Genomic DNA, 71905 nt, shown 5'->3' on the forward strand with positions numbered 1-71905 from the left:
CACACAGGCACTTGTCCCTGTTTCAAATTCATTACCAGGCTTAAATTATAACATTAGCTCAGAGTATCTTAGAGCATTTGCCAAAGCGGGTGATCCTCACTCACCCCAGCACAGGGGGAAACTGAGGCAGGTCTCCTGGCAGGGATCCACAGGCACACATCTCCACAGCTTACGCCTTGCAGGTATGTGGAGCAGCCCCAGGCCAAGAGAACATCCCCATGTCTTTATCCTGCTCCAGGTCAGGCACAAGTCTGATGCATAAACACAGTTTAACTCCAGGATGCAGGTTGAAGAGGAAAAGGGCAATTGAAAGCGGCGACTGTCTGTCTGCTGTCACTACTTGGTAAAACTCCTAACCTCTACACCTGTGTCCGCCCCTCCCTCTCCAACGACCTATGCCCATCTGCTGCTGCCATGTTCATGGGAATTACTCAGAAACGTTCACTACTATTTGCCAGCCAGTCTGGAGAAGATACCAGCTTCTAACACAGAGAAAGCAGCTCACTCAAATTGATGTTTTCAAGCAATCAGTATTAGACCCACTTATAGAATCACAGAATCATTTTGATTGGAAAAGACCTGTAAGATAACATCGAGTCCAACCCCTCCCCTCACACTGCCAAGCCCACCACTAAGCCGTGGCCCTCAGCACCTCAGCTACACGGCTTTGCAATAGCTCCAGGGATGGGGACTCCACCACCTCCCTGGGCAGCCTGGGACAGGGTCTGACAACCCTCTCAGGGAAAGTTCTTGTCCATCTGCAATCTAAAGCTCCCCTGGTGCAACTTGAGCCCATTTTCTATTGTTCTGTCACTTATTACTTGGAAGAACAAACCAAATACCCACCTCACTACAACGTTCTGGGAAGGGAGTTGTAGAGAGTGCTCATGTCTCCCCTCAGCCTCCTCTTCTCCAGAATAAACACCCCCAGCTCCCTCAGCTGCTCCTCATCACACTTGTTCTCCAGCCCCTTCCCCAACTCTGGTGCCCAGCTCTGGACACGCTCCAGTCCCTCAGTGTCCCTCTGGGAGTGAAGGGCCCAACACTGAACACAGCACTCGAGCTGCAGCCTCACCAGGGCCCAACACAGGGGGACAATCACTGCCCTGGGCCTGCTGGTCACACTAGTGCTGATAGAAGCCAGGATGCCATTGGCCCTCTGGGCACATTGATTATCATTTGATTTCACTGCACAACATTCTGTATAACCACATTTTAGAGAGCTCTAACAAACATACACAATTCAGCACTAAGGAGCTCCAGCTCTGCTCCCCCTGCAGCCCTGTGGGTGTGACAGGATGGACCCTGAGCCCCAGAGTCCCTCCAGAGCACAGGCTCAGGGCAGGGAGAGCTCAGGGCTGAGGCCTGTCTGCTGCCAGGGCCGCTCAGTGCCTGCTCTCCCAGCCCAGCACATCATGCATCCCCAGCTCCTGTCAGGGCTAGAGCCTGTTTTCTAACCTGTCTTTAAATGAGTGTTTTAAACCCAAGCGAATGCTCCCCTACTATCTCCTCTGAAGGACAGGTTTCTAGCACAGGGACAGAAATCCCTGAGGGCAGTGCCAGAGCTCTCTCCAAGGGCTGGAGGCCATCTGAGCAGGCATGGAAAGAGATATGACCTTGTTTCTCCATTGGTCGTTGAGACAAGAGCCTGAAAGACAAGTAGGTGTGAGGCCTCTCCAAAGTGCTCCAGCACCAGCAGGGTTCAGCACTCCCCCTTGCTCCAGCTGCCATTTTCCCCTGGGGCTGCAGCAGGGCACTCTGACAGCACAGGGGTCTGAATCTCTCATCCCCCTGCTTAGGGCAGGCTCTGGTTTCAGTTCTGGCAGTCAGATGATAGTTAAAGACAAAGCCACCCTGCCCATGCTCCTACTCTCCATCCTCCCAGCTGCTTGCTCCTTCAGCCAAGCAACCCAACCATAGAATCATATAATTGTTTTGACTGGAAGAGACCTTTAAGATCAAGTCCAGCCTTTGTCCCAGCCCTGTCAACCACTAGAACATTTCCCTAAATGCAACACCCACCCGTCTCTTAAACACCTCCAGGGATGGTGACTCCAGCACCTCCCTGAGCAGCCTTTCCAATGTCTGACAACTCTTCAGTAAAGAAATTCCTCCTCATATCCAGCCTGAACCTTCCCTGGTGCAACTTAAGGCTGTTTCCTCTTGTTCTATTGCTTGTTACTAGGGGGAACAGACTGACCCCTGCCTCGCTACAACTTCCTTTCAGGAACCAACAAGGTCTCCCCTGATCCTTCTTTTCTCCAGGCTAAACAGCCCCAGATCCCTCAGCTGTTCCTCAAAGGAGACATGCTCCAAATCCTTTACTAGCTTAGTACACCAAGCTTGGTAAACCACAATGAGCAAGAACTGGAAAAAGACTTTTTCCAGTCCCACTCTCTTCTCCTGCATGGAATGCTCCCAATTCTGCAGAAATAGGTACTACCACTTGAAGCCAAAAGAAGGCACCAAGCCCATCGCTTTAGTCAGCTGCAGTGAAAGGACACCTGACAGCTTCAACACCTCTTTATCATCACGAGGTCCATAGTGGTCTGAACGAAGCTGTATGGGCCCTACCTTCCTGAGGGGCTGTAACGAATCTCTAACACCCACAGCCATAAGCAGGAGGGGAAAAGACAAAAAATGAAAGACTTATCTCAAGAAAGTAGATGCATGAACTGCATGAACACAGAGAAGCAAGCAGAGATAATGGTGTCTTTATTTGTAACACCTTTCACTTGGACTGCAGTTATTTCAGTTTTTTAAAACCAGGCAGCCATTGAGGAAAAAACACCCCAAACACGATAGTCCCTGTGTGCACAAACAATGCAGCCTGGAATAACACATGATGAGTTTATTTCATATTAACATGAACAGTAAAAAGTGGACATTTGACGGGGTTTTCCTTCAGGTCCTTTTCTTTATTCCTCTATTGTGTCCTTTTTGCCAGTCTCTTGTCCCTCAAACTGTGGATACTTTGCCTCCACGTCAGCCCATGTGAGATAACCGTTGGCCAGGTCACGAATGATGGCGGGAAGCTCAGAGATCTGCAGGCAAAGGCACAGAGACAACGTAAAATACAAGGCACAGCAATCAGGTGGCTCTGTTGGATACTTGGGCAACACAGGGTAATTTTTACATCAGCAACAAACTAGGAGAAAGGTATCTTCCTGCATGATCATTCTTGGGTAAAGAAAGCCTAGAGGGACATCTCAAATGAGTTTGGGCTACCACAGCACAGACTGTGCAGTTATTCAGGGTGACCCGTGAGGGAAATGTGGCTGTCACTGTGGTAGTGCACAGCAAGGTTAATCCTGGCAGTCTTACGTTTGAGAAAGGAAATAAAACAATACACAACACCCCAAAGCTGCTGTAAGCCTGGATTTAGTCAGGCCTCATTTACTGTAAGGTCAGCACAAAGGAAGCTGCCACCTAGCTGCCTTTTCTCTGCTCCTCATAGCACCCTGTCATGGTGCAAAGGATAAGCTGGAGAAAGCAGAAACTGTGCAGAAAATGAGGGATAATGAAGCCTCATCTGTGCTGTATGGCAGGGAGAGGTCACCCAGTGATGCAGAGACAGAAAGGTGCCCTGTACAGCTGGCACCGCCCACTGCAACAGCCCCCAGCCAGCTGACAGCCCCCAGCAGTACAAGTGCTGCTGTGCCAGAGCTGCAGCAGCTCAGCCCTGCTGAGGAGCTCTCACTCCTCCTGCTGCAGGAGCCAGAGCTGGTGTGGGGCAGGGAGAGAAGGGCACAACAGACACACCCAGACTGCAGGCCCACAGCTCTTAACAGGTTTTGCTCACAGGCAAGGAGACCATCGTGGGAAGGTTTGCTATTTCAGGCTCTGGATTAGGGCTGTGCCTGCAGAGCATGGTTTTGGGCTTCTCTGGTCCTGCACAGGCAAGAAGGGAGCTGTGCGGAGTGACACCTGGGCTATGCTCTGCCAGGGAGCCTATAGCAGGCAGAGATCTACTGCCTTTTGGTGCCTGTGGATTCTGAGGACCCCTGCCTTTGAAAGCCAGGCACAACCCAGCAAATCCATTTACCCAGAAGCCTTCCCTCAGAAAGATGCACAAGGGAAAGGCTTTTGAGTGAGATCAACACCTCTGCATCCAACAGAAACAAACGCCGCTCCTCACGTTAGCAGTAGGGCTGGCACCTTCTCCACCAGTCCCTCTGCCCCGGGGATGTTTCAGAGCAGCTCCAGGACAAGCAGTGTCAGGTCCTGCCCTGGCCCGGCCCCGGGGGCAGAGCCAGCCCCTCGCTCACCTCAGCGCGGACCTGGCGCATGGAGTCACGGTCACGCAGGGTGGCACTGTGCGGCGTCCGGTTCACCGTGTCGAAGTCAATGGTGATGCCGAAGGCCACACCAATCTCGTCCGTGCGGGCATAGCGCCGGCCGATGGACCCCGACGAGTCGTCCACCTTGTGAGAGATGCTGTTCCTGGTGAGAGCTTCAGCTGCAAGATAAAGGAGATCAGCGGGCTGCAGAGGCCTCCGGAACGCTCGGGGCACCACCTGGGGGGAGGCACCACCCTTCTGGATCTCAAGCAGCAGCACAGACTCTTGTTTTTGACAGAAATTCTTATGTTCTAGTCTCCACCAAGACCACAAGCTCAAACCCATCCCACAGGTATCACAGAATCACAGGATGGTTGGGGTTGGAAGAGCCTTCCAGAGCTCATCCAGCTCAAACCCCTGCTAAAGCAGGTTCCCCTCTATCAGGGGGCACAGGAATGTGCCCAGGGTAGTTTGGAAACCTCCGGAGGAGAATCCACACCCTCTCTGGGCAGACTGGGCCACGGCTCCCTCACCTCAACACCAGAGAAATTTCGCCTCATGTTACAGTGGAAGATCCTGTGTTCCAACTTGTGCCCTTTACCCCTTGTGCTGCCACTGGAAACTGCATAAAAAAGACTGGCCCATCCTCTCAACTTATTTACGTATTTACCTGGGCTGATGAGGTCCCCCCTCAGCCTTCTCCAGGCCGAACAGCCCCAGGTCCTACAGCCTTTCCTCGTAACATCCACTACTCTCACAGCTCTCCACACTGCAGCACTAAACTCTTACCCAAAGAGCAAAGTCAACATCTTCCTCCACCTGTCACTAAAGTCCCACAACCCTGCTCCACCTCAATCACACACCAACACAGGTGTAAGGGGCACAGGGAGGTGAGGGGCCAGGCAGAGCTGCTGCTGACAGCCAACAGCACTGTCTGACACACAGCCCGTGTCCTAGGCCTCCATGTATTTACTCACTAGTAGATGGTACCAGCCGGCATTCTGACAGAGTGCCTGGAGGCTCAGCAGCTCTGGGGCCAATGCAATGAATAAGCTGGCCAACAAGTGCTAAGAGAACTTCATACAAACAAACAAAAAGATACCTCCTAAAAAAACTCCAAAACCCACTGCTCCTGACAGCTTCTCCAAAGCAGTGGAAAAGATTGATTGATGAAAAAAAGAAGTCTTTTTACACCTTTTCACACTGTCAGCCAACATGGACAAGAGCAGAGGGAATTTTTGAGGCTAGACTGAAGCTTGACAGACACTCAAATATGACCGATACCAACCAACATTATATCAATTTTGGTTTAATGGCTCTCCTTTTGCACATACAAGAGCCACACGATCCCAAAGCTATTTTCTCCCTATATCCCCGAGGAAGAAATGTTCCAGTGCATGTCCCCACTTTCCCCACAGTGCTCAACACACTTACATAACTCCTTGACAAAAGGCATGAATTCCTGATTCTGGCTTAGAGGAAGAACGGAGCACTTGAATGGTGCTACAACAGCTGGGAAGCTGAAGAACTAAAGAAAAACAGAGAAAAAAAAATAAGTACAAGTGTAATGGTTCTGACTGAGGCTGGAAGCAGGGTGACTGCTCCAGGGGAGTCCCTGCCCTTCTGTAAGACATGACCATTCAGGTCCCTAGCACCAACACCTCTCACCACTGAAACAGGATTATTTTCTCCAGGTGTCCTCCACAACCCTTTCCCTCCCCAGAGCTAAACATTACTTGCCACCAAGAGAGGGCTGCCAGGGCCCTCTCTGAAGCAAGTGAACTTCATCTGAATTACAGAAAAATGAAGGGTAGAGGTTTTTCTTCTAGATGATTGTCTAATGCACAGTCTAAACCAAACTCCTTGTTTGAATCCCACAGAGACTCCACATACATGGAGCAGATGCAGCTCAAGGGTTTTCAAGAACTCTACACAGGCACCTTCAGAAAAGAAAAATGTGCTAAAAGGGGGAAAAATAAAAATCTTTACTGGTAATCAGCAAGGCTGGAAGGGCACAAAAGCAATGCAATTAAAACACCACAATTCAGAGCAGCCCAGGCTACACAGGTGGTAAATGGGTACTAGAAGGAAGGTAAGTTCAGTATTTTAGACTTCATGAGCAGTTTTAAAGTCAACTGTGTCCTCACTCTGGGCTCCTGAATCATGTGTCGTGTCCCCTCCCCCCTTTATAACTGTATCATGTCCAGTGGCAAAAAGAAACAACCAACAGGAACCAGCAACAAATTCAGAGTCAGCTTCCCACAAGCTATTGGCAACAATGCAGAGCATCACAGTTGGGGCACTGCCTGCAACAGGCTGGTGCTCTGTATGTAGCACACATTTCCCTCTGGCCCCTCCTACAGCAAAGTTCCAGGCCAAAATTTTAGGGGTGTCCAGAATCAGAGAAGGCTGAATTTCATAAGAGACTGAGAAAACAGTTAGCCTCTTGTCAGTCTTGCTGCACAGAGCTATGATTCCAGGAAAAGCAGCAGAGAGGAAATAAACCACTGAAGAGATGCCTTTCTCTGGGCCATGGGATGCTGCCAAGTGCGAATCTAAGAGGAGGAATTTCTCCCGCCTTTGCCAGCAGTACAGTGGGAGCCTCATGCACACACAGCCCCCAGAATGCTCTCAGTATGCACATAAATGACACGTCCACTGGCGAAAACAGCAATTCAACAGCCCACCTGGGTCTCCCCATTGGTGCTGTGCATTGTGAAGGCTTATTTTAGCCCATTCCCTGGGTGTCAGGGAAAGGCAAACCTTGCAGTTGGTTGAAGCTGAGGCCCGGCTAGAGGAAAGCTCACCGTTCGCTGCTCATCTCCCTCCCGGATGTGGAACGTGTGTTCAAACACTGTGTACATGATCCTCCCAATACCAAAGGAGGGTTCAATTACATTTGGGATGATTTCTTCCACTGCAACACAAGAGAACTCACGTCATCATTAAAGAAAAGGGTTTATACACACACAAAAAAAAAAAAAGATGTATTTGCTGAAGCTGCCTTTCTGCTCGGAAGTTCTGATCACATGTAGCTGAGCACATGGGAATACAAGGTTAAATATTTCTGTTCTAAATACAAATACCTGAAGCAGAGATTTGGACTTAGATACATTTAGGCTGTAAATAACAAGACACAGCCCCTTCCTGGCCCTGAGAGCAAATAGCACAGCACATCTCATCCCCACAGATAAACCTTCTTCCAATTCACAACAGTAAAGCCTCATCCACAGTGCTCCCTGGGAACAGTCCCTGCCCCACACCAAGCCACAAACTATGTCCAGGCATTGTCTGTGAGAGTGCTGGCAATGAAACAGCCTGATGACAGCCGGGTAACACTCAATCCCTGTCCCCCTGGGGTTTAATGTACAGACAGAGGCTAAGTACTAGCAACCTAAGCAGAAAAGTATTGGAGCTTCAGATCCAGCTCAAATTCCAGCAGAGACTCCCTCTGTATTCTTGAGTTGTTCAGCTGCCTGTTTCAGTGCTGCTTCCCTCCATCTTCTCCCACGAGAGGGGGGAAGGAGGATCAACTAATTGATGTTCACAGGGATTCTCGGACGATGTGATGTGCTCTGTGGTAATACACCATTCATTCTCTCCAGTCCTTGCCACACATCTGTCAGAGGCTTCTTCCACCTTCTCCCCTCTGTATGTGAAAGGAGCTCAGTGGACAGCTGCCCTGCTCACACAGTGCAGATTTTTAGAAAAAGCTCAGAGAGCTACTGGAGAAGAAACAAGTGACAGGCATCAGCTGCTTTTGAAAATCAAGGGTAGCATCCAGCTCTCCAGCACTGAACCCTACCTTACCCTCCGCTCTGTGCCTAGAGAGCCAATCCTCCCCAATTAAGCACCTAACCCAGAGGTGGGACTTTGCTTTTCAAAAGGATTATCTTATCTTTTTTGTGCGTTGATGAAGCAGTTTTCAAAACGAGAGAGGTAGAAAGCTATGAGCTTTGCCTCCTGCTTACACACAGCAGCCAAACTGCCAAATGTACAAATTTAAAGGAAAGCCAGCAACTAGGCATCTCAAAAGCTCAGCAGTTGCAAGGACAAATATATTCTGCACACCTGACAAGTTGCTCTACTGCTTCCTGTTCTCAACCTCTACTAGTTACAGTACAAACTGGGGAAAAATCTACCTCAGTCTGCAGCTCTGTCAAAGACTTCCCAAAGGGCCTTGGGAAGGGCTTTACAGAGCTGTCTGGAAAGACAAGACTTCTTTGAGGAACTAAATCCATACACGTTTTGGAAAGTTACGTTCCAGCCCTATTTCCAACCTCAGGATAAAAGCTCTGTGGAGATGCACTGGCTGACCAAAGCTGATGTGATTAGTGACTACCAGAAGCAGTGACCAAACTTGTCAGCTTAAAGAGTCTGGTCAGGAGAGCAGCCTAGTGAGCTGGGAGATGCTGGAAGACATTCAGGCAGTGGAGGGACAACTGGAGCTCTGAGCTCAGAGAGCTGCCCAAAGCCATACCAACAGACTGCCCCAACCCATCTGCTGTGCTGCAATGGACTTGAAGATGAAGGCTCCCAAAGCTGGTGCACCTTCCCAGCTCCTCCATCACTACAGCAGATGATTCTTAGCACCACATGGGACCTTACAAATTCTAGAATATGTAACAAAAGCGGCATGACTATAATCCATCAGCCCAAGTCTGTTAAATGGGTTCCTAAACAGACTAGGTGAGAAGCAAGCAGACAGGCCTGCATCAACACTCACTGCTGTGTTGATAGCTTTCCAAATCCCTCAAACTGTCAAATTCCAACTAATAAAAGTTCACATGCCAAGTGTATCCTGATCTGCTTCTTATTTTGAATGACCAAAGATACAAATTTACCATGTAATGTCTTCTGAAATCTCTTCACAGTAACCATGTCATTTGTTAATTTAAAAGTTTTCCCTTCAGTTTCAACAGTGAATTCCCTGCAAAGGAAAAAAGAAGTCACTTAAAAGCTGCAGCAGTAAATAAGTCAGTTCTACTTCATTTCATCAGTCAGTTGACTTTAAGAGTGGGATGACAGAATCCAGAGATGACAGAATTCAGAGCAAATCCCAGAGATCAAAGAAACATGGTGCATACCCATTAAAAGAAAGTAGCATTAATAATGAAATGACTTCATTAAAAGCAATCAGCTTCATAATGACAGTGAACTTGGTTGTGGTTAACAGAATGAAGCAAACCCAATCAGGAATTGGAAGAGTCTTGGGACAAGGAGACCAAAAGACTAAACGGAGGCACATGGAACAGGCTGAAGACTGTACATCGTGTCCAATGTGTGGACTCCTGACTGCTGACTGGCCCCAGAAGGTACCCAGCATTTTGACAGACACCAAAGGGGAGGACATAGCACAGTTATTTTATAAGATACTTCTAAAGCTTTTGATAACATGGTCCTTTAACTAATTTATTTTGCTCCTTAGAATGACAGAATTGGTTTGGTTGGTAAAGACCTTTAGAATCATAGAATGGTGGGGGTTGGAAGGGAAGCCCAACCTCCTGCTAAAGCAGGTTCCCCTCAATCAGGGGGCACAGGAACGTGTCCAGGTGGGTTTGGAAACCTCCAGAGAGGGAGACTCCACATCCTCCCTGGGCAGCCTCTCAGTTTTTCCTTAAATGGAACTTTTTGTGTTCCAGCTTTTGTCCATTAACCCTTGTCCTGTCACTGGATACCTCAGAAAAAAGACCGGCCCCATCCTCCTGACGTCCACCCTTTATGTATTTGTAAGTGCTGATGAGTTCCCTCCTCAGCCTTCTCTTCTTCAGGCTGAACAGCCCCAGGTCCCACAGCTTTTCCTCATAAGGAAGATGCTCCAGTCCCCTATCATTTTTTGTTGGCCCTGTGCTGGACTCTCTCCAGTAGTTCCCTGTACCTCTTGAGCTGGGGAGCCCAGAACTAGACACAAGACTCCAGATGAGGCCTCACCAAGCAGAGTAGAGGGGGAGCAGAACCTCCCTTGACCTGCTGAACACACTTTTTAATACACTCCAGAATGTCATTTGTCTTCTTGGCCACAAGGGCAAGAAGATCGAGTCCAACCCCTCCCCTCACCCTGCCAAGCCCACCACTAAGCCACGGCCCTCAGCACCTCAGCTACACAGCTTCACAATAACTCCAAGGATGGGGACTCAACCAGCTCCCTGGGCAGCCTGGGACAGTGTCTGACAATCCTCTCAGGGAAAATGTTCTTCCTCATTTCTAATCTAAACCTCCCCTGGGGCAACTTGAGGCCATTTCCTCTTGTCTTATCACTCATTACTTGGGAGAAGAGACTGACTCCCACCTCACTACAACCTCCTGTCCCCTGTAGTTACAACCTCCTTTCAGGTAGTCTCCTTGATAACTTGTGACTACCACACTGTCCTTACCAAGGAGTTGGGCTGTATTGACCTAAATCACTTACAGGAAACAAATGTCTTAATTATTGTGCATCATAACAGGAAATTGCTGCCATAAACCTGAGTTTTTCACGTCACAGGCTTACACAGATATGGTCACATGACAGGCAGGTCTAACACACCGACACTGCCAACATCTGCTCAGCAATGGTACCCTCCTTGCTGAACCTTTCAGATTGGCAGAATATAAAACCCATGAGAAGTTTTAAGACTAGTTGTGTGCTCCTTGTCTGCATATGTCAATATGAAATGGGCTGAAGTTTATAAAACCTTTGCTCTGAACACAGCTACAGCTGGATGTTGAATTTAAATAACAGCCATGATTTGAAGTCTTACATCAGTTCAAATCTGGGGTATTGCTTTTAACTCATCTATTGAATCACTTCAGAAGTATTCTGGACAAACTAATTTCACTCTCTTCTGGTTTTAACATGTGTACATGTAGCCTGCAACAGTTTCTCTCCTCATCTTGAGTGCTACTGTTTTTTCTGTGCTTTCACATTCATAGAAATGAATGTATTTATTGACTCTACACCTCAAATAATTTCAAAACCATCAGCCAGTCCTGGTCATCTCTCAAATCAGAGCAGGGAAGTTGGTAAACACTTCTCATTTCAGCAAAGTGTCTCTCATATGGATGATCCTACTAAATCCTGAAGCTCAATCCCATGCAAATAAGTATTTGAATCCTGTGGTTACACATTTATGTGCACATATCAAGAGATACATTGATGGGTAACCAGCAATGACCTGGCAGAAAGAATGGCATTAAAACATTTCAGACTTAGATGAGTTCCTGTGTGCCCTAGTCTAGGTGGTCCTGCTCTGGCAGGGAGGGTGAACTACATGATCTTTCAAGTTCCCTTCCAACCCTCAAGAGTCCGTGATTCTGTGACAAACGATCCAGCAGTACTTTGGGAATCCTCATCAGAGGTGACAGAGAAAGGTACCACACACACACACACAGAGCTCACCCTTTCTCATTGAGCAGCTGCTCCATTTCAGTGATGTAACACTCATCACAGACAGAAAGGTATTCCATCACCACCTTTGCATCCTTCTTATAAGCCTTGCCAATGGCTCCCTTATTTGCCTCAAACTGAACAACATTGACTGTTCTGTACAAGGCAGTTAAGGAGTTTGAAACGACATAAAGCAGGACCTGGTTCTTTTGCTATGTCAAAGCTGATTGCCACACAACACAGAAACCTCTTCCACTCCAGATTCAGGAACTTCCCTCCACGAGAAGAAAGGAACAATAACAAACACTGAAGTGCAGCAAGTGCTGCTAGCAGGCAGTTGACAGGAGGACCATGGAACGATGTGGAGTAACCTGGGTAAACCCACATTCACATTTACATATGCTTCACAGTCAAAGCAGAGCCTAGTGCAGAGCTAGAAAAACAACCAAGCTCCATAGTAAATCCCATGAGTCAAGTACCCACATGCTCAACTCTTTGCAGGTTACTTCCCAAAGTAACCCTGGCCTGTAGCTCCAGGTTTCCATTTTAGATTTACCGATGAAACTTAAAGTAGAGCTGCAGACCTCTCTAGGACATCTCACTGTCAAATCACTTTCACTTCAAGAGGATCTGGTTTATTTTGAAAGGATATAGGTTCTTTGAGAGGCTTCTCAGCTATAAGAGGAACTTTGGTGGCACGGGCATGGCAGGAGAGGTCATAGCAGGAACGATCAGCACAGCCAACGATCTCAATCCAACCCTGAAAAAACAAAAGGGGAAGCTTTCAACAACTCACTTTTTTGCTAACTTAACCATCAAACATGTTTATTCACCCTTAAGCCTTCCCTGCTCCCATGACTGTTTTTCTAAATAATTAGCTCTGTTACAATAAGCAGCCCTTGCTCACTAGTTGCTCCTTCATTTGAATGATTCCATTTGTTCCCAGAGGAAATGATCAGTTATCCAACCAGTGCCTGTGCTCAGGGACATGTTTTCCACATGGCTTGGCACAACACAGCATTGTGCCAACAGCCTGGGGCTGGGGCCAGAGTCCACAGTCCTCTCACTCCCATGCTATATTGTACCTTCAGGACTTTAGCCACTCTGCAAGTATGGAACAGACAGGGGGAAATCAGCCACATCAGAGTGGCCAAAAGTCTGGCTTAGGGGCTAGGAAGGCACAGATCACATGTCAAGGGAGGCACTTCTTTCAGCATTTCAGCATGGATGGCACAACACCATTCACACACACAGAACTGATGAAGCATTCCAAGACTTACAGTAAACACAACCTTGCTTTTCTAAAAGACAAAGCACAAAGCACATCAGCTGCATCCCATTCACTGTCCTCAGCATGGACAGACAGGCAGTCAGATGCTGTCTGGTTTCCCAGTCTGCAGTAGTACAGCAGCATGTCAGGAAAGGTATGTGAGCCTAAGGAATCCCTCTGCTTGAAAAAGTCATGGTGTTCCACAAGATATTGGGGAGTTTTCACACAAATTAAACCATTAAGGTACTACAGCTACTTTTCAGAAAACACAAAATACAGATTTATCTAATAACTTTGTAGAATGGATTTTAAGCTACTCAGAACAGTTAACTCCTTACTACTGAGCACTGCAAGCCGCTCTAAACATTTCTGGGTAGAATTAAGTGACAAACCTATGCGTGAGTCCAGCTCACAAGCTGTGTTTTTTTCATGCCCCTGGGATTGCTGTCATCACCTCTGGGTCAGTCTGGGGGGTACACTGTGAGCACTGCCCTGACCCATGACAAGGCTTGCAAAGGTTATGAATCTTATTTTCATGGTGTAGCCCATGTCCAGTCTGTTTTGGGCTGGCTGGAAAGAGAATCTATGAACACACAGTAGACAGCTATCTACACTAAGAGGAGATTACTCCTTCAATCACTTCTATGGGACTTTTTCATAATAGGACAAATAATTAATCCAAACAGCAGGAATTTTTTATGTCATCTTAAGCTTGGTGGAATTTTACTGTTGGCTATTCCTCTAGCTGTAATGAAACATGACCAGTAATAAGCTTGCTTCAGCTCCTTAGAAGCCACAAAACCCACAAGGACAAACATCACTCCACACACTCACCCCTAGGTTGTAGGAGGCTCTCCCTGACCATAGATAAGGGAGGCTGAACCACCTGAAGCCTTGACCCACTCCCTTTGGGCTGAGCACACTGCCAGTTTGGCTACTGAACTGGTCAGGACCACGGATGGGATCTACCTGGCATCACTGTCATAGGCTAGCCCCACAGACCTCAGCAAAATTCCTTCCATCCTTCAATCCTTTACTGGACCCAAACCACAGAGAGTTCTCTAGATGTTTTCAGGAACCTGCACATACCCTAGATTTCTTGAAAGGCTAACCAGGCAGAATATGTGTTAACTACAGGAAAAAAATAATGAAATAACTTCTTTTAAGTCAAGTTCAAACTAAAAAGTAGATTCTGTGCCCTTGAAGAGAAGAATGACTGCATAATCAATACAGTCTAGTTACTATATCTTCTAATACATTTCTTTTGAAACTACCATTCCAGTAAACATACTTGGCTGAGACTTACTGAAGAGGCTGAAACCTCTCCAAGCAACTCTGAAGAGTCTAAGAGCCTTGTCCCTAACTATCTACTGATAGTTTACACACAATTTTCAAAATCCAGATAACAAGTTCGGAGAAAAACAAAGTACTCAACTAAAAAACTTAGTGACTCAGCAGGAAGATATAAAAGCCTTGGGAAATTTTTCTCCCAACCTTGGCTGTCTGAACTAGCAGGAACGACATCCCATTTCCCACAGCTGGTAAGTGGGAAAGGAAGAGCAAGCATTTTATCACGGAACTTCAGGCTCCAGCAAAGGACTCTAAAGTGTGGACATACAAACAAGCATGAACATAAACTCTGTACAAGCCCACTGCAGGGAGCTGACCTGGTCCTTTCATCCTGGATTCAGAATATTTCCACTGCAGTTCATACCAACGTGCAGCTCAACAGAAACAGACTCCTAGCCCTAGATTGTTTTAAAAGACAATAAAATAGAATCCCTTCCTGCACAACCAACAGATCTGACAGTGAGTGGCACTTGTTGTTTTGCTCTCCAACTTACATAGGATGTTTTGGACTCTGCATCCCAGCAGTCACAGGCATAATGAGCCATCTCATTCTCCATGTGCTGTCGGAAGCGCAGCTTCTCCGGGGATACGCCGACCTTTGTAAGGAAGAGGTAGATTCTGCCAATGAAGTAACCAAGAACGGAGTTATTGATCACACCCTGGAAAGGGAAAAAGCAGGAAGAAAAAAAAAAACAAAACAACACACAGACATTAATTCCTAAGGAAGCAAAGTCATGACTTCTTGTACTTCTGCAGACAAGCGAACATGTTACAGACAGAACTTTGTGCAGTTGCTGGTGACTGCAGTTGCAGTTTACTATACCTCCTCTGAAACTGTTATGGCTTTTCAAATTCACCGCATGCCACTGGCAGCATCTCCATCTGATCAACTGAGTAAGCTATCATGACTCTTGGACTTATCACTAACTGTCAACTGAACATCACCTGCTCAAAACTGCCCTGCTCTATTCAACAGTACAGTCACTGGTACCACAGCAGTGCATGGGAATTGCAGTTGTGTCTCAGGACTCCACAATGGCTCCATCCTACAGTTCACAGTTGCAGTACAAAAGGGCTTGGTGTTCCTTTTTGTTGCTGCTGGTTGGGGAGGAGGTTTGGTTTGTTTTTTTTTCACTTGGGGGTTTTGCAGGGGGTAGGGTAGTGGGGGTTGGTAAAGCTACTCTTTCACAATTTGCATGCATTGAGAATCAGGCAGTGAAACTCCAGCGTGCAAGCCACGTACTGACAGGGGGGGTCAGTAGCTGAGTATTACATTCCCAGTCACTGCTTGAGCTCTTGGTAGATATTAGTATTCTTTTCTGTTTTTCTCCCATCAACTAAGTGTGAGGCTTCACCTCTAACGACTCTCCCAGCACCACCTGCAGCCTTTCATTACTAATAACAAGGGCCAGGCCTGCATCTCAGTCACAATGATTCACTGAAGAGAACTGACTCTTAAATTTGAGAGCAAACCCCAGCTGGCACCAACACAACGGCTTGTAATTCAGCCTGGAGAGGAATATTCAAAAGAGCAAGCTCCAGGTGCTTGCACGAAGAATGTTACCTGTTGGACAGCATCTCCCAGCCGCATGACATGGGCAGACTGTCCGCTGACCTGGGCCTTGGAAGAATACAGGAGGATGTTGAGATTTGCCACATTCTGAAACTTGGGGTGATTTTTATCACTGGGATCCACAAAGTGCTCAATTTCCGCCATGGTGAATTCCCTAAGAGAAACACAACCCACCACATGTATTAAATATTCAATGTGTTAGCCACAGCCCCTGTAATAAATGATCACGGTTTAGCCTCTCACAGCTAGTCACTAGTTTAAAAACATATGAAAACCCAGAAGCAATACAATGCACAGACTGAAACAAGAACCAGTCTCAACAAAGGGTTTAGTTTCATCTTCAAACTCTTAATAAAACTACCTACAAATATATTTAGAGCTCTCCAGGCCATGGTGATTACCACTGATTTGGAGCAGAGAATACTATCCTTGGAAATACTTCCAGAAGTTCTCAAGAGCTTTTGCAGCTTGTTGTGATATTAGAAGTACACATTTCCAACATGGTCAAAGAAGACTAATTCACTGATCAACTCTGCAGCCTTAATTCATCTCAGAGGTACCCAAGATAGCCAGAGGAGCTAACAATTTCTTGAAGATAATGATACTACTACATGCAGCAGTGGTGTACCTTCTGTTCTAAGAACTTGTCTTTAATATATCTTTACTCTTACATTGTTTATTAGATCTCCTGCTTGAAATCACTTTGCATTGAATCAAGTTGTTATCAAGAACCTTTAAAAAACTCTAGATAACTTTAAATCATAGGCACCAGGATGTCATCATTAACCCAGTCTCCAATAAATGTGCCACAACTGTATGATTTGTGTTTAACTGAAAATGCAAAAAGTTCTTATTTCCACATGTGCAAGAGAGAACAGGAGGACTAAGACCATTCCAAAGAGTTCCCTTAGTGCTAAGGATGCCACTGCCTCTTAGTGACATTTCTGGCACCATATTCACAACACACACTGCCTGCCTGTATGACAGAACCATGCTGCCTATGCATGGGACATCACAGAACCACAGAATCCCAGTGCTCTCTGACCCTCACAAGTGAAGTTTTTCCTTATGTTTCTTTGGAACCTCTTATGTTCCAGCTTGTATCCATTGCTGCTTGTCCTATCATTGGACATCAGTGAGAAAGCCCTCGCTCCATCCTCCTGACACTCACCCGTTATGTATTTGTAAACATTAATGAGATCACCCCTCAGTCTCCTCCAAGCTGAAGAGCATCAGCTCCCTCAGCCTTTCATCATAAGTGAGATGCTCCACTCCATCACCTTGGTGGCTGTGCACTGAACTCTGTCCAGCAGCTCCCTGTCCTTCTTGAACTGAGGGGCCCAGAACTGGACACAATATTCCAGATGTGGTCTCACAAGGGCAGAGTAGAGGGGGAGGAGAACCTCTCTCAACCTACTGCCCACAGCCCGTCTAATACACCCCAGGATGCCATTGGCCTTCTTGGCCACGAGGACACAATGCTGGTTCATGCTCATCCTGCCCCCAGGATGATGCTCATCAAGACCCCCAGGTTCCTTTCCCCTACACTACTCTCTAACAGTTCATTCCCCAACCTGTATTGGCACATGAGGCTATTCTTTCGCAGATGAAAGACTTGCCCTTGTTGAATTTCATTAGATTTCTCTCCGCCCAACTCTCCAGCCTGTCCAGGTCTCATTGAATGGCAGCACAGCCTTCTGGTATGTCAGCCACTCCTGCAGTTTAGTGTTGCTGACAGTGCCTCTGTTCCCTCAGCAAGTTCATTAATGAATATATTGAACAGTACTGGTCCCAGCACCCACCCCTGAGGGACTCCACTAGATACAGGCCTCCAACTAGACACTGCCGCATTGATCACAACTCTGCCTTCTTCCCTTCAACCAGTGAACAATCCACCTCACTACCTGATCATCCAGTCCACACTTTCTCAGTTTTGCCATGAGGATGCTGTGGGAGAAAAAATACAGTTTATCCCTCAAGAAAGGCAAGAATCACTTTTATCCTAAGATAGAAAGCCTTGAAATAATTCTTAATAACCCTGGGCTTTCCTGCTGGACTGATCCTGGGACACAAATACAGGTCCTGTATCAGGTTCTCTCACAGCTTCCTCTCTGTAGTGAAGTGCAGAACTGCAGAACTTAGACAAGGAAATTACTGCTGGAAGGTAAATCATGTTCTGATTCCAGATTTCAGTTTTCAAGTAAACTGCCATCAACATAATCAAGCCAAGCCACATGTCTTGTAGTGGCTTTACAGCTACACGTCTTTACAGCTACCTTTAGTATGATTCAGTTAGATGATGGAAGCCAAATTTTGTTAGTAAAACTGATTTAAATCCTAGTGTTTCTAATACAGGAGCAATTTCAGAGATCCCACTTCTTACCAGCCAGGCTTAGACAGAATTCTGTAGCTAAAACCTTAACTGTATGAGTTTGTCTGTAAACTCAGAGTCAGGAGACACATTACCAGAAATCCTCTGGAAGAAAGCACTGAAGTGGAGCAATCATGTACAAATACGGGAACAAAAGGGAGCTGCTACCTGCTCCCAGGTGCCCTCCTGCTGAAAAGGGAAGTTTGCAGTACCTCACTCTGATGAGGCCAGAGCGGGGTGAGATTTCATTTCTGAAGGAATTTCCAATCTGGGCAGCAGCAAAAGGCAATTTGCCTTGGTTAAACTCCAGGAGACGTTTGAAGTTGAGGAATATTCCCTGTGCAGTTTCTGGCCTCAGATAGCTGAAAGGAGATGGGGAGAGGAAAAAAACAGGAAGATAAAATGGTGGGGTAAACACCGAGAAAAGAAAAACGCCATTACTACAAAACTTAAAGGTGGTACTTTCTCTTGAGTTTTTAACTTCAGACATGAAACAACGAAGTGATAAACTGAGGGGGAAAAAAACTCCAAACATCAGCTGCAACCCACACATAGCATTCCATAGTCACTTGGCTACTTCTGGGATGCAAGCATGGAATGGAAAAGGCTGAGTGAAATGCAGTGGCCAGTGACATCAAGGAGGTCCCATGGAATGCACCCTCCTTACTGTTCTAAGCAGGCCTGCACGACTGCACCTCTGCTCTTACACTAACTGTGAACTGGCTTTACTGAAGGGCCCCTACAGGGATTTCAGACTCCCACTGATGATACCATTTACACAGCCTAATTCAGGTACTAAACTAGAGACCACATACAACGTGTGCCTCTTATCCCATCCCTCAGCATACGCAAGAGCCATATTTCTCCATTCTACAATGGAGGGTCCAGTTTTAGTTTCGGAGACCCCAACTGCCTCTAAATTCTCACACACTAACTACAAACACCTAGTAAATAATGCTACCACTGGATCATCCTGCTATGTAACTTCATCCTGAAACATGTGCCCTGAAGTAGGTTCTCTATAGTCAGGAAGCTGCTGACAATTACAGACCCAGCATCAGCTGGCTTTGTGGAAACTGCTTCAACCAGACAGGGCATAGATGTGATCCATAGAGTCTGGCTGCTTCAAATATTTTTGTGACTCCACACAGCTCCTTGTTTCTCCTACCTTTCACCAAGAGTACATGGAATGTAAACCTATCAGATAAGCAGGGGAAAGTTACTCAAGAAGAAATTGCATATTTAAATCCTGCTGCCATCTTATTTTTACTCTGGATGATCTATGAAGAAGGGGGAGTGTGAGTAGAATGAGATTAGAACCTACCCAGGCATGTTTCCTCCAGGCCCAATGGAGGTCTTGAACATCAGATTGAAAGAAACAGGAGGGGACAGGTCATTCCCAGTGACAGGTGATTTCACGTTGTAGTTCACAAAGAGATCTGCAAGTTCTTGCTGGCCATAATTGTCCAACTAGTATCAAAACACAGGAGAATTATTTTAATTACTAGACAACAGGAATGAATGATGTCCTCTTGATCTCTTACTGAGCATGATCCACAACTCTGAATCACCTGCTCAAAATATTCCCTCTCAAACTACATTTTCAAGCAAGCTGAAGTTTGAACTGATGACTGAAGAACACACTGCTCATCTGCAAACTCAGTTTAGGAATACAGGTTCACAACTCAGTTACACCACAGAAAGTCTGAAGTCTAGATAGAAATGCAAGCAGAGAGCATAACAGTGCGTGTAAAGCAGAAGAAAAGTCACTAGCAGCTAGTTTTAGACTAAATATGTGGAGCGGGGTGTTGGGAATAAAAAAATAACAGTACTATGAGAAAGTTAAAATTTCTGCAGGGCTTTGTCTGCATTCATTTCTCTTTCTTCTGCTGCACAAAACACAATATTCAAGCTATGCATTAGAGGCTTTTTTTTAGAAGCGTCCTGCAGTTTAGCTAAATAGAGCAGATCTGCAGCACAGGGATTCTGGGTGAACGACTTGCTATTTGCTCTGAAAGCAATTTCATAACAATTGGACACCTTCACAAGTAGGATAATGTTGGCTCCTTCCAGGGCCCTTCCTTTCCCCTTTCTCTGGAAGATAGGAATCAAGCAGTACCATCACAGACCTAATTGCAACCTAATCGTTCAAAAGCAGCAATTTCTGGCATTGTTTTGTGTGTTTAGGTACCATCCTTTTGCATATATACATTTAAATGCAGTATGTAGATTTAAGTACCACAAAGGATCTATATGATCGGTACACGAATGATTTAACACAAGCTTAAAATCAAATGAGCTGCTTATAGCATTGTCATGATCATTCACCTATCAGACTCAAGGCAGGAGATAAAAACATTTTATTGGTAGAGAAATTTCCCTATAGGACAAAGTTCAGTGTTATAGTGTGAAAAACCAAATTACAGTTGCTCAGTGATGCACTATGCTGAAAATAAAAACATTGCTCTTTCTGGAAGGAAACATTAATTCTATGCATGGCTCTGGAAGCATTCACCCTAGAAGTCATGAGAAAAACAACAACCAAAACAAAGTAAGAAAAACAAATACAAAAATAAAGGCAAATAGTCTGTACAGCTGCTCAGGAATGTCAACACCAACTATTCTCACAGTAAACACAGGAAATCTGAGCTGGGTGATAGAGGAACAAATCTTGAGTGCTTCAAAGCCAAGACAACTTTAAAACATCCCAGTTCTGTGCTACAGTGATTCAGAAAACCTCTGACCAAACTTCTCATCCATCTCTGTTTCTTTGTATTGTAATCCCACAGTGAGAGATTTACAGAGGTAAAGTCACTCAGAAGAAACAGGCTTTTTGCCAGGGTGTGAAGTGGAAGCAGACCAGCTCCAAGGAAAGAGTTTCAGCCCTACCAATCCAGCAGTCAAGAGACTAATATAACAGCAAATCACAGAATCACAGAATGATAGGGGTTGGAAGGGACCTTTAGAGATCATCTAGTCCAAGTCTCCTGCCAAAGTAGTGCCAAGAACCTAGTTCAGGTCACACAGGAATGCACACAGGCAGGTTTTGAAAATCTCCAGAGAAGGAGACTCCACACCCTCCCTGGGCAGCCTGTGCCAGGGCTCCCTCACCTCAACAGTGATAACTCTTTTAGAGTAGAAGAAGACAGATGGGATTAACCAACTGATTTACAGTATGTGTTATCCAGGAAGTTTTCAGTATTTAGGAGCACATACAGCCTGACACACACCTCTGAGGTAAAGACTTCTGAGCATCTTCAGAGACACAGAAGGGACAGGGTCTCTGGACTTGGCACGTTGCATTTTCTCTGTTATGTACACTCCCCTGAGGCATCTCCCCACACAGGCACCTACCTGTGTTAGAACATTTTCCATTTCTGCCTTTTTCTCTGCTGTGCACTTCTTGTCAGACATAAGCTTTTGCAGGTGAGCTGTAAGCAAGGAAAGTATGTAGTGAGGTTACACTGCAACTCCAACAATAACCACAAACTAAAGCCAGACAAATCAGGAGGATTCTCCACCATCTGTGGAAGGGCATCAGTGGTCTTGCCAGTGTCCATCAGGGTAATTCCACTCATGTCATCAGGGCAACGCTGATCCACAGCTAAGAAGCCGCACCAATCTACTGTACTGGTGTGTCACAGGGCAAACAGCAGGTACTTAACACTCATTCCTCTCAACGTAATGGTTTTGTAGTTCCTTTCCCCTTTTTTTCTTTCTATATAACTGGAAATTAAAAGTAAGGTCTGAAAAAGCAATGTCCGATCCCAAGCCAGCGAGGTCAAATTGCATGTATTTGAGTTGGTGCAGTGGGGTTTGACTGCATTCCACTTTCAAGCACAACATCCTTCATCAGATACAAAGGAATACAGCAATGCCAAGACTTCCCACTCCTATCCGGAAAAAATCAATCTGACTTTTCACTGGCAGCAACAGGAACTTGCTGCTCCCCAGTGATGGGCGGCAGAAAAGACTGAGACAGGAGAGTCCAATTTCTTATGGCCAGGCTTGATGAACATAAAGGTCTTTTCCAACCTAAATGATTCTCTGATTCTTTGTGATGCTGTTCAGTATGCAAAGGGAGCAGAGGTTAGATGGGTCTCTTTTGTTGTTTTGTTGAGGTGATTAATAAAACAAAAATTATAACTGAATATTATGAAAACAGTTTTAATGCAAATATAGAATGCTCTACATCCTTAATGTCCAGAGCACAACTCACTTTAAAATTTCCTTTCACAATGGCGCTATACGTGAAGTTTTCCACTAGGTTTCTTATTTCTAAGATACCTTCATGTGATTTGTCTTTTTTAAACAAAATCTAATAAATAACTAGAAGGGACTGAGGACTTTGAAAACGTAAGAAATGCCCAAAGTCTATTTAGCATTCCCAAAAGTCACCTGAGTTCCAAGGAATATGAAAGCCAGGAGCTGCTGTGAAATTGACTTTTGCATAGGGAAAGGATGCTCTGTCCTCTTATGTCGTCATTACATCATTTCTTAGTTCTGAACAAAAACTGAAGAATCATAGAATGCTGAGGGTTGAAGTGATCTCTAAAGATCATCTAGTCCAATCCCCCTTCTCAAGCAGGTCTGCCTAGATCAGGGACACCAGAATGCAGTAGAGAACAGGAACCTTGTTATTTAGGGAGTCCTTGGCTTAGACAACACAGTAACCATCTACAAATTGATGACATAAGATCAAAGAGGGACCCAACTATGTTTTTACTAGAGAATCCATACTTCATTTAAGACAATAACACAACATTTGTGTGGAACTGAGAACTTACGGGATCTTTGAAATGGTACATCTAATTCAGTGCAAACAGAAGGATGAAAGACTGGCTACCCCAACTGTCTTTCCTTAAGGAAGATAATCTTTTTCCCAAGTTTATACCACTGAAAGAAAATCCCAAGCCCACCTAGCCTGGGAACAAAATCAAACCTTTTAAAAGATGATCAGCACGAAAACATTCTCCATTTTTCACGTCTTTCACCATGAAGTCAGCAAACTTGTCTACATGGCCAGAAGTCCTAGAAAAGATGAGAAAAAAAAAGGAACATGAAAGTTGCCACCAGACACCCCCAGATACTGTGTCATACCAGTAGACAGACCATTATCAAAGAGAAACTTCAAACTATGCCACTCAGGCTGCAGGCTCGCACTTGCTTCAGATTACAGATTCACATTAACCAGTACTACCCCATATAAAACCTGATCTGTGAGAAAATATCAATACCACTGACATCTTAAAATGTGTCACTAATATGACACTCCTTTAGGAAATGCATGGTGAGCAAAGCAAGACACAGGCGTAGTTGTGAGGAGTAACCAGGAGTTCAGATGGACAGATTCCCACGTTTCTACACCAGTGATCCACGAAAGCTTCTGCCTGTTACATCATGACCCACACAAAGTAACACAGTTGACTCAGCTCAAGCTCTCAGTCCAAAAGTTACTGACATTTAGCAAACCTGTGGGTAGTCTTAGCAGAGATACATGGAGCTGAAAGGGTCTGAACTATACTCTCACCCCGGAAGATGGTCCCTCTACCTGATCTATGGATAAAAAGACAGCTTAAATCTCAAGGACTACAGAAGCATCATTTGCATTCAAAGCTCAATTAACACATTGTATTTTGACATCTCTACACAGAGAAGGTAAGGATGGTCACTGGCCACTCTCCTAAACCCAGGTGTTCCAGATTTAGGCAAGTCATCTAATCCTTCATTTCTTCTTGATCTTTTAGAAAAAGAGACAACAGCAATTTCTTACCCAATAGACTGCTAGGAGACATTAAGACATTACACTTTCAAACACGAGTCCCGCTGCTTCCCCTGATTTATGGAATATCAGCTTCCCACATTGACCTGTGCACCGATACCGAATTACTTTGCACTGCAACAAGGTATGAAAACGGGTGACCCATCCTCATGGGTAATTTTACAGAAGGCTGTAAAAAGCAACTATGACCAGAAATGACACGTTTAAGAAAAGAAAGACCTGTGCTTACTTCAGAACTGGCTCTGGCGTAAGCATGGTACAGTCAATCTCCAGGATTTGCTCTTCCTGAATAAAGTGCTGTCTCCATGCTTGGATGATGTTGTTCTTCAAAGCACACCCAACAGGCCCAAAGTCATACAGACCACTGACACCTGCAAAAGGAAAAAAGGAAAAACCCACAGTTTGAGGTGTGAGATTGCATGAAACTGCATTGTTTGAAGCAAATGTCTTCCTTTCTCAGTGTTTCCATCAGTTGGTTTAAGTCTGAGGTCATCTGAGAATGAAGCATCAACTTTCCTGTGCTAAACAGAATTTGGAATGCAGCTCACTGTAGAGAGGTTTTTACAAAAAGACCCATAACATAAAGGCTGCAAGTGAACCTATGAAATACTCAGAGAGATCCTTCCCTATCCACTAATCAATACGGTTCAGTCTCAGAACACACTGGGGCCATCAGGTAGGGGTAGAAACTGAAATTGATAAACACCTGCAACAAAACTTGGAAAGTCACACTTCCTTCACCAACAGGTCAGATTTTGTGGAGAGTTTTATAGGAACAATCTATCTGAAGGAAGAACCTGAATGCAGGAAAAGTGATAATGCATGGGCCAAAGCAGGACGTTCTTCTCAGTAATAAAATCTGCCAATCACCACTTTAGGTACAAATTCAAAAAAGAAAGAAAAATAAATAAAAAAACCTCAAGTATTTATTTTAGTATCTCAGGTGAAAGAGCAGCAACCATGCAGGCAATGTGCTGCCCCTGTCTGCCCCAAGCTGTCTCTCTATCTGATAAAGTTTAACAGTCACATTTGTTCACCTGTTCAGTAAAGTTTATTGACAAAGTTCATGAAAGTAAAGGGTTCACAGTAGTTTTGGGCATTATCTTGCCAAGGAAAGCTGAGAGATGAAATGCTATGAGGAAATAAGCTTATCATCCCCCTTAAATGCCAAAACACCCTACACCTCATAGAAGAAACCAACTTCTACAATGTAATGCTCAGAACATGCATCTGAAAGTCCACTCTTAAAATCAGAAAGCAAAAGACAAAATCTAAGCCCCTACCTTACCCAAAGACTGTAGGCAATGGGAACTTTTGAGAAGCTTACAGTCTCAAGCAGAAAAGTCTGAAGAAAACTTTAAAAATAGAATCTTTTATGTTGCATTAACGTAACATTGCAAGAGTACAGGATTTCACACTGCTACAGACACCAGAACATTATACTAAAGGAATTAAAATGTAAACTCCATACCTCCATAAATAGAAAAGGCTTGATCATAGAAAAATCTTCTTTTCAGAGTGTCTTCCATTTTAGCTCTGTCCACGATGTCATCTTTAGGCTGTAAGGCCAGCTCCTGGAATTCAAGCAAACCAAAACCAGTTAATAGCTCCCATTTCTGGCAGGGGCAGAAATCCTCTGTCCACCTCTACAAGTCAAAAGTCTGTGAAGACCATTTTGAAGCAAAGGTATCCTTCCAACATGCTCATTTTCCAAAGAGGAACGGTCAGTCTGAGATTCAAGTGCTCAATTATGAGATGGTGGTCTGAATGCAGCATTTTACACACAGATAACTGCAATCTGAGATAGTTACCTTCAGTTTTCTTTACAATCACTACAAAGACATAAATGCCAATTTCCAAAGCATTTCTTCTGACCTATTTCCCTCTCCAGACTATAAAGAGAGCTCAGAGTGACTAGCCCAGCTTACAAACATCTAATTTTTGGCATATATGAAGCTTTCAATAAAGTGTTGCTCCCACAAAAGAATTTTTACCATGAAGATTATTAACATCAGCATCCCTGTGCTCTGCCAAAGGTGTGTTTTTAGTTACTTGTACAAAGAACACCTATTTACAGAATGAAGCTTCTCCAAACACGGCCCCCTGTACCCACAAAATGTAGTTACAGGGTGCCTAAATGCCCTGAATAGATTCTGTGAAAGTGTTTTACAGCAGACTTGCAGTTTTATCTGAAAACTTACACCTTTTGCAAACAATTCCATTAGTGAAGTCAACAGATGTAAAAGATTTTCTTCAATAAAAACGTTTCAATAATTAGAGTTAAGTCAAGAAGCTCGATAAATTCAGATGCTCCTAAGTTGCTAACACTGCCATTTTGAACAGCATTTTGGTAACAAAAAGTACTATACAATCAATACTTACAAACTTTTCTCTTTTTTTTATCAGCTATAAAGACAAATAAGCATGGTCTAATTTTAAAAGCACTGTACTTCTGATTCTCCCACAAACTAGCATAAGCCAAGGAATAACTTTGACTCTTTCTGTCTCAGAGAGCACGTGACACGTGACAGCAAGCACCAGAACAGTACTTTTAAAGCACAGAAACGGAACCCATTTGATGTTGTCCGCCTAAAAACACAGAATCACATTGCACAATGACCAGGGTTTCTAAACAGAAAGGATGAATTTTGCTCAGAGATGGACAGAAAGAGTGCAACAGTGACACAGCCCAATCATGAACTAGCAAGAAGAAATGGCCAGCAGCACAGGAGTTAATTGTAGGGACAGAATCCTGTAGAGGTCCTTTTCTGCTACTCAGCAGAAGTCAAAGAAACAGTCTCTTCTACCTGACATATACTCATAAACATAAATGCATCCACAAATAGGAAGCAGAAAAGTGCTGATGTTGTCCTTCAAGGAGAAGAAAGACCCTATATAGGAGCAGAATCATTTATTGGCTTATGATATAGTTTGAGGGCATAACGCCAAGGAATTTTAAACATTCAACTACTCTGGCCTGGTCAAAGCTTCCATTTCAGAGCCACTCTGCTATCTTTAAAGTAGGAATCACAGGGCTTGAAAACTGTACCAGTAGCTGCTAAAGCTAACAAGCATTCACACTGTTGCCTTCTGCAAAAGGTGCAAGTGACTGAGATCCATTGCTGAAAACACCAGCCAGAGAGAGAGAGACTGTATGGCAGCGCTGCACCCACAAGGGCAGATATTGCTGGTGCAAGGTCACTCTTGCGCTGACAGGGATACAGTCCTCACAAACTGTGGAAGTAGCAAGCAGGCCTCTATACTCCAGAGGCATTCTTCCTATAGAAAAGTGGGGCTCACAAGGATACCAGAATTCCTAACGTTGCCCTGCTATATCTCTCTTTGTCACGCTTCCAAGGGCTGAGAAATAGAAGTGGGAAACGATTTAGAAACTATTTCCTTCAGGATGACCCAGCTATCAATACAGATTTCACACAATTGTTTCAAAGTACAGTTCTATGCTGAATCATAGAATCACAGAATGGTAGGGGTATGAAAAAACCCTGAGAGATTATCTACTCCAACTCTCCTGCCAAAGCAGGTCCACCTACATGAGGTCACACAGGAACATGTCCAGTTGAGTTTTGAAGACCTTCAGAAAAGGAGACTCCATACCCTCCCTCGGCAGCCTGTGCCAGGGCTTCCTCACCTGAACAGTAAAATAGTCTTTTCCTATGTTTAAATCGAACTTTTTGTATTCCAGCTTCTCCCCATTATGCCAAATAAAAAATGACCTCTTTACTTGGGTTAAATGTATGCAAACAGGTAGCCACATCATCAGATCTGACAGGGAACACTAACTGTTAGGCTCACATTACTGCTTAGGACAAAAAGGCTTAACTGGTTTCCATTCAGACACACATTCCCACAGGGAGTTAGTTGCAACTAGTGGTGTATTTACTCATTTACTGATTTATATTTAAGATTACCACCAAAACACAACTACATTCCCTTTTACATGAAATGCAAAATAGAAAGAACCTCATGGTCTCCTGGGTGAATCTGCACACCTGACTGTTTTTATGCTTCAGGAGTTTCCTTTTGCTGTTTCAGTCTGAGAAGGAGAGGGAAGCTTGCAGGACAGGGAATTGTATTTTCACTTGTTTATTATTCTAGAGACAAAACATACTTGAAGTTCCACCAATTCATATGCAGAAAGACTTTCCAGAGCACAATCGTATTTAAAACAATGGGTACAATTTCAACACACACCTCTCTAAGGCTGAGGGAAAACACAGGCTATTGGAAAAATCTTTCTTTCTTTCTCTAAAATCTTTCTTTGAACTGTAGCAAAAGAAAAGCTTTCTAAAGTAAACTGTTCTACTTTATTCTGGGAATTTAAACACTGCACAAAGAATCTGAAAGTGAAACTCAGTACAGGGAACAGCACATCCTCTCACTGTGCAGAGAAAAAAATCTACACAGTAAACAAAGATGAACCACACATACACCTAAAATTCAGCTTTGACTACAAAAAACCTGAACTCATTTTTATTTGTTTGCAGACTGTGATTTAATGCTAACAGTTATGAGCTAATAGATAAAGAATTAAATTGTAACTACTTAGAAACTTGCAAATTATTTCATCAGTGATTCAGTTTATCCCACTATGACTTTTAGCCCCAGTTACTACTGTAAAAAAAAAAAAAAAGCAGCATTGAGATTTCAAGGCTTTTCAGACCAAATTGTGGAACTCGAATTTCATTTCCAGACTCACCTTTGCTTCTAGGATCCTTTTTCGAGCTTTTAGCTCTGCTACAGCTTTGTCTATATCCACCTGGGGAGCTTTTTCTTCCTTTAGTTTCCTCACCAGTTCTCCCTAGAAAGAAATAAAACACAAGATTATAGAGTCTTTCTGTGAGTGCCATAGATGAGAGCCTCTCCTCATTTCAGTTCCCCTGGCAATCAAAAAGTGGGGTTTTGTCCTGTCTCCCTGCTTTCCACACAGGTCTCAAGAGGCTGCTTCAACTGGCAGAAGTGAGAAACACAACTATTTGAGAGTTAGTAGAACAAGACATCATTAGAGAAATTCAATCCTTGCACACTATTGTTAAATCCAGACCTGTTGTTACATCTCTGTGTGCAAATACACTCCTGTGTGTACCACTTCACAGCACATTTCCACAAACCCTACCTTTCTGTCTTTGAGGGTGCACTAAGTGGTTTCTCAGGTGGTTAACACAGGATTTGTGGTCTCTTTCTTGGTAATAAGGCTTTTTTTTCCTCTGCCCTTTCCCTTTTCCTCAAAACATATGGCCATTTTAAACTTCTCTTCCCCTGTCATATCTGTTCAGAACTGGTCAGCAAGCACAGAAATTTTCAGAAGGTCTCAGAGAACACAGACATCTTTAGCTTAATGTCTAAGCAAAGGTGACGTTGCATTACCTGTAAAAATTGTTATTGTCTTTAAAATTCATGCAGTAACACCCCCAAGTCTAAATATTTCAAAGCAGTAAAACTCTGCAGTGGGCTTACACCAAGGTCTTGACCCAAGTCAAACCACCATCACTTTGTACAGTTCCACAAAGACCTCTCTGCTCTGCAAAGAGAATTCTCATCCCAGGGATAGTGCTCAATCCCTAAACACCCAACAGCATAATTTTCTTCATATGACCCTCTGCAGTCATGCCCAGCTTGCTCCTGTAGATAAATGCATTCAAAGTCTTCATTTCAGTTCATTCCTCTTCAGCCGAAACCAAGGTGTATCTTGAATTACTGAGTACAAATCAGCTGACTCAGGAGGAAAAGGCACAGAGACGTCAATGCCTTCTCAAGTGGGACATTCCAGGAACGGGATGCTCCAAGTTCAGCATTTTTCTTGCATCTTGCACTTCTCCATTAAACAAAAACGATAAAAAGGGGAAAAAAATCTGAAAAGATGACAACATTTCCACAATAGTGGCTTCTTCATAAATTCTGAGCTTTTCTGACATTAAAATTATAGGCAATTGAGAAACCAAAGAAAGAGAGAATACACAGATTGTCATTCAGTAATCAGATTAGAAAAGAGAAAAAGTGCTTCAGAGACTGAGAGGTTCAAAGGCTAATTTTATTAATAAAAGGAGAAAGTCTCAAAAGACTGCAATAAGACACACACAATGAAAAGAAAGATAAGAATACTGTCCGGATCCCTAACTCCTCTCCCTTACAAGAACAAATCAAATCTGCTGTTTCCTTCCTGTTAACTAGTTAGCTCAAAACATGAAAGTTTCACTAAGGCTTGAGGACTTAAACTGCCATCCCTGGGAAACGTGGCAGAGGGAGGGATCTCATTTCTTTTTCTTTTTTTTTTTTTTTTTTGCTTTTACAGTAGTAAGTCCAAATTGCCTTTGTTGAGCTAGGGGGTCAGTGGTGGAAAAACATCAAGGCAGCAGCAAAGCAGCTACTGCTGACTAACACCCTGCTCATTGCTTAGCATCTAAAAGCACCACACAGCAAGTCTTTGTCCTGATCCATAAGTAAAAGAGTATTCAGACTATACAAGGAGGAAGAAAATAACAACAACTGCACAACTGTAGCAAGTAATTACATTTGTTGACAGGACTCAATCTAATTAAAGCTACCATCTTGAGCCCAGCCCAGACGAGGAGTGCACAGCAGCACTCGATGTGGCAAATTTTGCTGCAGCTTTATCCCACAGACCAGTAAAGCAGAGAGGGATCCACCCCTGGATCACGGCAGCTTATTGCATCAGGCACTGCTGCAGGAAGATACACTGCTCATTTTCTTCTCCGTAGGTTGAGTTCCTTAGGTTTAATTAAACCACATCTCCTCTAGCAGATTGGACAGGGACCCCTCCACCATTAAGTATCAAGTATTCCAGTCTTTGTTACTCTCTACTGCAAACATCTCAGTGAATTACTACCACCAGCTGTACGACCCCCATACTCCTTTTTCAATCCCATGTGTAGCCAGAAAGAAGGGGTGCACTGATAAGGGCAAATGACAGCACCCAAGACACAAGACTTTAAAATAATTTGCCTAGTCCTAGAGATCATCAGTTTATTTACAAGAAGCATCCTTGTCAAGACATTAACCTGTACACTGATTCATAACAAAAACTCATTGCAGTGCTGGTATAATTAGAGTGCCATAAATCCACCCACATAATGGTAAAACTGACACACAAATCTATGAATATATGGGACACACGAGTAGTTGTGTGTATGTTTACAGCTAAGCAAAGGATGATGGATTCAGTCACTTAAAGGAGGCATGTGAAGAACATTCTAAAGCAAAGAGGCGTGTGCTGCATTCAAGCTCCTCTGCCCTTAACATACACAACAAGGGTACCAAGATCCACTTAGGAAATAAAAGGATGACCAAATCTTTTCCAGGTAACAAAGAAGCTAAAGATAATAGCTTCACCTGTGAGAAAGATGGAAACAGATATGTGATGTAGTCCTCGCTAATAGGACACAGTTACAAATCTAGACAAGTAAAAATGGCAAAACATGCAAAGGAATTAACATCCCTTATTGCATCAGGCAAATATGCAACTGTAAATAATATTGTTTATCCCCAAAATCTAACACAAATTCAGCTCCAAAGGGAAGTCATTGTCTGACCCTGTGGGACATGGAAACCTCTGCAGGCAGTTTTATAAAGAAAATGTGAAGAGCCAGCTATGGAGCCCTGAAAGCATGACAAAGCCCCAGTTTGGGCACAGGAGATACATCTGAGCCGGGAGAGGAAAGCCAGGTAGGCTGACGCACAGATCCAGTTCTGCAAGACAGCTCCAACACACAGCATCGCTACCGGGAAGGGGAAAGAAAGGGCCGTTTACGGGAAAACCATATGCGCGGCCACCCACGCACTCCCTGCCAGCCCACTCCTGCGGGGACAGCAAGACCCGCCCAAGGGGAGACCCCGCACTCGAGAGAACCGACGCCGGCCCTAAACCCCACCGCGACCCTCCTCTACTGTAGGCTCCTCGCTGAAGTCTGCAGGGCGCCGCAGGGCCCTAAAGCACGGATCTGGAGGGTGGCAAGCAGAACCTTGCGGGGCTGAGGGAAGCACTGCATCCATTCCTCGGGAATGGCAAACCCGGCAAAGCGGGCAGGGCTCGAGTCCGGGGGGCTCGGGACACCTCCCCGTAGACCCAGGCTGAGGCACCGGCCGGCCGCCGCGGGCCCGCAGCTCCGGGCGGCTCTGTCACACACCCGGCCCCACACAGCGAGACCCTCATCCCCCTCAGTCGAGACCCCCTCCTGACACCAGGTCCCCCGCGGCCGCTGTCCTCCCTCAGCGGGACTCGCCTCCCCTCAGCCGAGGGGGGCCGAGGCGCGTTACCTGGAGCCGCACCGCCTGCCGAAGCGGCGCGAGCAGCGCCTCGGCTTGCGGACCGTCCATGGCGGTGGCAGCCGGACCGGGCCGGGAGCGGAGCGGGGAGGCGGGCGGACGGGTGAAGCGGCTGAGGCGGCGGAGCAGGGCGGGCAAGACACTATGGGGCGGCAGCGGCATGGACGGGCGCGGCGCGCCGCCCTGCCCCCCCCCGCATGATGAAATCCCGCCCGGGTAAAGCCGGCCCGCGCCCCGCCGACGCACTTTCCGCACGGGCAGTAGCAGCAACAGCGCCCGCTGAGCGCCCGCCCACCCGTCACCGCAGATTCGGCACGGCACGGCATGGCGCGGTGCAGCGCCAGCCGCGAGGGGGCGGGCGGGAACACACAGCGCCGCCACAACGACCCCACACCCCCTCCACCATCAGCCATGGCTGCGCGGGCTGAGCGAAAACACACCCCCCCGCCGGCCAGGAGTGCGCGTGCGCCGGTGCGGGCCATACTGCCGCCTAGCGAGTGTGCCTCTGTCTGTGGCTGTCGTTCGTCCCGCGCCCCGGGGGATGCCTGTCACCCCCATCACAGCCCCGGATACACGCCCTCCTGCCTCCAGCCTCGCACTGGGCCTCTGCACCGCCAGCACCCACCCAGGACTCCTCTTGTCCCTGAGCTGTGTGTCCCCGCTGTGGGGCAGGGACGTGCTGGGGGCCGGGAGGGAAATGTGCAAGTGTGTGTTATTTTTTCAATCAGCTGCAGCATTTGAGCTTCAAAAGCTTTGTAGCTTTTGGACTTGGCCATGTTTTGGTTTTCACTGATCCTCGGTCTTCCCTCAGCTGCCTGGGGACAGCCGGCACCCCGATGCCAGACCCCTGGGGTTGGGGGTAGAGCAGGAGGACAAACTCTGCTTTCTTCTGAGGACACAAGGGCGGTGGGTCGTCCACTGGGAGGAAAAACAGCCCCATGTCTGAAAAAGGTGCTGTGATGAGCATTGGTACCATAGAAGTTCCCATGCCTGGGAATTCAAGCTCTCCATGAAGGACAATTCAAACACCAGTCATATAAAATTTAAGACCAATTTTAAAACACATGCTTTCCCCAGTGCCTCCATCTTCCTCATCTCCCCTCACCCCTTCGCCCTGCCTGGGCCAGGAGCATCTCCGCTGATGTGATGTTGGTGTAATTGGAGCATTTAGGCTGCTATTTTGTACCTGTCTGTTTATTTGAGAGACAGCCTCAGCCTCGTAATGAACGCACCTGAATATTTATCTGTGTGTTCTGAATGGTATATTTGTATCTCAAATGCTTAATTGTTATTTTTATTTAGCTGCAAATTGCTGGTTTTATTTCACTGACATACCTACTTGGAAATAGCTCTAGCATGAGCTTAACCCTGAGCTTTTGCCTATTCCTGATTAATTTCTTTAAATTAATCCAGTGCTCATAGGAGTGTAAGGACTCTGCAGCTCCCCTTCTAGCTTGTCACAGTGATCTAAGATGTGAAGATAGTGGAATCAGCCCCAGAAGAAAATTACTCGTGTAGGAATAGGGAGAGGGCCAACTGGAAGTGGATAGGACCCAGGAAGACAGGAAACCCCAGTGACTGGGAGAAGCTCAGTTCTGTGCAGAACCTGAAGGATCAAGTGGCAGTTCTTCTCCAGAATGCCTTTTTTTCCCCCCTCCTGAAAGATTTCCACCCACTCTCAGTGGCTGAGCACACTTGGTCTCCAGGGCAGCACCCTGCAGCCCTCCATCAGGAGTATGTAGATGGGCCAGGCAGGTGCCTTGAGCCTTTTTCCCTTCTATAAAATCTTTCCTTGCACACATTGCTGACTCTAGCAACATCTCTCCTTGCAGATGAAACATGCCTGGGACTGGTTCTCAACACCATGGCTGGCTGGCACAGGCCAACCTCAACAAAAGGGCCAAAAACCCCCTTCTTCCTGCCTGCTCCCATCTAGCTGAGAGGGTGCAGCTTTCCTTCCAAAGGACTTAAAAAGCATCTGACTGAGAGAACCTCCTGAGCAAGACCAAGCCATAAGACCTGTCCATGTGAATAAAGCCCTCATGACGTATTTCACTGCCCATGCTCTGGGCTTGCATGAGGGTTGGACTGTACAGTCAACCTGAGCTTTTAAAGTTGTGTTGGACTTTTTGTCAGATAAAGGAATAAAGTAATAAAAGAACCAAAAAAAAAAAAAAGAAAAGAAAAAGGAGGGTGAACACATTTCCTGAGCAAAGTTAGAAGAGGATGAGTAGGGAGCATACAAGGAAACCCCAACTGTCCTTTTTGCAATGGTACTGCTGAAGACTGACAGCGTGATTTAGGATCCTCAGACCCAAGACACACTGTTGGATCCTTAATAGGTTGTGCAGGAAGGGAGGAAAAACAGTGTTTTGCACCAAATCATAGCTGCATATGAAAGACTGAGAGGAATTTGGACACCTAGAGCTAGATCATACCTGGGGTTGGCTAGACCCCATCACCAAGCTGATTTCAGCGGGAAGGGCTAAATATTTCTGAGAAGCTAATTTCTCAGAAACTTCTCGATTTTTCATTGAGAAGCTAACTTTGGAGCTAAAAGTAAAGCTTTATAGCAGTGGGGAGTGGCTTGGAAGGGCTTTGTGCATCCACTGCTGCCAGAGGGTCAGTGGACCAGGCCACAGATCCATAATATGCCCATACCATCTTCCCCATCCCCTTGGGGCCTGAGGCACTGACAAACTGCTCAGACCCACTCTGGCACAGAGGATCTCCATTGATCTGATGCTTCAGGGACCTCATGCCTTGTGCTGGTTTGCTTGGAGGACCCAGAGCTGGCTCTGTTGTTGGCACTGCCATGGACAGATGAACCAACAGCGCTTTTGGGCACACTATTGCCACTGGCTAACAGCTCACAACTCATCAAAGCCCAGTTCTTTCCCTCCTTTTAGATCTGATTACAGCTCCATGCTTCTTTGCAGTCAATGAGAACCTTGGAGAGGGGGCTGTTTGAAGATACCCATGTTGAATCTCTGATCTGTGGTGTAGGATGGGATCACAGAGAGCACATTACTCAATTCTCTTCTGGAGTGGCCTTCGAAAAGCCATCTCCATTTCCTTCCCTTGGGTATGAGGCTGTGCTGTGGGGATGAAATGGGACCTTTTCCCATGTCATGGGAGAGCCCCTAGCACAACAGAAGGGAGGATTTATTGCATGATGGAATTTGCAGAAAGAGGCAGTGGAAGAGGGGGTTCAGGAATCTCCCTGCCCCCTTCAGCTTGGGGGAGGGTGGTTGAGGTACCAGCACCCTCGAAAAGGTCTAGGGGGAGGGGGGTGAGGTGTGAAGGAGATTTAGGTCCACCATAAGGAAAACAGAACAGAGTGGGAGCGATGAGGCCACAAAATGAGAGGCAAGAAGGAAAAAGATGGAGAGAAGGGGAGAGACCTGCTTCATCCAAGGGGAATTTCTTATAAGGGATGGAAAAGAGGGGAAAAAATCCTCTGCAGAGCTGTGAGGAGGAGGAAAAAATACACACAGGCTGCAGTGCATTTGCCTGGCAGATACACAAGACTCACCTGGCAGCAACCCCCTCGCCGCCCCGAAATCCCCCCGAAACCCAAACCCAAAGCGATCTCCCTAGATGCAGAGGGACAGAGCGGGAGAGTGTCGGAGGGGCCTGGGCTGTGCTGGGGTGTTTTCGGCCCCCCCCGGGCCAGGTGCCACTAGATGGCAGCCGGCGCCACGCCGCTCGCCCGCTCCGTCCGCGCCGCCCCGAGCCTCTGCCCGGCCCCGGCGCGGGGCCTCACAGCTTTCCAGCATTCCCGCTGCGCTTTTGGGAGGTGCAGCGTGGGCCGGAGTTTCCGTGCCGAGATGCTTTTGCAAAACCGAGGGGCACCCCAGCCCCTAGAAAAGAAAAAAACAGAAAAATCTTTCGCAATGCGAGGAGACGGCGAGGACGGTCCTGCGAGGCTCCGATGCCTCCGGGCTGCCTTTCCCCGAGACAAAACCCTCCCTTTTCCTTCCCTCCCGCCCTCGCTTTTGGTTTCTTTCTGGTTCGTTGGGTTTTTTCCCCCTCTCCCTCTCCGAAAGGCTGCCTGCTTTTCCCAAGCTCATTTTAAGCATCAAGGTACAAAATGAGACAGATGCATCCCTCTGAATGCAAGCTGAGCCACAGCAATGTACATACAATACAAGATTCAAGGTAATTTCCAATCAATGGGGGATTTTTAGACTGGCACTAAACTAAGCTTAGTCCCCGAGGCAGGCATGTAGATGGGTTAATCTGGGTTTCCTCTATATGTCTGCATCTTTTTTAGCATTCAAAACAGGGTGGCTGCATCCATCCTGCTTCTAGGGTACAGCCCCCAGCCCCTGGTTTCTCCCAAGTGATGTCTAGGAGCTGTCTGGGGAGAGAACTAGCTGGCCCCATCCAAACTGATGGCACAGAACATACAGACAACCATGGGATAAATCTGCCCCCAGGAATCATCTCTGGGTGTAAAGTTAGCTGCAACAACCGTCTCCACTCCTTTCGATGCATCCCTCCTCCTTGTGAACTGTTTAAAGTGTGAAGCTGCTCTGCCCTTGTACCCCAGGATGCTGACTGCAGAGAAGGATCCTCTGATGGTACTTCTGCATTATGGGACTTTCACTTGCTTTACTTTCATCATCTCTATTCTGGTACAAGAATTAGTCTATCTGATGGGGGAACAGACATACTGGATGTTAGTGAAACTTACCCCCTCCTGGGACAGAGCTTTTTTAAAAGTGAAATAGGAAGCACTAACCTCACCCTGAGCTTCCTCTAGGGCTTGGTCCTTCCTAGAGGTTTCTCATTGCTGGAAATTTTCCTTCTGTGCATCTGGCCCTGATCCAGACAAAAGCTTAAGCACACACTTAGCTTCAAACCTTCTAGCCACCTGGCCTCCCAACAAGTGCCTTCTTGGATGGATCCTGTTGTCCTTTCTTGCCTTGGGAAAGCTGGTGCCTCTCCATGCTCCTGTGAGTTGATGGATTTCTTCCTCTGGCTGTTGGCAGCAGGAGGCAGGAACATCAGCTGTGCAGCGGCCACAAAACTAGACCTGTAACTGTGCAAGGGGAGAGTTACCAAATCTGTGCTGTATGCCATGAGGGCATGTGAATGCAGCACATCTGGGGTGCCCATGCACGTGCACCTGCAACCCTCAGAGCTAACATCAATGTCTCAGCCTATCGTCATCCTCTCCGCTCTTCTCACCAGGGGATGATCAAGTGCAATGCTTAAATTGCCAGCAATGCCTATGAATATTTGGCTGAGGTGGCCAAGTCAAAAGCCAGTTGCTGTCACTGACAGGGACTCAAAATCCTATGTCATTGATGTACCCCAACACCCATTCTCCAGCAACTGGCACCACCAGTTTGTTTTGACATAGTCCACCAAAAAAAAGTCTGATCCATTTGATCATACCTGCCCAAGAGCTTAGCCTCAGGTCATCTCCCAGGTTTGGCTCTACAAGAGCTCTGATAGAAATTCAGGCTGATTTCCCAACCTTTCCACTGCTGTGAATTTGAATTCTGCAAACCCTAATGCAAGGAATTGAAAGGCATCTTGATTAAGGGCCTTTTATGGATGTCTTACAGAGCATATTAAAAGTAATTTAAAACTTGCATTCCAGTATTAGTGACTCTTGTCTCCAGCACTTTGCAGTGATCTAGTCTTGATTTTTAATTGAAACACTTTAGTTAAGACAAATTCATTCAGCCAGAGAAGATGAAGTGCCCCTTCAGGTATGTGCCACAGAGGGGCTTTCGACCTCAAGATTCCCAAATTGCAAAGTGACTGTGGCTGGAGAGGAGCTTTTGTCCTTCAAGTGGGTGCATGTGAGTTCTCCTCTGAGGAGCCATTTCTTTTGGCTTCCCCTCTGAGTGCTGCTGATTTGAACACAAGGTGCTGCAGAACAAGCGTTTTACTGCTGTGACACTCAAGAAAGCCCCATGGGAAGGATTAATAATCTCCCTTAGGAGCCAGTAACTGCACCCCATGCGTAGCACTCAGAAAATGGTGGCACCTCAGTGCTGGTGATGCTCTTACATCCCACTATGACAACACCCGTGTGTATACATAAGCTGAAGAAACCTGAGCCAATTATTGCTGTCACCAGGTTGAACACCTCATGCCTCTTTAGTCATGTTTTCTTCTGCCCTTACATCTGATCCCAGGTTCCTAGGCTTGAAGCTCAGGTCTGAAAGGGCCTCTTGACTTGAAAACATCCCCCAGAGAGCATGTGACATTTTCTAGAAGGCGTAGCAAGAGATGTCACCTTGGGGCTCTCAAGATTACAGCCCAGCTTAATGGAGACAGCAGCTTATTTAACATTTGCTGCCTCCATGGTGGCCAACAGAGGAGATGGGTCTGCATTGTGGCTTGGTGTAGAAATGCAAGATATTTCATATTATGGAGACTTATTTCAGTGTCATCCTCCTGCTGCATGACTGGAGCCTTCAGCATGGCCTGGAGAGGGGATTTGTCTTTGTATTCCCTTCTCCTCCAAGGTGCCCACAGTAAGTGCAAGGCCCCAGCTGGGTGATGTGATGTTGGTGCTCAGCCCACCAGGGTCAATGCCTACATGGGAAGCTTGAGCTCTCACTGTTTTGTGAACAGAAACAACTGCATCTGTGAATCTGTCTCCTCTCCTGAGCTCTTAAAGGAAATCAATATTTTCCACCCAGTCTCTGGTGGGACAGGCTATTGAACATCAATCAGTGCCCTCAGCCTCATATATGGGCCCAGAGCTGGGGAAGTGGGAGCTCTGACGTCATGGGGATTTCCAGGCTGTCACCCACCACCTGGCATTGGCAAGGGATAGAAGAGACCCTTGGGCATTGGAGGAGATCTCTGACCATGAGAGCTGGAGATTAGGGACTGGTCACGACCCACTATGGTTCTGGTTAAGAAAAAACCTTAGTCCATCTACCAATTGTATACTAAACGATCATTTGATTTTTTTTTTATCACTACATGTAAAACATGACACAGCTGGGATCTGAAGTGCTGCTCTCCACCACAAGTGGCTTTCCTATAGGTCCCGCCAGAGCCACCAGTCACCAGCCACTTCCCCAGGGACTCAGTTGTCTGTCCAGACCATCAGATGTGCAGTATAGCAGTGCTTCACACATACATCCTGAGAGGAGTTACAACCACGAATGTAATTCATGTGGTGAATAATCATTACCCTGTAAAAAGATATAAAGAGAAAATATTTGCCATGTGCTGCAGTGTTGGAGGTTTTTTTTGAGCTGTAAATACTCATTTTGTTCCTCTGTTTTTTAGGTTTTTGGTGACTTCTTGTCCCACCCATCACAAAGAAGGCCCCTCCTCGTAGAATCATAGAATCATAGAATGGTAGGGGTTGGAAGGGACCTTTAGAGATCATCCAGTCCAACCCCCCTGCAGAAGCAGGGTCACCTAGATCGGGTCACATAGGAACATGTCCAGGCGGGTCTTGAAGACCTCCAAGGAAGGAGACTCCACAACCCCTCTGCACAGCCTGTTCCAGTGCTCCTTCACCCTCACAGTGAAATAGTTCTTTCTTATATTTAAATGGAACTTTTGTGTTCCAGCTTCATCCCATTACCCTTTGGAAAAAAAAAGAAAAAGAGATGTCCCAACCTCCTGAGACTCACCATTTAGATATTTGTAAATGTTAATAAGATCTCCCCTTAGTCTCCTCTTCTCCAGACTAAACAGCCCCAGGTCCTGCAGCCTTTCCTCGTATGAAAGATGTTCCAGTCCCCTGATCATCTTGGTGGTCCTGCACTGGACTCTCTCCAAAAGTTCTCTGTCCCTCTTGAGCTGAGGAGCCCAGAACTGGACACATTACTCCAGATGAGGCCTCACCACGGCAGAGTAGAGGGGGAGAAGACCTCCTTTGACCTGCTGGTCACACTGTTCTTGATGCATCCCAGGATGCCATTGGCCTTCTTGGCCACAAGGGCACATTGCTGGCTCATGGTTAGTTTATTATCAATCAGGACTCCCAGGTCTCTCTCTGCAGAGTAGTTCGACTCCCAGCCTGTCCTGGTGCATGGGATTGTTCCCTCCCAGATGCAGGATGTAGAACAAAGTGGCCCCAGAACCCATCCCTGTGGAACTCCACTGGCCACAGGCCTTCAACTCAATTCTGTGCCATTGATCAACATGCTCTGGGCTCTGTCATTCAGCCAGCTCTCTCACTGTCCACTCATCCAACCCATGTTACCTGAGCTTTCTGATGAGGATGTTATGGGAGACAGTGTCAAAAGCCTTGCTGAAGTCAAAGTAGATGACATCTGCTGCTCTCCCCTCATCTAGCCAGCTGGTTATGCACTCATAGAAAGCTATCAGGTTGGTCAAACAGGATTACCCCTTGATTAATCCATCTTGACTCCCCCTGATAATCATCTTTTCCTTCATATATTTAATGACAACATTCAGGACGATTTGTTCCATCACCTTTCCAGGGATGGAGGTGAGGCTGACCGGCCTGTAGTTTCCTGAGTCATCCTTCCTGCCCTTTTTGAAGACTGGAGTGACACTGGCCTTTCTCCAGTCCTCAGGCACTTCACCTGTCCTCCATGATTGTTCAAAAATTGTGGAGAGCCAAAGTTGGCTCACCTGAAATTCAGGGTCATGGTCCTGCTTTGTGTTCTGCTTCTTCCACACAGGATCTTGAACTCTACCATCTCATGGTCACTGCAGCCGAGATTGCCTCCAACCCTCACATCCCCAGCCAGGCCCTCCTTATTTGTCAGTACCAGGTCCAGCAGCACACCCCTCCTTGTTGGTTCCTCGATCATCTGCGACAGGAAGTCGTCATCAACAATCTGTAGGAACCTCCTGGACTGCGTGTGCTTGGCTGTGTGGCTATCCCAGAAAATATCAGGGTGGTTGAAGTCTCCCATGAGGACCAGAGGTTGTATGGTCCCAAAGATTCATTTCTTGGCAACAGCTGGGATGAGCCTCCACCTTCACTGTCCTGCTCCTCACAAGGACTCCTCTGAGGTGATACAAACCCATTGCTCCCTAGTTGGACCCAAACCGATCTGGCACAAAAGCTCCTCATGTGGCAGCAGGGAACCCCTAAATTTGAAGACAAGCTCCAAATCTATTTAGGCTGAATCTGCTAGAAATAAGCAGTGGTTTAATTTCACATCCAAAGAATGGATTTTTCATCCTAGCTATTCTGAGATACCTTTTTTAAAGCCTGGTGAAAGTTGAGCAGAGGTACACCTGAATTACTGTGATACTGGGCTTCTTCACAACTCAGAACTACAAACAGATCCATGTTTTGCTGAAGGATCTCACCTTCCCAATGACCCATGTGAAAGTACTCAACCCAAAAACTGCTCATCACTCAGGGCAATTCAAAGACAGAAGTCAAGTGTTGCAGCTTGAACTCATCTTTAATTATCTGGAGTTTTTTCACACTGAAATCAAGCAATCTGAGTGAAATGTCCTACCCGCATAGCCCATAATTCATGACTGTGTTGATTTCTCTCCTAGGCTACAGTGACATCAGTAAATAACAAAAGACTGGATCCTGTCAAAGAAATCAAGGAGGAGATATCAGAGGTATTGGGCAAATGCTCTCTAAGGGACATGAAAACTATAGCAGCCTGCCATCACCCTGCAAGAAAAACAGAGTGAAAACATGTGGGATTTAATTCATCAAAAATGTGAGTTTAATGCCGATTTATGTTTACATATTGGAGCATCTGGAGTTTCCAATGAGTGTGACCACATCCTCCTTGAGTTCAGCAAGCCTTTAAAAGTGAACCACAAAGGAAACACAGAACTGGTTTATTTAGGGAGAAAGAAAAGCTTTTGTTCTCTGTTATTTTACAGAATGTCATTCTGACACAACTCTGCTTCTTCTGGGACCTGTGCTACATAAACAGATCCATGTTGTCCCTAAGGACATACTACAGTTTGCCGTCTTTAAGGCACATTTCATTCTCCTTCCTTTAAGAAAAGGTGATAATATTTTTCTGACCCACCAGAATAGAGAGGAAAAACATGATAAATGTTTGGGTTCATTGTGCTCCTAGAGCATCTGAATACCCTGGCAGAATGAGGAAACCAGATCTCACTTGCCCTTCTCTCTTCAAACTAGTTACACACCACGGCAGTGCATCTTCTTTCATTTTCAATCTCTCAGCCTCCAACAGCACCTGCCAGCAGCCCATCTGTTAGAGAGAAAACCTATTTGGCTCCACTCTGTAGTTAATTAAGGAAAGGGACAACAAATGCTTACACCATTCAGGAGTCTGAATCCCATGGCAAACCATCAGGTTTTGATTCTTAACTCATACTGTGGACAGGTAAAACACTGAGACCAAGCATTACCTGATGGTACAGTGCTGGTGGGGTGTGTGTTCCCACGGTCTGGCAGCTATGCTTTTTTGTGAAATCCAGAGCATATGGTGCAGTGATCATGGTGACTGGCAGCTTGTCCATCCCACTGGCCATCACAACCAGCACTGCTGTGCTCTATGGCACAGAGGGACACGTGGTTGCTTTTGCATGTTGTGGAGGGCATCGCTTTGAGGATAAGGCGATGTTTCTGAGCCACTGCCTTGGCAAAAGCCTCAGAAAAAAAGCAATGAGACAGGATGCCATTGCAATGCCAGGGCATGGCATGACACAACAGCTCCGCTTTCCAGATGCCATCTTCAGCAGTGCCATATTGGAACAGTGACCCCTGAAATGGCCTTTCCACGATGGTGGAGATAAACACCGAGCCTTTGTGCTGGGGATGGCTATCTTGAACGGCAGATGATGCAAGAGGAAGCAGAGCCGGCAGCATCAGCTATCATTTTTCCTAGATAATGATGAATCAAAGCCAGCAAAACTACTGGCTGCTGCCTTGCGTGGTGTCCAGTCCAGGAGACCAGAGAGGACTGGTGGCAGAGGGTTGGATTGGGCCATAAACGTGGGAAGATCTCTGGAGGAGGGAGTGCTTTGAAAGCAGGAAAGTGAAGCTCCAGGAGACATGCTGAACTCACTCTAGACTAGGTGGAGCAGAATACCAAAACATGAATCAGCTGCTGAGCACTGAAACAAAGTTAGTCTTGGTCATTTGGAGCTGGCTGCCATTGACTCTCCTCACTGCCAGTCAGTTCAACACAAGCTGGACAGGATATGCCTGGCAAAGAGCTTGCTGAAGTTGGTTAAATCTCCATGCTGTTGCTGCCTGAAATCCTTTTCTGGTGTGTCTTGTGCAGTATGACACTAGCACCCCTGAGCATCTCCCCAAGTTCATCTCGTTCCTCCTGAGTGGCTATAGGACAGCAGTGGAGCATGTGTTTTTTTAACTTAAAGGAAGACAAACCGTTATACTGGTCATTGCCTTTGTACTGGGATCTTTTCTGTATTTGCCCTGCAGGATATGAGTGAGAAGGACTGGAGGAATGAACCATAGCTGGAGAGAACCAAAACCACCAAGGGCTTCTGTGGCTTTTTCACTGCCTCATGGGAACCAGGAAGAATGAATAATGAGGCATTACAATCTGCTTGCTAATGGGACTGGGACACCTGATGCCCCTGAATAAAGCCATGTTCTAGGGAATCCTTGTCCATAATCTGGAGCAATACATCTAGCCAAACAAAGTGCTCAAGAGAACAATTTGTGCTAGGGACGGGGCAGCCTACTGGTGCCAGCATATCTCCCAGTGTCCTTGGCTTTCAAACAGATCAGCCATGGCTGTATACTACTCCAAGTCTCTAGGTTTACTGTGGAAGACACAGGTAGAGATGGAACAGCAGCCCATGCAGCATGCAGCAGTGGCCAGTGGAGAGGTGGCCAGGAGGAACAGCTAGATTCATCCACACAAGCCAGGTAGCTCTGCCTGACTCCTAATGGGAACCTGAAGAACATCAAGGTACGAGATTTCCCTGCAAGACCTGTCCTATTGCTCTGCAGAGGCTTACCTGGGCCTCTCACTCAGACTTACCAGCTCTACTTCATTTTTTTTTGTGTAGGTGAGTTTAGTTACTCAAGAGTCCAAGTGTGTGGGATGCTCTTCAGGTGAGTTTCATAGGAAGGAGCACAGGCAAGGGTGATCACATCCTGAATATGGGCAGAGAGCTTTGTCATATCTGGTGGTTACAAAAAGAAGGAGGAAAAGTAGCAGCAGGTCAGGAAAGATTGGATGAGTATCCAGCAGAAAAGGGCAAACCCCAGCCGGTTTACAGGGAATGACAAAGTTATCCAGAGATTTGGAGTACAGAAAGCAGAAAGATAGGTGGAGGGCTTTGAGAAGTTGAGTCTGGGCTCACTGCAAGGTGCTCCGGCAGGGAGGTTAGAAGAGCAGCAGCGAGATCTTGTCCTCACAGATCTTTCAAACCATAGAAAACCTTTCCAAATGAGACAAGAGTCACATTACATGGGGTTAAAGATCTGGTTCTTGTGGTCCTCGATCTATCTCTAAAACCCAAATTACTGCACTGCCTAACGATGATGGCTTTAGGTGCTTTGAATACCTCATAATTATTCTACAGCATAATTGATCTAAAATATGTTTTCCTCGTTCTTCTGGTGCCAGCATCGGAGGCTGACCTCCTAGGTTTTGTAACCTGCTTGTTTACACTCTGTCAGGCAAGACCAGAGTCAGGCCCCTGGATGTGGTGGTGCCTTTCACCACATTCTTCCTTTAGGGTTTTTTTTCTGTCTTTTCTGCCCTGTGCCTGACAGGGGAAGCACTGTTCTTTCCATGCTTCTTGTTTCTGTTTGAAGCAGTCATAGAAAGTGACAATTAGGAAATAAAGAACTTACAGTATCTGCTTTGGCAAAGACAATATTGCTGCTCCCATTGCTGAGTAGCACTGAGTCAAACCAACAGCTGCCTGCCTGGGTCAAACAGAGATATTTCTGCCTTATATTCTTAAATCTGCACTGTCACACTGCAGAACAAGTATTAATCCAACAATAAAGTAGAAAAAGCTGCATTTATAGTAGTCCTGGGAGGACAAGTTAGTTGGACTCGGTGATCCTTATAGGTCCCTTACAACTTGAGATACTCTACTGGAAATCAGTTCTGTGATTTCATGATATTCAATTGTGATTTGGAAAATAATACTGATTAGAAACAAATGGCAAGGCCAGCTAACTTTTTATTTGGGAGATCAAGTAACTATCTGGGCAGGGTAGCAGCTATAAACTTTGGTCTTCTCAGATTATTGTTCTCTGCCAAAATGATTAAAGATTGCTAAGCAGTGTCAGTGTATTTCCCCCAAATTGAAGGAATATAGCAAAAGTGAATGAGTCTACTGCAGCTGAATTGAAGTTGTATCAAGCCTAAATATATGTAATCATTGCTAATGATGACTTCTGTTCCTTAAAGCATGATGGTAACCTGAAAGAGGTAATGAAAGCCAGGATCTTTTCTTCATGTCATTTATAGCACAGAAGTCTTCTGGATCAGCCAAAGTGGACCTGCAATCCCTTCTCCAGGTCATGTCTTCCCCTGGTTCAAAGTGCAGGGTTGCTGCTAAATGCTACCTCAAGCCCCCTTTTCCTTCCCTTCTAAATCCAAGGAAAATGAAACCCGATCTCAGACCATCCTGTGACTTCCCCCACATCCAAATGATAAAATAGAAAATCTGATCAAAGCACAACTTAATGAAAGGCAGACAAAGAGAGTGGGAAGAAAGAGACGATAACATCCCAAACCATGAAACAAGCCCTATTTTCCCAAGGATCTCACACGATAATTCTTCCCTCATTTTTATGAGGCAGAAACCAGCCCCTTCCTGTCAACACATCACCTTCACATTTTGGTAGGACCTCCATGCTCTTGCCCAGGAAAGAGTGCTGGGTCTGAAGGTTCCCCTGGAGCTCCTGCTGGAGTTAGTCCCTCCTGTGCCTACTGGAACCTCTCATGTCTCCACAGGACACTCTCCAGTGTCTCCATAGGACCACAAGCCTAGAGAGGACCCCAAAGCCAGCATTTGCCACAAAAGGGAGAACTTCCCAAAGAGGCTTTTGGGACTATGGTAGAGTGACCAAAGAAGACTGTAATTGCACATGGAAGTGCCATGACAAACAGGGGGAACAGATGACATAGGGTCCAGGATAAGAGATGAAGACCTCAAATTTTCCCCAGTCACATCTTGCAGGGATACAAAAAGGAGTCTGCTGTGCACAGCAGAAAGCTGCCTGTAGCACAGGGACCATCAACACTTGTTGGAGGTTTCCCTGCTCCTTTCAAGTGAGGACCAGCTAGCATTGGAGACGTTGAGTAACATGGGGCTGCTGCCCACTCCTCTGCTGCAGCCAGCTCTGTGCAGTTCGTCTCTCCAGATTTCCTAGTATTTGTTCTCTTGTTCTGGGAAGAGAGCTGCAAGAGGCCCATCTCGAAGGGATGTTTAGAGAAAGGAAAGTCCATTGTGTGAAAGAATTTGGTATTTCAGGGTTTGTTTTCTTTCTGACACAGAACAAAACATCATCATGTCAAAACTCTCTGTAAGGCAAAACAGAACAATAAAAAAAACCAAAAAAAACAACCCCCCCAAAAAACAACAAAACAGTGGTGTTCAGTTTGGACATAATCTGTGGAAGCGTTTCTCTTTGCTTTTTGGCTTTTCGATCTTGGATACCTACTACTGCAGCTATTTCAGGAAAAGGGAAAAAAATAAAAGAGGAAACAAAGGGAAAATAAAATCCATGCCAGAGCAGAGGAGAGCCTGTCCCTGTGCCAGGGTCCAACCCTGCCTTGGTGGCTCAGGGAACAAAGTGTCTCCCCTCTTTCTGCTCTAGGTGGGAAGCAGCACCTCCGAGTCTTAAGTGCAAAAACTGGGGAATAGGCAGTGTAGGGGCCCTGCAGGGCATCAGCTTTCTTTGAGCAGTACTGCTGTAAAGCACAAAGTCATTTTAGAAAGGCTAAATGTAAGGATTGGATCCTAGCAACAAAACCAGGGGAAAGTCATTGATCCAGACAGCACTTTGGGTCAGACCCTGCACGTCTTTCACATCCAGAGCTCCCAGCCCAGTTTTCCCAACCTCCCTTGGATGGGCTTGTGACTCCCCTCATACTTTCCGCCCCTGGGACAGTGCTGTTTTGTGGGTGCTGGTGCTTGGGTGAGTGAGGCAATGCAGGGTGCCAGTGCCTTGGTTGGCGGCAGAGCACAGCTCACCACCACCTCTCTCATCTCGACGAGCACTTGGCATGGTGCCCAGACGCCTTTCGCTGCTGCCTTTTCATTGCCTTAATTCACTGCGTTTTCTTTCTTGCTTCTTGTGAGGAACAGAGGGAGAGCTTGTTCCAGCAGACAGGCCCCATCCGCTCCACCCGACGCTGCTGGAGCTGAGAGCTGGAAAAGAAGGATGGAGGAGAAAGGGGTATCTCCCTCCCCTCCGGGGCCCCGTGTGCCTCCTGCATGTTGCTTCCTAGCAAATACGATAAGCGTTCAGTCTAAAAATGTAAGTCTGATCTCATGACACAGGGTGGCCCTGCATTCCTCACCCCTGACATAACCCACTGGGAGTGTGCTCTGCAGAAAAACACAAACAAGATGTACTGTGGGGCTGGCGGCAGGGGCCAGACTGCTGGCAAATGTGCTCCAGAGCCCCCACGCAGCCCCCCAGGTGCCACAGCCCTGCTCCAGCACAGCCTGTCCTCTCCTGGTGGGGGAGAAAATGCAGCCCTTCTTGCCAGGACTCCATTGCTTCTTGCACCAGGCTGTGTGACACACTTCCCCCAGCACTGTGTCCTGGGAAGGGGGCTATGGGAAGGTAACCCGCTGTGGTTCAGGATCATCCAGGGAAGCAGCTGAGCTCCCCTGGGAGTTTTGCTTGGCAAATGCCTGAGGATGTTTTGAAGGACTTGTGGTGCTTTGGCAGTTGGTTGGTGCTTGTTATTTTTTGTTTTGTTTTTGTTTCTTTCTGAATCTCTCTGGGACAGGCTCTGCTCTGGATCTACTGTAGCTAGTGCAACTGCCCTGGCACTGGCCTGTCCCTGTTAGCCTCCCATTCTTACCAGCAGCTCTGCAGCAATGCCCACCGCTATGTTTACTCCCAGCTGCACCCCACTTCAGCCTTGGGTGTCAACGGTGGTGATTCCTCCCCATACCCATAAGGGGCACTGGGATTAAATGATTTTTCAGGGATCACGAGGAGGATCAGGGCAGGATTGCAATCCAAGTCCTGCTGCCATACAAGGATGACTTTCCTCCCAGCCAAGCCCTCCTGCAAGTACAGCCTTGTCTTGGAGTGGGTGAGGCAGATCCTGCTCAGCAGGCAGCTGACCTCCCATGTCACCCAGACACTCTGTACCACTTGTTTACTCTCGTTTGCAAATTCCCTAAACCTTGACAAAGACCTATTTTCCTTTCTATTTCACAAAGCTTCTTTCCTAGAAAGAGGCTTTGCAACACTTGGCCTTCTCCATGCCCAGCTCTTCACCATGTGTATAAAAGCAAACTTTAAATGACTAGCAGGTTTAGCTTAGCTTGAACACTCCTAACTTACATGCAGCTGAGCTGGGAGGCTCAGTTGGATGCTGCCTGTGAGACTGACAGCCCACTTTGCAGAAGGATCAGAGAAGCAATAAGTCACGCTTGTAGTTCATTCCTCAAACCTACTTGCTCCTGCTCCAGCCTTCAACAAAGCTAGGAGAAAGCTTCCTTTCCTCCAGACATTTCTCCTGTTTCTGTCTTTACCTTTCCCTGGCAGTGAAAACTTCTGAGGGTTTTTTTTTTTCTTTAATACTTTTTTAAGGGATTTTTTAAAAAAATCTTCCTTCCTCCAGAATACTTCCAAGTTTTTTTAGGATAACAGCTTCTCTGGCAGAGGATGGTTTGCAAAAGAAAACAAGGCAAACAATGGTAACAAGAAACAATGGTAACAAGAGAAACAATGATTCAAATTTGCTTCTTCAGAGCACTTTTAATGCCAGAGCAGAAGGAGAATGCCTTTGGTCATTGATCCAAGCCTCTTGTTATTTACTCCTTCACTCTGGGGTTCTCTGTCCTTTCTTTTTTCTCGAGAATGTACTGTGGCCATGCTCAAGATGTTGGTAGCATGGGGTTGTCTCCTTCTCCCCACACTGGTGATCATGTATGGCTCCTTCTACAATTTAATTCTCCATCTCTTTTTGAGTTAACTCAAAGTCAATACTGGTTTATTTTAATGAGCCAGACTGTAACCTGAAGCTAGAGACATAAATTCAGCCTAACAAGTTCCCCTTGGCCCCCTGAGAGCACAGGTTAGAGACTAATCCAACAGCACCAGATGGTCTGGGTTGAACACTTGCTGCTTGCCCATGGCTACTCTTCCCTATCCCCCTGCTACCTGCAGCCTGGCTTGGCATTTGCTCATGCATTTGCCTGGACAGATGAGCTACTGTAAGCAAAAATAAAAAGCACAACTCAGGGCCTGACATGCTGGGGACAGGGTCTGGTTGTGAAGCAGCTTTTTCACCCACTGACACCTACACATGTTGCCTTTTCCAACAGCTGAAGTCATCAGACTTCAAATCATTGTCTGTAGCAACTAACATCTTGGTTTTCTTCTCTGTGCAGGACAAGGATGATGATAAGGACTCAGTTTAAGCCAGATAAGCTATTCTCCAGGTGTTATCCCCAGTTCAAACCAGTGACTGGGGTAGGTAGGTAACAGACCCCCTTGCTCCTTGGGAAGACATCTCACTGTTTTTTTGGAGGAATGAGTGATCCCATGAGTGACCTGGACTTTTCTGAATGTAAGACTTAAGGATCAACCCCTGGATGCGTTCTTGTGCCCCAAAAAATAATCTTCCTACTGGGATGGGTGTTAAATTGCCAGCATCCTCCCAGGGTGCTGGTGAATACTTTGGTTATGTTATCTGTAAGTAACCCCCCAACTTTCAGTGCTTCTAGACCAATATGGGCACCGTGGAAGCAGCTGGAAAGTCAGCATGAGTAAAAGATATAATTTTAATTTACCTGGAGATAAATAAATCAGATGAGCAGGCAGTGGACATTTTTTTCTGCTGTGGATCTAATAGGATGGTCCATGAGCCCTACGGGAGCTATGAGGAAAGCTTTCCCTGGTGTGAGGGTCATGTAAGACTGACATAAGCCCTGGTGTGAGAGATGGGAATGAAATAGGGACATAATGAGGGAGATGCTGAGCTACAAGAACAGCACAGATCAGAGAAGGACCCAGACTTCTTCTAGGTCTTCCTATCCCAGCATCTGGATCCATGTAAGAGAGATTCAAAGCTGGAGTATGATGCCTTCCCTCAAAATCAGCTGGAGACCCTCAAGAGGAGAAGCCTGGAGGGTAACCAGATGCTTGTCACAAGGGAAAAGGCCTTTAAAAAGGCCATTTGCAAGAGAGTTGCAATACACATAGTGGATTTACATGCACTGAAAAGCTGTACAGATCTCCTCTTCCATTTCTTCTGGAGTTAAAGGGAGCAATAATTTTACTGTTAGTTCTGAAAAGCATCATGTGGGGTTTTACATGACTAAGGGCAAAACTTGAAGAGTCTCACTGAGGCATGATGACTTGCCCAATGCCTGTCTGGCTGAGCAGAGCTGCTTGGCTCCTCTCCTGAGATCCGCATCCTCTAGCCCCTGATCAAGTCAGGGAGTCGTACACGTAACTGGAGAAGATTCAATATGCCTGAAGCAACCTATGAGGTGGATTTGTAGGATTTTTTTACCTATTCCATCTGGCTGCTTTGGAGTGAGCCGAGTTGTGTCCTGAAAAGGCCATCTCTGACTGTAATGGGATCACAGGGAGAGTAATTGAGGAGCTGCAGCCTTGGCCTGGTGATCAGATAGCCCATGGCAGCACTCCTGTGCTGGTTTTGGCTGGGATAATTTTCTTCCTAGTACCTGGTACAGGATTATGTTTTGGATTTGTGCTCAGAACAGTGTCAATAGCACAGGAATGGTTTCATTATTGTTGAGCAGTGCTTACACTAAGTCAAGGACTTAGTTCTGCTTCTTACACTGCCCTGGGGGTGCACAGGAAGCTGGGAGGGAGCACGGCCAGGACAACTAATCCCAACTAGCCCAAGGACTATTACACACCAGAGCATCATGCCCAGTATACAAGCTGTGGGGAGCTGGAGGGGAGGGGTGGATTGTTGCTCAGGCATCAGTCAGAGGATGGTGAGTAATTGCGTTGGACATCACTTGATTTGTTTGTGTTTTTCCTTGGATTTTATTTATATATCTCTTTTGTTATGCTCCTTTTAATTATTTTTATTATTGTTGTTGTTACTGTTACATTTTATTTCATTTTACTTAGTAAACTGTTCTCATCTCAGCCCAGGAGTTTTACCTGTTTTTTCCTGATTCTCCTCCCCATCCTGCTGGGGGAAGAGTGAATGAATGGCTGAGTGGTGCTTCTTTGCTGGCTGACGTTAACCCACAACAACCCCTCACAGCATCAGACCACTTCTGCAGGCTCCCAGGAGCTGAGTCATCTCTTGGCTGTCCCTGTGAAGATCAGGAAGGTTCAATAGGCTCCTGGTAATTTTGCATAGGGACCCAGGTGTGCTGCCTGGGTCCTAGTGGCAGGACACAAAACTGCTTTCAGTATCCACCAGTTTTCCTCCTGAAAACTTCTTCCTGAAAAATAAAATGATTCCTATGTCAACTACATAAACTCTCCCTGGAACAACCAAGGAATAAAGGGGCCGTCAACTGGAGCTACTCTTTGAGCACTGGTAGCCCTGCAAATAATTTTCCCAGGTTTGCAGGCAAGGTTTGAATGTGGCATTAGGCTGAGGTGATATGAAATACAAGTGATCTTCAGGAGAGCATTATCCAGTCACGGTATTTTTTTTTTTGTCTGCTTCTAAATGTGCACTGAATGCAAACAAGGCAGGATCTAGCTGGTGGGCTGACGTCTGTGCTTGCTTATACAGCAACTATTGGGTACCTGGGATTTTCAGTGCTTGCTTGACCCCCCCTAAGGAGTCACAGACACTGAGTGGTTTTGGACATTTTGGCTGTGAGCAGAATCAAGCTCCTTTGCCCTTAGCAATAGAGTGCTTCAGTATCCCCACTGCATGCTGACATAAAGCATCTCTGCAGCCAGTCAGCTTTATCTATTTTTTTGCAGTTAGTGTGCTGTCTACAGTGCTTTTACCTGTAAACAGTGGGTCCCAGCATCCCATCTGTAGAGACAGAAGCTAAAAGTTGGGTGCTATGAACAGGCTGAGGATGAGATGTTGTCAGGTATCTTTACCACAGAGACAGCACTAACATAATTTCATTGTTTTTCTCCATTTTAAAGCTCAAACTCTTGGAATCAGAAAGTAGGAGAATGCCAACGTTAGAAAACAAAGGGAAAGGAAAGGAAAAGGGAAAAGGACTCAAAGGATGTTGCAAACACGTTGTGTGTACTTGGAAATCATTTAAAACTCTTTTTAAATCAAAGCAGAAGTTGAGGAGAAGGTAGCCGAGGCCAGGAGGAGAAGGATGTGGAGTTTGAGTTAGGAGTTCAGGGAGAGTGAGTGATCATCAGTATGGTTGGGGGGCAAGAGCAGAAGCAGTGACATTTGGAAAGCCACAAAATTGATCAGGCTGTCATGGGATATGGCACATCACCAATGCAGGAATGGGTCCTGATGTAGTCCTGTCTTGAAGTCACAGCAGCTTACAAGGTGTCAGGGCCACAGTCTATCTGTCCAGCTGCAGATACAATCTGATACAGCAGATATAAACACTAAAATGAATATTCATACAGAAGTTCTTGCTAACTGAGAGGGAGAAACCTACCTAACAGTGTGTAGTGATTTCCTGCTCTGGGCAGAAGTTTTGGCATGGGGTCTTCCTGAGGTGCCTTCCAACCTGATTTACTCTCTGATCCTGTGAGCACAAGTCAACGTGCTCACCAAGGTCTTCATACATGTTAAGCGTGACAAACAGAATCAGAAGATTAGAATTAACTCAATCCATGGTGAATATCTTTCTCTAGACTTTAAATATCATGGAACCATTTAGGTTGGAAAAGACTCTTAAGATCATCAAGTCCAACTGATAAAAATGAGCCCCACTCAGCACTGTCATGACCACCACTAACTCATCTCCCTCAGTCCCACAGCTATACAGCTTTGGAATCTCTCCCGGGATGGGGCCTCCACCACTTCCCTGGGCAGCCTGAGGCACAGCTTGACAACCTTTTAGGGGAAGAATTTTTCTCTAATCTCCAAATTAAACATCCCTTGGTGCAACTTGAGGCCATTTCCTTGTCCTGTCACTGGTCACTTGGTAGAAGAGAGCAATCCTCCTCATTGGCCACTGCCTCGTGTCAGATAGTTGTAAAGAGTGATCATGTCTCCCTCAGCCTCCTCCAGATTTAACATCCCAAGCTCTCTCAGCTGCTCCCCATCAGATTTGTGCTCCAGACCTTTCCCCAGCTCCTGTGCTCTTCTTTGGATGTGCCCCAGCACAATATAACCCCAAGGGTCCAACAGTAGGGTCTTTGCCCTCCTTGCAGCATTGTTTTTTTGGCGAGGGCCTTCTTTTGAGCACCCAAAAGGCACAGCAACCAGAGGGAATTAGCTATGTCCCAGAGTAGTTACCTTGCTGTAATTCTGTGCACAGCTACAGAATAAATAGCCTATTCTTGGAAGTGCTCTTTTGTGCTTGCATCTATGATCTTAGATTTAAGGTCAGATTACCCAATTTAACAAATTGAGGAGAATCATCTGATCCATGGTAATTAACCGAGTTCATACAGGAGTAATGTCATGCCTGACCTTCCACCTCAGTTTCAGAAATCATCTCTCCTAAACCGTTAGTTCTCAAACCCCAGTGTCCAGGCCATGATTTAGCAGTGTAAGCAGCATCCTGAAAGACAACCTCTAAAATATTCAGTTGTAGTATTTAGTTATGCTTGATCTCCATACCAAGCTTGAAATTTCCTTTCACAATCACATCTAGCAAAAGGGTGCAATGAATAAAATACAGCCCTGTCTATTGTCACTGATGGACAGAGAAATCCTGCTATTGCCTCCTCCATCCGTCAGGAAGGACCTTCAGATTGATACTGGAAGGTCACATATTTCATTGCTATCTTGTTTTCCATGAAACTGCAGCCTGCTGCTTCCCAAGGCTGAGGACTAAGCCCCTCTGGGCTCACTGAAGAGATATCACAGACTTGGTGCCATCCACAGGTTCCTTGGATGAAGAGAAGCCAGCCAGCAAGCTGGAGAAGAGGAGGCTGAGGGGAGACACGATCACTCTCCACAACCACCTGTCAAGAGGTTGTAGTGAGGTGGGAATTGATCTCTTCTCCCTAGTAATGAATGATATGACAAGAGAAAATGGCCTCAAGTTGTACCAGGGGAGGTCTAGATTGGAGATGAGGAAGAACTTTTTCCTATCAGGCTGCACAGGGAGGTGGGGGAGTCCCCACCACTTGTGGTATTGCAAAGCCATGTAGCTGAGGTGCTGAGGGCCATGGGTTAGTGGTGGGCTTGGCAGTGGGAAGTCAGTAATTGGACTTGATGATCTTCAAGGTCTTTTCCAACCAAAACAATTCTATGATTCTATACTACATTTGTGTTTGGAAGTCTGTTCAGCTTTACTAGAAGGCAGGAAACAAGCAGAAAATAGTCGCACCATGAAGGTCTGCCATTTCTTATTTTTTAACTCTATTTTCCTCTTTCTAAACCCAAATGTGTAAATGATTGAGGTACTTTCTCCCTGAGTTTTTCAGTGTCATGAGCATGCATCAGTGCATGTGGGAATCAATGAGGTTTGCACTGACAGCTGATCCAAGAAAGGCCTGATGTGGAGAGCAAGGCAATTTTCAAGATCTACAAGAATGACACAGCCAATGTCATTGTGTTCAAATAGTAATTTGGTCTCTAAAACTCTGAGAGAGTGCTAAAATATTACCCCACCGTCAGAAGACGTGGGATATGTAACATGGAGGAGGAGACCTGGAGCAAACAAACTTGATACCCTCAGCTTGGTTGTGCCGGATATGATGTAGGAGGCTGGAAAACCTCAGGGAATCACTTTGAACACATTCAAACTACTTCCTATGGAGTATAATAAAGCATTAAACATCAGTGGAGCTGAGGGGATGGGTGTGAGAAGTATCATCCAGAACAGCTACAGACCTGGTGTGCTCTGCAACTGGTGGGGACCTGCAGGACCCCATTCAACCAACCTTTAGATGGTGCTTTTATTTCTTCCCACTGATGGTGTACAAGTCCTGAAGTAAGTGTGGTTTTCATGATAACAGTAGGTACTGATGTCTGTAACAAGCTCCACAGCTGGTAGTTTGAGAAGAGCCCTAGGTTTACAGTGCTGTGTCTGGTGGACAAATTTTATTCCCAGCCCTGCATGGCAACCAATTCTTCCTGGTGTTTGCAGCTGGAAAACTGCAAAGAAAAAAGCCTCATAGTGCAATATCCTAAGCCATTTGCTACAAAATAAGGCAATTAAGGACCGGAAACACTTCCAAAGTGCTACAGAGACATGACAATGTTGTTCATTTTGTCTGGACCTGAGCCGAGGGCTTGTGACTAGACCTGTCATATCCCCATGCCTTCAAAGCCAGAGCTTGGGCTGTGTTTGTGAGAGCTTTCCTGGAGCCACCAAAAAAGCCCAAACACTTTCTTCTGTAGTCTGTCGTGCCTGTCAGTGTGCCAAGAGACATGCCAGACCTAGACCCTGGGCCAAAATAGCTGTGTAGACATGCCCAGAAAGGAGAGCTGGCACAAGGTATTGTATAAAGTGAGATATGTGAGGCTGCAAGCAAATAGTTTGGTATTCACACAGGTAGCTTAGGCTTGGCAGTGGGTAGAGCATGTATGCTCATCCAGAAAGGAAGAAGCAAAACTTTATCGGGTTGGGAAAGGGTTGGAGCCTGATTTAGTAGGAGCTCAGGAGAGCTTCAATGGGTTAAACAAAAATAGTTGCCCCAGAAAGTTTGAGGTGGAGGATTCAGTCATGTCCCTGTGAGGCTACGAACACCTTTTCAAAAGTTTTCCCAGAAAAAAAGATCGTATTCCCAACATTGAATCCCATTTCATAATATAGTTCAGGAGTGACTGGAGGAAGGAGTGTGCACTTTGCTCAGTATTTGTCAGCAGAAAGGACCTTGCTCAGTGTTTGTGCAGGGAGATCCTTCACCTGTCTTTTCAGCTCAATGTTGATCCAGAAAGTTAAAACTCAGAGGAGGGGAGAGGACAATTCAGTCCCCACAGCTGGGAGTAACTATGGCACAGTGAGTCAGTGAGGCAGACCACAGACACACAGCACAAAAGCACTGCACCCAATTATCTTTAGGAAGTTGGGGATATAATCCCAAAGAGATTGCTACCAGTGCCCACAGCCATGCCATCCCCTGCTGAACATTTTTTATCAAAGTCTTTCCAAGCCAAGCTATTTTCAGCCCAACACACTCAATACCTTGATTGCTACACAGTTCTTTTAGCTGCTCTTAGGTAAACATGTTGCTCCTTGGCATTTTGCCTTGCTAAGCCCAAAAATACAACTGGCACAGAAAATATGAGGAGCTGTTCTCCTTCGCCAGGAAAAATGATGCTATTTCTGAAATAAACTGGTTTTAATACATGTCACTGGCCATGCATATATATATGTATGTATATATATACTTGAACTGGAGGTCCAACTGTTGGCATTGTGTATGTCTATATGGAGACAGAAACAGAGAGAGAATTGTATACATATAAACAGGGACACACCTTCAATGCGGTCTGTGTCTGAGTGCAGAGTCTTGGTTATGCTGAGGTATCAAGAGACTGGCTCCAGTTAAAACACAGATTCCTATGTACTAGTCCCAGCTCAGACCAGCGGGTCTGGAGAGCTGCTTCTGCTGTGGCTGTCCTTAGGAAGAGCAAATACTCTGGGGACCCCTCTGAGACACCTCACTGCTGGTGGATGTGCACACTTGATGAGTGTTGTCCATTCTGGGCTCACATCCTTGGTTCTTCATGGGCTGAAGTGTCCCCTCATCAGATGAAGCACTGCACATGAATCAATTCACAGGTCCTCCCTTAGCATTTCTGGGACTGAACCAGAGCAAGCTTGAGCAGATCAAAATCAGAGCTTAATCCACAACAGACCTTATTTTTGAGGAATGACAATGACACTGGCCAGACCTTGAAGTCACATTTTCAGTTTTCCCTTTAGTAAGTAAACACATAGAAGTCAACAACAGATGGAGTATCACATGGAAATACACAGGTCAGCACAGATTTCAGGGAACCCATGAGTCTGAAGAAATAATTTGGAAGGGGGAGGAGCTGAGAGATTCTTCTGAGAGATTGAGAAAGAAAACAAAAAATACTGACATGAGCTGCCTCCTCTGTGATGCACAGCTGAAAGTTTTGGTTTTGTGCATGAAGACAAAGATTGGCAGATAACAAAGGAAGCTCCTAGGTAGGAAAGCTTTTTTTGGTTTTTTTCCTTTGGCTGGAGCCTAGAGGGTGCAAGCAAAAAAGGTGTTAAACTGATAATGAAACAGGCAGGAGCAAAGCGGGCAAATGCAAAACAAACCCAGATTTTATGTGACAAGAGCATATTGAAGCAATGCGACAGAGGAGGAGGAGGAGGAGGAGAGCTTTTTCAGCCAGTTATATAGTGCTGTGAGGAGTCTGAGGTGACAAACGAGAGATTCAGGTGAGTGGAGAACTGCAGTAATGGGCTGTTACATGTGGAGGAAGACAGAAGGGAGGAAAGGGAGCAGAGGACACCTATTAATAAAACCCCCACATTTCATTTAAGATTTGTTGGTAGCTCAGAGCCAGAGAGTCTTTCATGTCTTTGTGTCTTTGAGCTAACATTACCCAAGAGTGGTTAGTGGCAGGGATCTGTTATGAGCCATTGAATTCAAGTGGAAAAGAGCTCTGGCCTTTAATATACAGAAATGAAAAGGCTTTGCTTAATAGAGATTTCAGTCTGAGAAACCTGCACTGTAATAGCAGAATAGCATTAGTATTTCTAAAAAACGCAGCTGGTCACTTCTGAACATGAAAGATCATGCATTGAAAATGAAACCTCTTCAGCTGAGGACCTCAGTATGGTGGCTACGGATGGATTCAAACCTAATGAAAAATTAATGGTTGCCTTGGGGCTGATGTTTCCTAGCTAGTGACACTCAAACAAAGAACAATCCCATCTGGTTATGGGGAAAGCAGTGAGGGTGCAAAAAGACTGAATGATCACCATGGACAAGCAGCAGGCCATGAACTCACCTCAGAGGAGAGTCAGAAAGGACTAATTTCTTCTTGGAGGTGGAGGGCTGAGTCAGTATGAGAAGGATACAGAGGTAAGGTTGCTTCCATGCAGGCTGTTAATGAAACAGGTAAATGCTGGGAAGTTGGGGATGGTGAGTCACCAAAATAATCAGAGAGCTGGAGGTAATTATTACAGGGAGAGGGTTAAGAAACACAAGCTAAAATTGGAAGTGGACTTGATTATAGCTGAGGATTGTGAGAACACAAGATACAGGGCTGCCTAATCTAACAGGGGAAAATGTGACAATAGCAGAGAGGTGGAAAGCTGAGGTCCAGGTGAATTTGCATTAGAAAGGAGGTAGATTTTTTTTTACAAGGACATACTTAAAGGGCAGTATAAGTTCCCCACAGCAAACCTTGCATGCAGCTAGCAGACACTTTGGCAGGCCATGGAGGGAAAAGAGGCACTTTGGAGATAACTCATTAGATCCATTTTGGATTTCTGATGGAAGATGGCACACACGTGTCCTGATCTCCATCAACTGCTCCCATAGGATTTGAGCAGCTTAAGGTAGATGAATCCAGCACCTGACACTTTCAAATCAATACTGCTCACGTGGAAAATTGAGTTTTAAGCTGGGAGATGGGCTCCCCAGAGAGGTAACTGGTATCTGTAATAGCCTATGAATGATCAGAGGTTGGGATTTTCCTGGCTCCAGCCCCTGCATCCCTGCTCACACTGTGTGAGACATACTGGAGGTAACATTAAGTGATTTACCTATTGACAGCTCTTCATGATGAGCAAATATTTGCCTTATCATGGTTTTAATGTGCTCATCTCAGTGACAGCTAAATGTCAACCACAAAATAAAGCAACGCTGCCTGGGAAACTGCTCGTGTAGCTCAAGGTTTTATCAGTGTGTCAGGCACAAAGTCCAACTGCAAAGCAACATGAAGAAACCCTCTGTTTCCAAAGATGGTGTCTGAGGGGAATTTGGGACAGTTTGGCACATTGAGGCTGCTGTTGCATCCATGGAGTGTTAGTACTGGGTATGTTGATTGATAATGAGACCCAGCTTTGTACTCCCTTTCCCTCTTGTTCCTGATGGCTCTGTTTCTCACATAAATTTGCTATCTGGTGTTTGAAGCCAAGTTTCTCATCTAGTGACAGAGTGTCCCATGTCTGGAAGGGGCTGCAGCAGGGTGCCATGGCTCTTCCAGGGCATTTGGAGTGACAGACAGGTCACTCAGATGGAAGAAAACTAAGTAAGCGACAGTACTGCAGTGTCTGGCAGCCACAGAGCTCCCCCTGTGGTGGGGAAAATACAAGCAGTACATTTAATACCTGCATTTTGATTCACACCACATTCCTTCTACTTTCTATAAAACAGTTTTCAAAATCACTGGCAAACCTTAAGTCTTCTCTCTTCTCTTCTCTTCTCTTCTCTTCTCTTCTCTTCTCTTCTCTTCTCTTCTCTTCTCTTCTCTTCTCTTCTCTTCTCTTCTCTTCTCTTCTCTTCTCTTCTCTCCTCTCCTCTCCTCTCCTCTCCTCTCCTCTCCTCTCCTCTCCTCTCCTCTCCTCTCCTCTCCTCTCCTCTCCTCTCCTCTCCTCTCCTCTCCTCTCCTCTCCTCTCCTCTCCTCTCCTCTCCTCTCCTCTCCTCTCTTCTCTCTTGCCGAGAATGATCTGATGAACTCTCCCTGAACTCCTAACTCACATTCCACATATTTCTCCCCCTGGCCTGGACTACCTTCTCCTCAACTTTTGCTTTGTTTTAAAAATGGTTTTAAAATATTTTCAAGCATATACATTACATCTGCAACATCCTTTGAGTCAGAATATTGTTTGTTGTTGCAACCTCTGTCCACGTGTTGCCTTCTTCTTCCTTGCTTTCTCTTATGCTTTGTCCCCGTGACATACTTTACCTTGCGAAGGGCTCTTTTTTGGAATTGCTTAAAATAAGGAGAGAGAAAAAAGATTTTGTACATTTTACTGTTGGGTTTTTTTTGGTGGTTTTTTTTTTTTTGCTTTAGCACCAGCAGTACTTTAAATTCAGGTGTATACTCCACATCTTCCTTCACTAAATCAAACAGACTACGGGCTGCTAGGAAGAAGACAGCAGAGACAGGAAACAAACTTCAGGTCTTCTGTCTCAAAACTCATCAATTCAAGTCCTCACTTATGGTTCTTGGACTCATGTGAGGAAGCTCTTTTCAATGTCTGATCCATTCTTGTGTTGTATATAAAAATACTTACGCTATTTTCAGTAGATGCTGGATTAACTCCATAGCACATTATAAGAAATTCCCAGGACAGACACACTGCAGCTGGCACTGAAACCCTGCCAGGAGCAGCCAGATGATTATGGACATTGCTTGAGGAATATGAAGTTCACCATGGCTATATTTTTGAAATGCTAACCGTGCTCTTGCTGGGAGGTTACTTAGGCTGTGGTTTCACAGGAATCTCATGGAATGACAGAAAACAGGGTGCCTAAAGTGATACCAGATGTCTTTGAGAAGCAGCTGAACTCCACCTCCGGCTGAGGGTAGTGAAGCACTAGAGTCACCACAGGGAAGACTGTGGATCTCCATCATCAGAGGTTTCTAAGGATAAGGAGGAGAAATGTCCATTAGGAGTGACACAGGCTGAGTCAGTCCTGCTCAAGGAAGGAAACTGAATCCTTCCCAGTCCTGCCCCATAGACTAGGACCAAAGGGCTGGGTCTGCCTTGCCATGATCATCATTTGGGACCTTGGAAGTATTCAGGGATCCATGCATAGGCATTGGAATCTGTTGGAGGTGACATCAGGGAACCCATCATGAGTCTAAACTGTACCACTCTGGCTTCAGAGGACATTTATCTCAGCCAGAGAGGGTGACTGTGCCCATCAGCACTTGGCTGTCAGGGCCTGTGGAAGAATTTCCTCACGTGCGGCTCTTGGAGAGATAATCTGGACAAGACAAAACACACCAACAGGAATCTAGCTGCTCTTGTCCAGAGGGCAATGGGAAACAGGAGGTTGCATAGAAGAAGCCCAGGGCCCACCCCAGAATGCCAGGCAAGGGCACCCATAATTAACAGGGAGGTAGCTGAAGAAGCAGTCTCATTGGATGTGTCACTGTGGCTGTTTATAATCTCCAACAGCATGGTACAAGCCACACATGGCCTGACCCAAGGCCCTTTGGAACAAATAAAGAGCCTCACTTCCAGGAAGAACCTGGATGGGGTGCAATCAGGGAGAAGGGCAGGAGGAGTTGTGCAACCATCTGCCCAGTATTTGTCTGGGAGAAAACAAATACGAAGCGATGCTTGTTCCCTCCTCCATTCCCTTCTTCAGGGAGATCTGCCCTAAAGAGAAAGTCAGATAGTTTTGTGTTGGGCCTCCTGGATGGAGGCTGGGCCTAGTGGCAGGACAGCCAGCCCTCTGCATGATGCTGCTGGGGATGCAGCTCATGCCTGGATTCAGTTCAAGTATTTCATCGCAGTGAGAACAATGGGGATCACACAAAGCAGGCTGACCTATTCGCAGACGAATTAGGCTTATAAATAAAATGAATGTGTGCAGGACAAACAGAGAGCCTGTCAACGGAGCAAGCCATTCTGGAGCTCTGGGAAATATTTTACTGGGAAATAAAAGTCTTAAATGCCATTCTCCATGCAAGGATGGGGGGCTGTGTGGCTTTTCATCAGCAAGCCCCACTGCCTACTCCTGCATATTGATTCATGGCTGAGTGGGAATCTTCAATTCCCTTTGGTGGCATTGGTGAGCATGATTGACATCCTGCAGGACGTCGTCTGACTTCAGCTCCTCTGGTGCTCAGAAACTAAGAGAGCGGAGCTCAGGGCTGTAGGAACATCACTGACAGGAGTCATATCCTCACCAGGCCAGGCTGCAAGATCCTTGGTACTTCCTATACATCACACCATTTCCTCCCCACTGCTGCCATCAGCATGGGGTCAGACAAATGCTTCTCAGACACGTTTATCACAGCTCCATCTTCATATCCGCCTCTCTTTGGCCAAAATCGGGGGGAAAGAAAATGCAAAAAGCTTGAATTCCCATCTTTTTCCCATTGAGTTGATTCATCCAGCAAAGGGCTCAGCCCCTCTCACCCTTTCTGAGGACAGCAGAACTGGGAGTGTTCAGCAGGACCAGTCCCAGCCTCTTGAGACCCCAACATAGACCAGGTGGGTGTAAAAGAGGCTCTATTGACTCCTCCAACCCCCACAGACATTTAATGGCACTTGTACCAGAGCAAATTACATATTAACATTTTCCCTCTGTATTTTGGTATTTATTTTGGAAAAGCTCCTCCCTGGAGTCATTTTCTTCCTCAGCTTTAAAATAACAACAACACCACCGTGCTTGCCTTTCCCTTGCCTGTTTCCCTCATTATTATAACCCTGCCATTCTGCTCCTGTACAGTCAGCAGAGGAGCTCAATCAGGCTGATGAGTAAAAGTGCATAATTTTATGGCTGCATATCAACTGCCTGTTATTAAACTAATCAATCAGCTGCAGTGCAGCTACTAGTACAGCACGGGAGAGGACAAGGCAGAGGAAGTGCTATGCTATTATTTTTCCAAAAGGTAAAAAAAAACCCAACCCAACCAATCTGCCAAACAAATTGTTCAGCTTCCCCTTCTTTGCAGAGAGAAATTACTCCAGAAGAGTTATGGGGTAGGTGACCTGCAGCAAAGTAGTTGAGCAGTTTGCACTGCTCTTCTGCTGAGAAGTGATGCTCAGCAACTGCCATGCTCCAAAGCCCAGGAAAGTCATCAGATGCTCTCTTATCACATCTTGCAGTGACTGATCACTCCAGCAAAGCATTTAGGCATATGTTAAGTTAGTCTAGTAATATCATCTCCTGTAACCCTTTTTGCTGCAGAGCACACAATTTTGGCCTTAGGGTCAGCAGCCATGGAAGAAGTTAGTGAGCTGATTTCCAGTGGCCTTACTCCCAGTAGTCATCTCTCTTGATGACCCTGGTGAGACTTACAGGGTGGCAGGAGGAAGGAAAGGATGCATGAATCTCCTTTCCAGAATGAGACTGCTTCATATATTCACTAACTAGAAACGCAAAACTGGCTTCAGAATCCTGTTTGGGGCACAGAACACAGGGCAAGGTCTGCTTCTGAAAGGTTGCTGAGGAGCACTAAGGGACAATCTGTTCTCCATGAACCTCAAGGGCAGGACAAGTAAGTAAGGGCCATTGCTACATTGCACCAAGGGAAATCTGGGCTACGTATCAGGGTAAACAGTCACCAGGACACATTGCCAGGAGGCTGGGGAGGTCTCTTAGAGCAAGCACTAGATTTGCTTCTTCCATAGCAGTATCTGTTAGGGCTGGACATGGAGATGTTCTGCTTGGAGCCATAGATGTGCACCATGGCCTTGGAGGTCCCTTGCTGCTCTTTGCTGTCCAAGAGAATGAAGAGAAGGTGTAGCAAGGCTTTGAGCCTCAGAGCAAGTCAGTGGGGTCTTCTATGCCAATGAACATGAGGAGGAGAGGGAGGGAGAAAGGAAGACAGGGAGAAAGGGAGGGAGGGAGGAAGGAAGGAAGGAAGGAAGGAAGGAAGGAAAGAAGGAAGGAAGGAAGGAAGGAAGGAAGGAAGGAAGGAAGGAAGGAAGGAAGGAAAGAAGGATAAGCATACCACTTACCACTTTGTCACTCTTCCACTGCAGCTGGCACAGCTTGTGCTTCCCTCGCTCATGCTCCCTCCATCTCCTATGGATAAATTGGAAAAGTCAAGTGAAGCAAAACCAAGCAGGCAAGGCTCACTGTGCTGTGTCCTCTAAATGCTATGAGGTCTGAATGTACATCCTCAGATCTAGAGAAAAGACATCCTCAGGCAGCCTCAGCATCCTTCCCCAGTTAGCTGTATTCACTTATACAGATTAAATTGTACTGGCTCCTTCGCAGTTTATTATTTATCACTCGTTTTACTGTGGAGTCCACAGGTGCAGCCTGTTCTGTGCTGGGTGCCGTGACAGCACAGAAATAAATATGGTCCCTGTGCCAGAGCCTGATGCATTGGATGACCAGGAGTAACTCAGCATGGACCTGACCCAAAGTCTCTTCCTGGGCAGGAAAGGCAGGCCTGCAAGCCCCCACGTCATCCGTGTCCTGAGCTTCCCAGCAGGAGCTGTGGGCTGACAGCTGATGTCCTCCCAAATCCATTTCCTCTAACTGCTGCCAAACCCTTTGCAGAGCTCTTCTCAAAGTGAATTTTCTGGAAAACAAATTAAAGGAAGAGGTTACATCATGCAGCAGACAGCCCAGCCGGCTGCACTGACAGATCCTGCCCGTATTTTGGGCTGAGCCACACGCACCACATTGCTCACAGCTGCTGCTGTGCTGGAATCTGCAGCTCCCCATCTAAATATACTGTAACAATAAACTGATCAAAGCAGCTAAATATTATTGTCTGCTTACTGATGGGTGGTGAGGAGGATGGGCTCCTGGAAACCTTTGGTTACTTTGGGTTTTTTCTCCTTGCAAAACCACAGGCAAACAAAATTGAGGTGGGGGGGAGCAAGGAAGGAGAAGCAAAGGAGTCTTCAGTGGGTGTTAAGGCAGCACAGTTAAGGTTTTGGGAGTCAGGAAATTCCAGTCCCTGCAGCCTGCTGGGAAATACTCCTGAGCTGGGCTGGGACCTCAGTAATCTGGGCTCTCTCTCCCAGCACTGCTGCACCCTGCTTGCACAGCCTTGGGCATGTCTCCTCAGGTTGTTTTTGGTAGGAATCATAGCCCCTCATTGGGTGTGCCCATCCTCCTCAGGATGGAGCTACCTCAGAAAACCCAGTTTGCTCCCAAAGCCATCCCCTGTGTGGATACTACTAAAGAAAACAGGCAGAGATGGGTTATCTTGTCAGCCAGCACAGCCCAGCTGTGTGAGGGCATAGTGGGGGCAAGATCAACACTGGGGTCTTCAGTCTAGCAGGGCACACCAAATGGCCAGTTCAAAGGGACCATGCTGGCCCACATTTTGCTTTTTCAAAACCTTCAGCCATTAGCTCTTCCCCATGAATCTTTATTCAGGTGAGCTCATTGGCTGCCATGGAAAACAAGTGCTGCTGCAAATGAACAGTCATGAATAATCATGCTGGCTATTTTGAAAAGCTTTTTATCCTTTTGCATAAGAGATCCAAAGAAGTGCTGGATTTAAAGAGAAGACTGCTCCACTGAAATGTTTAGTGCAGTCTCCAATCGAGTGAAAGTTTAGAGTGTCTCAGGCCAGTGCCAGCCAAGTATCCTGCCCTACCCTGCTGCAGGGCCAGTCAGGGAAGGAGGGAGGATAGTGCAGCAGCTACAGCACCAGCTTCTGATCATGCATCTCCCTGCCATCAGTTGTCTGTGTGATGCTGGGCTTAGCCTGCTCTGCCTCAGCTCTCCAACTACAAAATGGGGAGAAGAGCGATGAGCACAGATGCTATGATTTCACAGCCATTACAAACTTGACAAACTTCTCCAATATCATGGGGAAGAAGCTCTATAAATGGCTGAAACTGAGGAATACAAACAACTTTTTCATAAGAAAACCCTAAACCTCAACCTCTGCTTGTGCATTTCACAAGGCTCTGGTGAGAGGCTTCTTGTTGCCTGTTTCCTTTCAAGCTGGATACATACTGCCTATTATTCATAGGCAGAATTTTTAATTTTTTATTCCTGGTTCCTCCTCTCAACTGCCTCATACACCCCAACCAGAAATTATTGTCTAATTGTTCTTTAGTTTCTTTCCTATAAGCATTCAGCCATGCTTTCCAGCCTTCCCTGTCCAATCTGGTGAAACCCCAAAAGAAATGGTCTTCTAGATGGGACAAGGAGAAAAAATTAAAATGGAGAAAGTGCTCACCTTGCTGTAGTTGAGTCTGTAGTACAATATTTCTTTTGCTACCTATTTATTATATTCTAGTACACTGGGGAAAAGGTTATCAAAAAAGTTACCAGACCATGAGAAAGCCTTTTGCTGAGAATAAGGGAATTTTGAAGAGCTGCCTCTGGTAGATTTATGCACTTCTTCTGTTTTGAGGAATATTCTCATATTCCCATTTTCAATGCAGGGTGATGATTGTGTTGGGCCACATGGTGCACGTCTGGCCTGTGCAGAGCAGAGAGGTGCAGGGGACGTTCTCAGCATTATGCTCCTTTATTACATTTCCCTTTGAACCCAAACATCTGCCATTGTGTCCAGTGATTTGAGAGTCGGAGACCTGGTAAAATTTGCAGATGGTACAAAAAGGAGATTGGTGGTGAATAACAGTGGGCACAGGCTGCATATGCAGGCAGGTGCTGGTAGCTGGAGAGGGAACCACTTAACAACTTGTTTCAGTGTGGGGAAAAGTCACATTTTGGAGCAAGAGATGTGGGACACACCTAGGAGATGGGGGAACATGTCCTGGAAAGCAGTGACTCAGAACTGAATCAAGTGGTCCTGGGAGACCATTGCTTGTGTATGAACTCCCAGCAATGCCTTAGCCAAGAAGATTAGAGCAATCCTTGGCTGCACAGCTAGCACATATGAAATGGGAGAGCTGAAGTCATATTACCTCTGTAAACAGCACTAGTGAGACCATTTCTGAAAAGTTCTATCTAGTCCTGATGTTCACCTGCCAAAAAAAGATCTTAAGGAATCAGTAGAGATCTGGAGAAATCCTGTCAGAGTGATTTTTAGGTATTGAAAGACCGCTTTAGAGTCAAAAACACATCCAAGAAAAAAATGAAGATACTCCATGTTACCAACATCTTACACAGGCATAAATGCTGAATATGACATCAAGGAAAGTTGTAACAGGATGGAGTCTGAGAAAATCAGGTTAAAGCTAGGTGAGAGATCTGAACCAGTACTGTAAGCTCAGGTTTCCTCCACCAAGTCCAGATAGCCATTCATCATTCAACATGGCTAAAGGTTGGCAGAGTTTTGGTGCCAATTGCTCATCAGGGTCGTTGGGATCATGTCTGATTTGCATTGACTCATTTATTTGCTGAATTCATGTTTAGAGGAGTAAATAGGACTACATTAGGTGCAAAGGCTTGGGGCAATGCTATTGGTGTGATCCAGAGATGTGTGTGGACCTACTACTAATGCTATAGGGCATCATGTTCTTGGAGATGTGATGGGACTGGATGAGTTATAGAACACAAAGTCGCTTTGTGTGTTGAACAGAAGGCTGTTCAAGGAAGACTTTTCTTAGATTACTCGGCCAAAAAGGTGGCAACCTAGGTAACTGGGCATAAAAGTTCTTTTTTTGCTAACTGTTAAAAAACATGGAGTAAAGCAGATGGATTGAAAGCTTATTGACTTTGATGGGGATCTTTCCAAGCAAATTCAGTGGGATTTTGTCTTAGGTACGTATGCTTTTGAATATCAGTAGGCTAATCTCAACAGCAAATGAAATGGCCCCTGGATGTCACTGCTGTGCTACAGTAGAGCAGCAAAAGAGTCTTATTCTATGGGATGTAAAGGAGATAGAGTTAAGACCCAGAGAAAAGACCTGGATAACTCAAAGCATTGGCTCAGGCCTTTGGTCTGTCTCCAGCACAGATTGCAAATGACTGCAAGTTATCATCTGACAGATGCTCTGTCATGGCTCCAGTCCATTTCCTACTGCACAAGTCTATACATCACAACCCGTGCTGTCGTCAAGCCTGAGCGGTAAAATCAGCTTTGGCTGATGATTTTTTTGCAGTTTCTTCCCTTTACTTTTTCAAACCCCTCCCTTCTCTTGGAAAAAAACCAAACCAAACCAAAACAAAACAAAACAAACAACAACCCTAAAACAACAAACCCAAACAATCCACTATCCACCATAAATTTAATTGATTTCAGTATAAACTCTGAGACTTGTGGTTGCATAGAAGAGACAGGAAACCGATTCATTGATGTCTCCTCCAGTTTGCAGATTTTAGTTAGAGTGATGCAACTATTCTTAGCAGGTTCATAACAATGAAACCTAGTGTTAATATTTAAGCATATTATTTCCATCATCAGTTTGCCTGGGGCTCAATTTGATGACACTTAAACATATCATTTTATCAATGATTTGCCTGGGGTTCAATTTGATGGAAAAGCTTCAGATGAGTTGCTTGTTCGGGAGAAGGCACAGGACTTGACTCTTGTAGTGGAGGAGAGATGAGAGCCCAAATTCCTCCCATTACCCCCACAGTAATTCTCATAAGGGAAATATGTGTAGTTAGCACAAGAACTTGTGGGAAGCACAAAAGTATCAGGGTGGAATGCAATGGTTTGAGTTTAATCTCAGAATAAGCAAGACGAGGAAGAGTGGGTTGATTGCATCATTCATCTTCCTATTGGCTGCACTGAAAACCTTTAGCTTAGCTCCAAAATTTCTGCTGAATTCTTGTCCAATGCACTAAAGCAAAATAGCCTTGCTTCAGAATTTACTTCAACTTTGCAAAGAAGTCTGCAGGAATTTCTACCCAGCTGACCACTGTCATTTATTTAAGCAGCTCAGTACAGGATTAAGTAGCCTTGGAGCCTGGGACAGCCTTTTATCTTGAAAAGTGTCTGTTTCAGGTAAGAAACATAAAAGAAACAATGGGAGATGTGGGATTTCTCTCACCTGACTTCATATATCCACAATGCAGACGTTTCCAGCAGAGCCGGTCACTCCAAGCTCTCTTTGTAGTCAGCAGAAACAGGCACTTTTAGGGCATGATTCATCTGCCCTATTTTCAACATCTGTGCTGCGTTGTGATGAATTGCAACTAGGACTCCAGAGTCTTCAAAATTACAAGCATCACCCAACTGTACCCAAATATACTGTACTTGGAGATGTCCTGAATGCCCCCCATCTTCCAACTTCTGCTCTCATGTGGCTCCTTCCCAGACCCACCATTGTCCCCACTCGGGGGATGTCTCTGGTTCCTCAAGTGGTACAAGAGGGCAGGAGATGCCTGTGAGCCTGTGTGACACCTCATTTTTGCCTTATTGAAGTTGTGATCCCTAAAATTTCTGTGCTTTATCACCTAATACTTGATACGAATTCTTCAAGATGCTCAAGATTCCGCACAGGATTGATAGAGGAGCATATTTATCTTCTTGTTCCCACTGAATCTGAACCCTCTTTAGGTCAAGGGGAGGCTGTTGTTTAAGCGCTTTGGTGCTTCATTCTGTATCATGACCTCAGTTTAGGAATATGCAGGACACCTTAAGGTTGACACTTAGGTAATTTGTCAGAAGGAGGGGAAGATTGATCCCTTTGTGGGAGAACCTATAACGTGATTATCTGGCTCTAAATAGGCCATGGAAAGTTCTGTGGAAATTCGTAATTACAAATCCACCCTGGTCTATTCTATGGGTTTTGCTCAGTCAATGGATACCATCTTTTTTCAGGCTCAAGTACCTTTTCCCTAATGAATCTCAAATGTGCCTTGGCCTTCTCTGATGGATTTTCAGTCAGCTCCTCATATATATTCTCTGAGCAACCTGGTTTAGTTAAGATGGCCCTGCTGATTGCAGGAAGGTTGAACTACATGATTGTTAAAGATCCCTTTCAATGCAAACATCTTATGATTCTGTGATTAGTCCTGTCCTGGTTCTTTGGTTTTCCAGACACACTGAAACTCCAACAAAAAAGGGAAATCACCTTACAACCACACACTGTTTCTGAGCCTTTCTGCTTTAAATGTGAACCGCCTGCCCCACAGCACTCCCTGGATCTTCACTACTGGAAAGAACAGTTGATGTGTGGTCTGCCCTACACCAGGGCACCTTCATCTACCTCTTTTTCCAACCCCCTCCTAGGAGACTGACCATGATTCAGGTCTTCTCCAGCAGTGGGTTTATGTGTGCTTCCAGTGTCCTATTGCACTGGTTCAGGTTCTGTGTACAGCTCAGGTGCCTCTGAAAGCCCCGTCATTCATCTTACACCCTGCACTGGGTTTGTCCATCTGTTTGCTGCTACAACATTTCACCTTCCCCTGCTCCAGTATCTGGGGATGGAACACAGAATTAGGACAGGAGCTTTTTAAATGGCCAACTCTGTCTGTGACAGAGCTGTAATTAGAATATATTTATATTGCAGTTGCTATGTAAACAGGAGCTTGGTTTGCTTTTCAGTATGTAGTTATCACTAAATCATTGAGGTGGAGGTTTAACTACCTAATTTTCTTGCCTTCTTTGCCCCTTGGTGCTCTCACTACATCACCTGTCAGGATCTGATCACCAGAGGAGACCATATGCACAGTGCAACCATGTGAGGAGTGCCCCAGGTCTGCCATCAGCTGGATCTCAAAGGAGATAACCACAGTCAAATGCCATTAATTGTACTAAACATAAAACTACTGTGGCTCAAAATTAGAAATGCTGTTCCTCAAAAACCCAGAGCCATTTTTTAACCACTTACAAAAGCAATCGGTGACAGGGCTGGTGCATGCCCCAGCCCTCAGGCTAACAAAGCATGGAGGCAGCATTTCATCTTAAGAAGAGGCTACGCAGCATTCAGTGATCCTCAGCAGTCGTGGAATGGAAAATGGAAAGTCAGATCCCCCTGGGGCTGCATTAGCTGTAAGAAAATGCTTCTCCAGAGGAGACAGGGTCATCCATCACCTGCATATAGCTGTACCCATCTGGGCTGTCCACAGGGTTTGGACCTGCAACCCCCCCACAAACCTGCTGTGCACGCTAATAGCAATGTCCTCTACCCTGGGGGCCAGACAGACAAGCTAAAAAATTAACTTTTATGACAGTGGACAATGACAAAGACCCCTTTAACTAAGGCCCTAAAGCCTGCATCTTCTAGCTTCAGGAAGGCTTCAGGTTTGTCTACATATAAAGCATTAACAAGGACCTTCAAGTCTCCACAGCAACATTCCTCAGGTGCACCATCACCTCATGCCTCATGGATGTCCTCTGGCAATGCTTTAGCATGGCAGCTACTGTGGCAATTATTTTTGTGACACAGACACATGTTGAGCTGGCACCACACCACTGACTCAGAGCTGAACGAGCTCCAGAGCCATTAACAACCTCTGGAGTCGTGCAGCCTTCCTGCTGGCTGCCTTTTATGATCCCTTAAATTGTCAGCTAACAAGATGGTGGGGGCAACGCTGGTTTAATGATGCTCTCATCGTTAGTGAGATCTAATTAGCGGGGAAGCCTAATGAATCATCAAATGCAAGCTTGCTAATTTAAATATAGATAATTCATGGCACCAGTTGAGTGCTTAAGCAAAGATTAAAAAGGTCTTTCTTCATGCTAGTAATATGGACACAAGTCTGGTCAATCTTCACAAATGACAATGGATTGGATTCTTTGGTGTGTTTGTGAGAAATCTAACACAAAGTTGTCTGCAGCAGCAAATCCCTCAATAAAGCTCCAGTAAAGAAACAGCAAAACTTTCACAACCATTTATCAGATTATCGTGCAAGAGGAGAGCACTATGTACAGATGTAAAATTTATTATCTTTTCTATCCTGAAACAGTATTTCTTCTTCCTATTATTCATGTGAT

At 45.8% G+C, this 71905-nt stretch overlaps 1 protein-coding gene across 2 annotated transcripts; it reads right to left on the minus strand.

Annotated features, from left to right (window-relative positions):
• Positions 1–2698: 2698 nt before the first annotated feature.
• Positions 2699–32532, minus strand: GARS1 (glycyl-tRNA synthetase 1). Of its 2 annotated transcripts, none has more exons than XM_061996387.1 (17): positions 32285–32532; positions 28710–28811; positions 25464–25566; positions 24222–24363; positions 23153–23241; positions 21565–21641; positions 19535–19680; positions 18423–18572; positions 15831–15993; positions 14761–14925; positions 12298–12406; positions 11659–11803; positions 9125–9210; positions 7088–7197; positions 5715–5808; positions 4269–4459; positions 2699–3044 (listed from the first exon to the last, which is right to left on the minus strand). In XM_061996387.1, exons 1-17 carry the CDS (start codon positions 32453–32455, stop codon positions 2919–2921), a joined length of 2169 nt encoding a protein of 722 aa, XP_061852371.1. In that variant the 5' UTR covers positions 32456–32532; the 3' UTR covers positions 2699–2918. The 2 variants fall into 2 exon arrangements, with proteins under 2 accessions (XP_061852371.1, XP_061852372.1); XM_061996388.1 differs by lacking the exon at positions 32285–32532 and adding an exon at positions 29127–29774.
• Between the last annotated feature and the right edge of the window lie 39373 nt (positions 32533–71905).

The sequence above is a fragment of the Colius striatus genome, chromosome 5 (genome assembly GCF_028858725.1).
Source record: "Colius striatus isolate bColStr4 chromosome 5, bColStr4.1.hap1, whole genome shotgun sequence".
Taxonomy (NCBI): Eukaryota; Metazoa; Chordata; class Aves; order Coliiformes; family Coliidae; genus Colius; species Colius striatus.

Excerpts from the sequence above, each read along its gene's own strand:
- GARS1 (XM_061996387.1), bottom strand. The coding sequence starts at position 32,455 with ATGCCGCTGCCGCCCCATAGTGTCTTGCCCGCCCTGCTCCGCCGCCTC. Across the intron at positions 23,242-24,221 it reads ACGCCAGAGCCAGTTCTGAA|GACTTCTGGCCATGTAGACA; the intron begins GTAAGCACAGGT and ends CATCTTTTCTAG. Across the intron at positions 21,642-23,152 it reads TGCTGATCATCTTTTAAAAG|CTCACCTGCAAAAGCTTATG; the intron begins GTTTGATTTTGT and ends CCTTGCTTACAG.